Below are 72089 nucleotides of genomic sequence, written 5' to 3'. Positions count from 1 at the left end.
ACCTCTGGCAGCTATCAGCATTCTCTGGCTGTGGCTGCATCTCTTTTTGCTTTGTCTTCACATTGTATGTCTAAAATCGACTTTATTCTGTACTGACAATTGAATGATACATTTGCTGGGTATAGAAGTATGGTTTGAAAATAGTTTTGCTCACAGTTTTAAAGGGCTTTTCCATTGCATTCTAGGTTCCATTAAAATTTCATGTTTAAAATTTCAGTAACCCTGTTTATAATTTCCATAAGATCTTCTCCTTTGTTCCATTTTAAACAACATTTTAAGATGCAGTGGTTACAATATCTCTCATATGTCTTTTTCAGATGATTAATATTTTCTTTAATGTTTTTGTTTGTCATCTGTATTGCTTCTTCTTCCTCTGATTTCTTCTTCCCTGTTTATTTTAGATTTTATATTTTCTGTGATAGGATTTTCTGAAATGGCTTGTTATCAATTTAAATTTTATAGCAAATACAAAACAGTTAAGTAGAATCTTTTTTATGGGCAGGGGGTGTTGTATACTGGTATGGTTGATTGGTTCCGTGGGAAAGAATCTGCCTATCAATGCTGGAGATACAGGTTTGATCCCTGGTTCAGGAAGATACCATGGAGAAGGAAATGACAATCCACTCCAGTATTCTTGCCTGGGAAATCCCATGGACAGAGGTTCCTGGTGGGCTATAGTCCATGGGGTTGCAAAAGAGTTGGATACAACTTAGTGACTAAGCAAAAACAACAAAGGATGACTCTAAGGTGATGAAAAGATGACTAGATCATCTGGCAAGCCGAATATATGTATCTGCTGTTTTTCTTTCTAGGGATTGTTTTGCTCTCTGAAAAAGAATCTCCAATATTATCTCTGGAAAGGGATATATCTCACCTTTTGCTTTGCAGACTTTTACTTGCCTGTTATGATCAATAGAACACCCCCAAACTCATCCTCCTCTGGGCCCCATATTCCTAATCTCTGAGACTTTTCTGGTTCAGTTTCTCTAGAGAACAAACTTTCAGGCCATTTCCAGCATGAGAAGTAGGGGAATTTTCTCTTTTTTATTGCAAATGGTGGAGGTGAGGACTAAGAAGTTGTGTACTTCTTTAACTGATGAAAATCAGTAAGAAGCAAATTTTACTCTTTCCAGCTCCCCAGTTCATACTTCCTTCTTCCCCCTACCAATTCCTTTAGCTGTTTTCTGACTTGCAAACCAATTGAACTGGGTGACATCAGCTTTCATACAACTATCTTCCAGCCCTGGCCCCAAAGTCATGTTGGTTTAATTTTCCTCTTTACTAAGTCATTTCCACCTACTTCATATACTTGCTATCTGCTATTTATAAACATTTGCCATTTTCTCTGCCTATTACATATTTAGATTTCCAGAAGTCTCCCAGTGCATTCAATAATTGAGTTTATTACTCTTTACTTTTTTTTTTCTTCATGAGAACTTCTAGAGAAGAAGATGGCAGCTTTATTTATTTCATCTTTAGAAATAAAAGCTCACATCTATCCAGTCCCATACCCTTTCTCACTGATCTTTCAAGATCATCCTTTTACACTTTTCACTTTTCTTTTTTTCCAATAAGACAGCCTTGTTCATCACCATCCACACTTTTATAGACCCAGATTTTTTCTCTAAATTCTGTCTTTGACTTGTAATTCTCAGATTGAAGCATCATTTGGTTCCTTATTCCTTCAAGTAGGATTAAGTTGAATTTTTTCTTTTGTTCCAAATTGCCTCTAACTTCTGAAATTACATCCATTCCTTTACCTTGATGATAAATAATATCAATATAGAATTCAAAATAGGAAGATGAACAAAACACTACTGACAACAAATTATTCAAAGGAGGGCAGGGAAAAAAGGAAATTACTGGATATGCAAGTCAACCAATCATTTATTAAACACTAAGCTAACTTTTGCATATTTTCCCCTGGGATTTTAAGCTTCCAGAATGCAGAGTGGAGCATCATAGTATGGATGCTCAGTGAACTCTAAGTTTGCTCTGAGTACAAGTCTCTGGGATAAGTTTAAGAATAAAAATAGACTGCATTTCCAACTATCACAATTATGCATTTTATCCATTGCTTTGAAAAGCATACAAGGCAAATTATGATCCTATAGTGTCATTAATAAAACAAAATCAATCAAAATATCGTATGTTATTAAGTAAATCTGATATTACTTCTTATATATATATATATTTTTAACTTTACAATATTGTATTGGTTTTGCCATACATCAACATGAATCCGCCACAGGTGTATATGTGTTCCCAATCCTGAACCCCCCTCCTACCTCCCTCCCCATACCATCCCTCTGGGTCATCCCAGTGCAACAGCCCCAAGCATCTTGTATTATGCATCAAACCTGGACTGGCGATTTGTTTATAATTAATCCTCAGAATACCATTGTGGAGTCATTTTATTTTTTTTGAATGGACAAATTGAGGTATGAGATAATAAAGTATGTTCTTTTAAATCATTGTTGAAAGAACTAGGAGACTTAAGAGGCTAATCTGAGCTTGGTTTAACCTCTGGTTTATCAGCCATGGGATTTTCCATATAAAATATTCTTCATGGAATAGTTGAACTTACAACTCCAAGATTCTTTTCACATTAGACCAGACACTTAAATGCAAAAATAGTTTATTTTCTAATATCTATAAGTCCCACTCCATAACATTAACCATATTTTAATTAAAGCAAATTTAATTGTAAAAATGCCTGATAGCTTGAATTTTATATTTTACACTCTCTGAAATTGCTGTGGTAAAAGTAATTAAATTTGGTTACATGTTTAAACAGAGACTTGGTCATGCATTTTAATTTAAATGTATATTTATTTAAAGGAATACTTATAATCATAATGATTCAAATCTAACCAATAATTTGTTGAATGTAAGACTATATCATGAACTTCATAGTTGGATAAAAATCACTGGATCTAAAATCATTCAATTGCCTGCATGAGCCAGAATTTGGATCAGATTTTTGGAAAATGTGGTCTACTGTTAAAGTTCTGAATTGATACTCAGTAAGGAAAATATAGAGAAACTCAAAATTCAATGTGAAGAGGAGAGGAAGGATAATATTTTATCCTTATATTATTATAAAACTTAAAATTTTATACCCTTATAAACTTTGTATCCTCTTTTATATATATATATATATATATATATATATATATATATAAAACTTTTTAGCCTTATTATATCCTTAAAATTGTATTTTAAAGTTATAAGGGAATTGTGTTACAATGATAGTGTTTACTCCTTAAGTATGGATGTTGCTTGATTACACCGTAAACCATCTCTCTCTAAATCTTACAGCCACTCAGCAACGCCTATCCCAACAGGCTGCCAGAAGCAAGGGACAATCCTACTACCTCAGGAAGCCTCTCAGAAAGTGGTGAAGACTGGCCATGTTGCTCTCATGCCCTCCTGTCCCAGCCTGAGAAATGAAAATTGCAATCCACTTTACTCAGTCGTTCTCTGGTCTTAAATCAAGAAGACACCATGATCTTCATGGTGAACCAAGAGTGCCCTCCCAGTCATGGGCACGACCTGGCTTCCTCTCTAGAGCTTAATGATTACCCTATTTTGCTCCTTTCAGCTCCATTTCTTTGCAAGTGGAAACCTGCTCCATGCACTAGCTCAGGTCTTCTTTCAGAGTCTCCATTCTTGATAGATTTCTTAGTCAGCAGAGGTCCTCACTCAGCCAGATTGGATTCCTTTGGACTACACCTCCATCATAGCACCATCACCTGATACCAGATTTATCAGGAAAGCTTGCATACAGCTCTTGCCTCTGCACTTGAGTCCCTAGGCCATTCCCTACAGCATGGTCAGAATGGTCTCAGCCACTTGTCTACCCAAAACTCCTAAAAGGGTTCCCTTTCCTTTCCAGATAAATAACAATACCTCAATTCCTTCAATTTCACTTCCTGTTTTTCTCCAACACAATCTCTATGCTCAAGTACTATTGGGCTATTTTCAGACACCAGAGCACAGATCCCTCCTGCTCCTTAGCCCAATTGCCAAAGTTGTAGACACCTTAGTCCATGATGCCCTTCATCTTGGCTCTAGGCCACTATATCTAAAAACCACTTTCCCTAATACCAGTTCATCTATAACTTAACACCTTTTAGACATTTTAGTTTTGAAACACATTCTATGATTTTTAAGATATATTTTTGATGTTGCTGTTATTCAGTTGCTAAGTCATGTCCAACTCTTTGGGACCCCATGGACTGCAGCATGCCACACTCCTCTGTCCTCTATAATCTCCTGAAGTTTGCTCAAATTCATTTCCATTGAATTAAAAATGCTGTCTAATCATCTCATTTTCTCTTGTCCCCTTCTCCTTTTGCCTTCAATCTTTGCCAGAATCAAGGTCTCTTCTAATGAGTTGGCTCTTTAAATCACCAATAGCCAAAATATTGGAGCTTCAGATTCAGCAACACTCCTTCTAAAGAATATTCAGGGTTGATTTCCTTTTGGATTGACTTGTTTGATCTCCTTGATGTCCAAGAGACACTCAAGAGTCTTCTCCAGCATCACAGTCTGAAAGCATCAATTCTTTGGCACTCAGCTTCTTAATGTTCCTACTCTCCCATCTGTTCATGACTACTAGAAAAACAATAGCTTTGACTATATGGACCTTTGTTGGCAACGTGATGTCTTTGCTTTTCAATACACTGTCCAGATTTGTCATATCTTTCCTTCCAAGGAGCAAAAATCTTTTAATTTTGTGGCTGCAGTCAGCCTCTGCAATGATTTTGGAGTCCAAGAAAAGAAAATCTGTCACTGCTTCCCTCCTTGCCCTTTCTATTTGCCATGAAGTGATGGGTCTGTATGCCATTATCTTAGTTTTTTGAATATTGAGTTTCAAGTCAGCTTTTTCACTCTCCTTTTTCACTGTCATCAGAAGGTTCTTTAGTTCCTCCTCACTTTCTGCCATTACAAAGGTATCATCTGTGTATCTGAGGTTGTTGATATTTCTCCTGGCAATCTTGATTCCAGCTTATAATTCATCCAGTCTGGCATTTCACTGGATGTACTCTGAATATACATTAAATAAGCAAGGGGACAATATACAGCCTTATCGTACTCCTTTCTGAATTTTGAACCAGTCCATGGTTCCGTGTCTGGTTTTAACTACTGCTTCTTGACTTACACACGGGTTTCTCAGGGATAGGTAAGGTGACCTAGTACTCTTACTTCTTTAATAATTTTCCACAGATTTTTTGTGATTGACAGAATCAACGGCTTTATCATAGTCAGTGAAGCAGAAGTAAATGTTTTTTTCTGAAATTCCGTTGCTTTCTCCATGATCAAATGCATGTTGGCAGTTTGATCTCTGATTCCTCTGTCTTTTCTAAACCCAGTTTGTACATCTGGAAGGTCTTTGTTCATGTACTGCTGAAGCCTGACTGGAAGGATTTTGAGTATAACCTTGCAAGCATGTGGAATGAGTGCAATTATATGGTAATTTGCACATTCTTTGGCATTACCATTCTTTGGGATAGGAATTTTTATGTAGGAAATTAGGCTTGAGCAATGAGGAACGGCCTATTTGAAAAAGATTCAAGTTGACCTCTAAACCCCACCCCAAACATGACCCAATATGGCCGAAGCAAGCTCACATATATGCTGCAAAGAATATAATCAGATTTTGGTATTGACCATCTGATGATGTCCATGTGTATAGTCATCTCTTGTGTTGTTCACAAGAGATGTGTTAAGAACATCAGTGTGTTCTCCTGGCAAAACTCTGTTAGCCTTTGCCCTGCTTCATTTTGTACTCCAAGGCCAAATGTGCCTGTTATTCCAGGTATCTCTTGACTTCCTACTTTTGCATTCCAATCCCCTATGATGAAATGACATCTTTTTGTGTGTGTGTTAGTAGGTCTTCATATAACTGATCAGCCTCTTCAGCATTAGTGATTAGGGCATAGACTTGGATTACTGCAATGTTGGTTTTCCATGGAAATGAACCACAATCATTCTGTCATATTTGAGATTGCACCCAAGTACTTCATTTTGGACTTTCATTGACTATGAAGGATACTCCATTTCTTCTAAGAGATTCTTGCCCACAGTACTAGATGTATAATTGTTATCTGAATTAAATTTGCCCATTGCCATCCATTTTAGTTTGCTGATTCCTAAGCTGTCAGTGTTCAATCTTGCCATCTCCTGCTGGACCACATCCAGTTTTACTTGATTCATGGACCTAACAGGCTTCTCCAGGGGTATAGTTAGTAAAAAAAAATCTGCCTGGCAAGGAAGGAGACACAGGTTCAATCCCTGGGCTGGAAAGTTCCCCTGAAGAAGGAAATGACAACCCACTAAAGTATTCTTGCCTGGAAAATTTCATGGACAGAGGAGTCTGGTGGGCTACAGTCCATGGGGTCACAAAGAGTCAGACATGACTGAGCACACATGCACTCATAAATGGGCATAACATTCTAGGTTCCTATGCAATATTGTTCTTTATTGCATCAGATTTTACTTTCGCCTCCAGACACATCCACAACTGAGCATTGTTTTCTGGAGCTGTTAGTAATTGCCTTCTACTCTTCCTCAGTAGTATTTTGGACACCGTCCAACCAGGGTCAGGGAGGGGCTCACCTTTCGGTGTCATATCTTTTTGCCTTTCATACTATTCATGGGGTTTCTGTGGCAAGATATTGGAGTAGGTTGCCATTTCCTCCTCCAGTGAACCATGTTTTGTCAGAACTCTTCACTATGACTCATCTGTCTTGGGTGGCCCTGCATGGCATGTCTCATAGCATCACTGAGTCACACAAGACCCTCTGCCAGACAAGACTGTGATCCATTTGAAAGAGATATTTTTGATACTTCAAGATTTTTCTCCCTCAACTTGTCTTAGGACTCAAGTGGCTTACATTTGCATTTATGTTTTTTTTAAATAGCAAAATTTTATGAAAAATGTGTTTTTTTGGCAGATGTCTCTTATTTTTGTGGTTGAATTTAGTTTTGTACTAAACTAAACTGAACATCTTAAACACTCTGAACATATTAAAAACATTCAACACTTTAAAAATTTTCAAACTTGCAAAACTGATACTCTCAGCTGTGTACAAGAATTGATTATCTTTTTATATTATTTAAGCTCTGTCACTAAAGTCAGATAGCCAATGTTTGACCAATATTTTGGCTAACGAATATTCTGGGATGAAGCAAAGAAAATGCATTTAGATATAAGAGAGTCATGGGAATAACCTTAAAAAAAATGAAAGCATGAGTAAGAAATGATTTCACCTATTATGCAGATGTGTATATGCATTAAGTATGTGTTACTAAAAACCAAATTTCAAGGAAAGCTTGAAATATGAGATGACTTGTATTCAAGGATACTTTTTTGTGTATAATATACTTTGAATTTCACTATAGCACTGTGAGGTAGGACTTTTGTTATCTTTGCCTTAAGAAGAGTAAACTAAAATTCACACACATTAAGTGAAATGTGCATCACATAGCTACCAAGGATGGAGGCAGGATTTGAACCAATATCTTTCAGGAAACTCACTGCTCTTTCTTCCATGCAGTCCCATATGTCTTGACATCCAAATGATGTCATGAGTTCATTAGCCTAGGTGACAGAACAGAAAATGTCACTGCAATGTCTTCTTCACTTTTTCATAATTGGATAATTCAGAAGGAAAAAAGATTTGAGAGATGTTTATGGACAAAGAGAGCATTGTGTCAGGAAAACTACAACAATACTGTGTAACAAATCACCTCAAAACTAAGTAGCTTAAAGCAACTATAACTGATCACAGCTCACACAGGACTGCAGATCAGCTGGGAATTTGCTACTCTAGGCTGGGCTTGGTTGAGGCAGACATGTTTTTAGTCTGTGGTATCTAGGGAGTTTCTACTTCAGAGGCAGGTCAGTTGAGGTCAGCATTGCCAGGCAGGTCAGGCAGTTCTGCTACAGGATGAGAGTCCAGCTTACTCAGATATCTTCCCTATCTCTTATTCTGTAGCTCAGATTACAAGGGCAGCTGTGATGTGGAGGATGTGCTTCTCATGACAACACTAAGAAACGGAGGAAGGCAAGTGTCATGAGCCTGAAGGCTGAGACTAGAGCTGGTGTTGTCATTTTCACCTGCAGGACATTGGACAAAGTCAAGGTTGAGCCCCAAAGCAAAGGGAAGAAAAATGGACTATATCCTCAAGGAGACGACCTCAAGGTGAAAGAAAGGTAGATAAATAGAGCCAGACATTCACTCTGCGAAGAGGTTGCTTTCAAAGTAATCTCTGATTTGAAAGTCTGAGATGAGGTACATGGTTTGACAGTGAAAACATTCACCTTTCATCCTTCCTCCATCCTTCCATTTATCCATCCTTCTGACAAACAGCAGACTACTGGGCCAAACAGTGCTGCAGGTGCTAAAATGAAAAATGAATTTTAAAAAGTTATCTGCCTTTCAGATAAAACAGAAACATAAATAATACCTTCATAGCATGTGGGAACTTTCATACACTAATGGGAGAGTAAATTGGACCAACTTTTCTGGATGTTAGTTTGGAATATAAATGGGAAGCTTTAAAAAAGTCATGTGATTTGACAAAGCCACTTTTCTTCTCACCATTTTGCTTAAGAAAATAACAGAATATATCCAGATGTACATACTAGGGTATCTACCAAATATTGTTTAAAAGAGTAAATATAGGAAAATAGCTTAAGTGCATTAGTATCCAATGGATTTCCAGAAAGAAATACACCAAATGTCATAAGTAGCTATCTCTGGTTGACAGGATTACAGGTTTTCTTCTTGTTTCTGCTGTTTTTCACTGTGCCTATAGTGACTACAGGCTACTTACATAAAAATTAAATTAAAAATATGACACACAATAAAACTTGATATCATAGTTTATCATTAAAACAGAAAAATCTGGGTTGCCAACAGACACATTAACAATTAAAACATAAAGCATAATTTGGATCATGACAGCTTGCTGTGTACCAAGTAAGTAAGTCCTGCAGCGAGTCCTAAGGAAACTTGACAGAGGAGATCCTATAGGACGTAAATCTGGAAGGTCCTGTGGAAGCTTGCCAGGAGGAGGGAGGACAGAGAGGATGTGTTCTTGGTGGAAGGGAATCATTTGTAAATATCATGAACCGTTCCGGATGTAGAAAGGAGGACAACTCACCATTTCTGCTGCTAAGTTGCTTCAGTCGTGTCCGACTCTATACGACCCCATAGATGGCAGCCCACCAGGTTCCCCCGTCCCTGGGATTCTCCAGGCAAGAACACTGGAGTGGGTTGCCATTTCCTTCTCCAATGCATGAAACTGAAAAGTGAAAGTGAAGTCGCTCAGTTGTATCTGACTCTTAGTGACCCCATGGACTGCAGCCTACCAGGTTCCTCCATCCATGGGATTTTCCAGGCAAGAGTATTGGAGTGGGGTGCCATTCACCATTTCTATCATTATTCAAAAACCTTTAGTAAGATTGAGGAACTGAGGAAGACTTGAATACATTTATGAATTCTTATTGGAATGTACTGAAGTCATGACATCAGTACATTTTTGTCATTCAAGACACACCGCTGAAGAAAAGGAGAGTGTGTTTTATTCAGTGGAAGTGAAGGATCTTAGATTATGCTATTGAGGAAATAGTTGCAAATCATGTTCACTTTCTCACAGTCTTTAATTAAATGTTTGACTCAGCTAAAAAGCTGAGGTAGCCACTGAAAGACAGTCAATATGAATAATGTTTTAGATTGGAAAATGACAGATTTCTCATAAGCAAGACATTTTTTTCTTGGGAAAGGCAGGATAGAGTTTTTCTAAACCATCGGGAGGATGTGGTCCGTTGACTGATTTTCCATTTCTGGACTTGATTTATTACCACATGATTTCATCAAATTTGGGCTTGCTATGAGAATTTCTGCCAGGCAGGTATTTTAGACAGGATCAGATTGATGTACATCATCAAATTTCCAGATTGTTACATTTTCAGCAACTATCCTATTCAGCCATTCTTTGCATGTGCCCACTGTTTCTTTTTCCTTTTTCTATAGGTTTTATATGGTGATTATTTTCTTTCATTGATATATAAACTTGAACTTTCTAAACTTCCAAGTTTTCACAGAGCCAAACATATTTTGCTTCCTTTCTCAATCAATAATACTAACAGAAAGAATATGAACTCGAGCAAATTTAAGATTGTGCTATGAATTTTGTTATAAGTTCATTTCTATTTTAGAGGATCTGTATTTGATTTCTGCCTAATTATTTCATGTACATATCTACTCTTTGCAAAAGTTTAATCATTTCCTTCAATGCAGAACTGGAGCACCTACTTGTTTTATATTTTTGTCTCATTCCCCATCCCCACTTACAGACATATATAGCACTGCTGCTGCTAAGTCGCTTCAGTTGTGTCCGACTCTGTGTGACCCCATAGATGGCAGCCCACCAGGCTCCCCCATCCCTGAATTCTCCAGGCAAGAACATTGGAGTGGGTTGCCATTTCCTTCTCCAGTGCATGAAAGTGAAAAGTGAAAGTGAAGTTGCTCAGTCGTTTCCGACTCTTCGAGACCCCGTGGACTACAGCCTACCAGGCTCCTCCGCCCATGGGATTTTCTAGGTAAGAGTACTGGAGTGGGTTGCCATTGCCTTCTCTGATATATAGCACCAAGCTATGTAATTAGCAAAGTTGGTGAATTTGGAGAAACTCGTGTACATTCCAATCTTCTTCCTCTTAATGTTTATATAAAATGTTCCTATAAAATGTTTGTATCCACATATCTTGCTTTTTCACCTTCTTTGTAAAGTTTCAACTTAAATTTCTACAGGAAAAATAATTTGCCAGGTACATTTGCACCTGAATCTTATGCTATTTCTTAGCAGAAAGGTGACTTTTCAGGGAAGGATATAGAGAGAGGCAAAAATAAAATTTAAAATTACATACAGAGCGTACATGCAATGAAAGTGCATTAAAGCTTTTTGTGTAAATGGTCTTTCAACTACATCTATATTTCAGTTGTTTCTGGTTCTCTTTGGACCAATAGTTTCTAATCTTTTCTGGACATTACAATCATCTAAGAAAAATGCCCCAAATTCAAGTCTTACCCCAAAGCAATTAAAATCTGAAACTATGGGGCCCAGCATGAATATTTCACACATATTCTCAGGTAATTGTACAGTCAAAGTTGTATTTACTAAATCAGACTTCTCCAAAACTAGTGAAAGTTTTGATTTATTCAAATAAACCTAATTGATAGTCAAATTAATTTAAGGTTAATTTTATTCAATATATATGATAAGAGCTGCCATTTAGGCACAAGCTACTGAGTGAGACAACAGGAATTTTAAGATCCAAGAGTCAAAAATTATTACTCCAAAGAGTTTATCACTTCAGCCATATCAGTCCATTTTTTCTTTCAACTTCAGGCAGGCCATAAAATCAAGACTTATTCAGCTACCCATGTATTTTCTAACTTCTTTATAGCAGAACAAAAATTACTAAATTCACCAGATATTCTGTTCTCAAATTAACTGGGTGATCTGGTATTAGACTCACCCTCCATTTCAAGATGGATACTGGGCGCCCATTGTCGCAACCCAGAGTCCTTTTACAAAAGGTAACCTCACAATAGGCCTGAAAGGGGGCTGCTAATCCACCAACGCAGAAATAAACCCAAGAAGGAAACTGGATTCCAAATGTGAGATCTTGACCTCTGTGCCATTTTGTTTAGTATGAACACTTACCTGTGTTTTTCCTCCTAGAAAGCTCCCTCTTCTGAGATGACATGCCCCCTGGATTCAGACTTCAAAAAACTTTTTATTGATCCACTGTTTTCCATAGCAGTTTTATCTATTTCTTTGAAATATTTTAAATGCTAAGTAGTAATTATGTTTACATCATCTCTGAGAATGGCACGTGTGTTAGGAAAGAACAGCCAAAGCAGTTTAATGCTTTTGGCTTATTGTTTGACTATCTGAGAGCACTGCAGCTGGAAAGAATTCCATTAGTTTGTGGCTAGCATCAATACATCAGCCTCAAGAGCTTCCAAGTAAACAGAGAGAAATTGGCATGGCTATCTTGTGGCAAGCAGCAAAGAACAGAGTGGTACAGAGTTCTCCAAGAAGGGAACATTAACCCAGATGTGAACAAGACAATGAATGAATTGTTCATCAGAAGTTTTCAACCTTTCAGCTGTGAGCAGCAATTATAATCACCAATGCATCCAAACACTCGAAAGAGACTTAAACCTGAAAATTACCCATCGTGGCCCAGGCACAATTATGTCTCATTGGTCCATGAAGAACAGGCGTCCCAATTTAGCTCAGGCACTTAACTAAATTAAACTTTTCTTTAGGAGAAACCCAGAAGATCATATGGTCCTTTAACGCACACACACACCCTGCACTAAAAAAAAGAAAAAAAACAACTGGCATTTATCTTGAGTCAACTCTTCATCCTTATTGCATAACACTCCCTTCACTTCTAATCAGAAAGGCAATCTTTCTTCTAATATAGTAAATATAACTTATTCCCAAATCAACTAGAAAGGATTGCAGCTGATTATTTTAGGCCCGTAACTTCACCAAATTTTGTGGTACTATAACTTTTTTTGCCTTGCCAAAGGACAGAAGTACTTGTATGTTCTTTGCCTAGATGCTAAAGTTCCAATGAATATTTTTTTTAATTGGAGTATCATTAATTTATAATATTGTGTTATTTTCAGGTGTATAGCAAAGTGATTCAATTTTACATACATATATATTTTATTCGGATTCTTTTGCCTTATAAGTTATTACAAAGTATTGAGTACTGTTCTCTGTACTATACAGTAGGTCCTTTGTTACCTATTTTATATATATGTGTATATGTTAATCCCAAACTCCTCATTTATCCTTCTCCCGCTTTCCCCTATTGTAATTATATTGCTTTCTGTCTATGGTTCTATTTCATTTTCATATATAAGTTCATTTGTATAATTTTTTTAATTCCATATAGAAGCAATATTATATGATATTTATCTTTCTCTATCTGGTTTGCTTCACTTAGTATAATCACCTCTAGTTCCATCCAAAAAAGCTACTGTAAGTAGCTTAAAGCATTGCACACAATGACCAGATAATCAGACAGTGTCCTCTGTTTTAGGTGTGCAATTACACTTTGGTTCTCTTGAAATTTCTCTATTATGTAAACCCCAAATCAGATGGTTTTAATGTTTATCTTCTTAACTGGTTGTGTTTTTGCATCAATCATAGTTCAATCAAAGTGTCCCTTCCCAAGAGGCATAAGGAAAGTTTCTTCTCTTAGCATTTAGTTTAACCAATCAATGATTGAAGCTGTTTTACTACCACTGTATGCACAATCCATAGAAATATCTCTGATGTCACCTGAATACAAATAATTAAAAAAAATATTGACTATATTGTCTATCTAACCTTTGGAAAATGTTCTAAAGCTACTAACTGTTAAAAAATTAAATCTATAAAACATCTCTACTGATTTTGACCAATTGAAAATATGTATGAATTCTTCCAGGAATGATATTACATATGTATAAGGACATATGTAAAATGCATTCATGTATATTAATATCAAATGTTCACCAAAACAAAACCAATGAGAATTTTTAGAGAAGGAAAGAAAATTACTACTGCAAATATTATAGCTTAGGAATCATTCAATGAATCTTAATTCATGTAAGTTAAAGCATAATGATCAATTCTGATAATACCTAATACATTATTACTTTATTTTTGAAAACAACTTTTCATGCACAGCTCCTAGTTATAAACATAATATCATATGGGCTATTGAACCATAAATATTTCTGTAAAATTGCTCTTCTTGAGTGAACAGAATGAAAATCTGAATGAATTGTATATTTTAGGACATTTTGATATAAGAATTCAAAGGCTTAAGTTATTCTACTTTATTTTTATGAGGAAGAACCTCAGTATGGTAAAAGGGAATTTTCTGTGCTTTTCTCTAAAAATTTTAGTTTGGAAAAAACAAAAACAATTTTTGCTATTAAATGTGGCAAGCCATATGAATATGATGGTAAGTCAAATGTTTCCAGTCCTTCTACACTCAATTAATAAGATGTTGATCTGTAGAAGAGATTTCATGTCCAGAAGGTCTTACAGGAGAAGTCTTAAATCTGACTTTCCTCTTAAAATTGTACATGACACTTTTGTCAAAAGAATGTCCAAATAATGGATAGCTAATTGAGATTCAGGAAGCACCAACACTCCCAAATTTTATTTCATATTCGAAGTCTCATATATCTAAAAACTAAACTAGGGTACTATATGCCTGAGGAAGTGTGTTAATGGTGGATTTCCTTTTATGATCCTTGTATAAATCGTGAATATTGGTTTTTGTCTAGAAACCATAGCACATAATATTATGAATTTTCATCTCAAATTTTAATGTAAAATATAGCCTAGGACTATGAGAAATTAAGACACTTTTCCTCTTGACATTTCACAGGAAGTGAACTTCCCTTGTGTGTCTTTCCATGAGAGTGTATTTTTAAAGCTAAATGATTTTTAAATTTTTGACTGGTAGCCAATACAAAATAAAAAGGCCTCCTGAATTTTACTTGTACACTCGGTACACACATATATATGTATGTATATTTGAAACACAAGTTTAACAAAACAAAACTTCTCTTTATTAAAAGTATTATATTTTATATTCTACTCCATTTATTTCTGTTCTTGTTCTACCCTTGCATGTTGTTTATGACCCATATAGTGACCCCATATAGTGTGTCATAACCATTCACTAATTTTATGAACTATTCATGGTTCCCCATCCAGACTTTGGGAAACAGTTCTCTATGAAGGATCTTGGCCCTTCCTTCCTCTATACTGGAGTTAGAAAGGCCTTCTTTACACACTCATGTCTTCATCAGGCTCCCCATTATGACTAGGATCCCAAAAGTATAAGTACAATCCTGGCCCTTGACAGAAAATGCAGGTGGAAAATCACGGTTGTACAATATATAAACTCTTGCCTGTGAGACACTGTCTTTGTGGCGATTGTCTGAAGGACTGGCATAACATTCACAGAAATGATTCACCTTTGACATCATCCTCTGGAGGAAGGCACAGTAATAAAAGTCATGAAATGGTTTTCATCAAATTTCCATCAATATATCCTTCCAAAACTTCTGAGAGAATCAAGCCTCAGGAAAAAGTTCATCTAATCTAGGGATACTTTGGTCCTGGGCATCTCACACTTTAATGTGATGTGCACAGATCCCCAGGGGGTCATGTTTCAGTGTTGATTCTGGTTCAGGAAGGCTGGAGGGAAGCCTGAGATCCTAATTTTTAACAGGCTTTGAGGTTAGATCAGTGCTATTGGTACAAGAAACATGCTTTGGACCACAAGGGTCTAATGAAATTATATTGTTCCTGAAATTGGGCATTTCAACCTTTTTGAAGGCTTCTGAGATCATTTGTTCTGAATATGTATCAAGAACTGTTGTTTTCTTGATTAATTGCTTTGCTTTTGGGGAAAAGCTGTTAGTTTATTAAATTAGAGCCACTTCAGGGTAGTACATACTTTCTTTTGATTTTCTACTAATTTCTTTCTCTTCTTGCTTTCTCAGCTATTACTAATTTACATTCTGATTCTGCCTCTCACTTGTATATATTTTAAAGAAATGTTTCATATAGTTGAAAAATAAAACATATATGAGAAAGCATTATTCAAGACTCCAAGATCGACAGGAGAGGCAAGACTCCTCAGACCCACAGTCTGTGCTCCAGTGGATTTCTGAATGGTGCCTCTCACCAGCACTAGTCTTACTGAACTTTTCATGGACGCCAAGTAAGAATTGCCCTTTGACAGAGGCCAGCATGCCACCTGGCCTATACCCCAAAGTAAGAGACTTGAGCTTTTAGAATGAGAGAGGGAATATGGAAGGAAAAGCTTCACTTTGCCTTTATTTGAGGATACTGAGCACTCAATGTAACTAGCCTGAAATCCCCACTTCCCAAACATAATCATGGGAAAACACCTGTTTTTCTATAAGGTTTTTAAATGGGAGCATTATTGCATTCTTGCTAAATTGTTCAGTCGTGCCCGACTCTGTGACCTCATGTACTGTACTCTGCCAGGCTCATCTGTCCATGGGATTTCCCAGGCAACAATACTGGAGTGGGTTGCCATGCCCTCCTCCAGGAGATCTTCCCAACCCAGGGATCAAGCCTGTATCTCTTATATCTCCTACATTGTAGGTAGATTCTTTACCATTAGTGCCACTTGGCAAGCATGATTACAGTGAGGCAAAAATTAGGCATCCTTTTGGCCCAACATGTGAAAAAAGAATAAATTTATTTTTTAATGTGGCAGTGGCTTTGTTTATATTCTCTGCTGCAGTTATAATATCTGCACAAAGAATTAAATTTAAGATGGCTTTTAATTAGATTTTTAAATGAATCTGAATTAATGGTAAGCATCCAAAGCTCATAAATTTCAATTTTAACAATAAATAAGATGCAGAGTGTTAAACAGAGAAAAAATTATTTGCAGATACAAATCTCAATGATGTTTTAAATTCACAAACCTATCTTTTGGTTACAAACTAAACAGTATTTCCATTAGTGAAATCTATCTAAGCCATATTTCTTCACTTTAAAAAGAAATACAGTATTCAGTTCAGTGGCTCAGTCATGTCCGACTCTTTGCAACCCCATGAACCGCAGCACGCCAGGCCTCCCTGTCCATCACCAACTCCTGGAGTTCACTCAAACTCATGTCCATTGAGTCAGTGATGCCATCCAACCATCTCATCCTCTGTCGTCCCCTTCTCCTCCTGCCCTCAATCTTTCCTAGTATCAGGGTCTTTTCAAATGAGTCAGCTCTTGGCATCAGGTGGCCAAAGTATTGGAGTTTCTGCTTCAGCATCAGTCCCTCCAATGAATATTCAGGACTGATTCCTTTAGGATGGACTGGTTGGATCTCCATGCAGTCCAAGGGACTCTCAAGAGTCTTCTCCAACACCACAGTTCAAAAGCATCACTTCTTCGGGGCTCAGCTTTCCTTATAGTCCAACTCTCACATCCATACATGACCACAGGAAAAACCATAGCCTTGACTAGATGGACCTTTGTTGGCAAAGTAATGTCTCTGCTTTTCAATATGCTGTCTATGTTCATCATAACTTTCCTTCCAAGGAATAAGCGTCTTTTAATTTCATGGCTGCAATCGCCATCTGCAGTGATTTTGGAGCTCAGAAAAATAAAATCAGACACTGTTTCCACTGTTTCTCCGTCTATTTGCCATGATGTGATGGGACTGGATGCCATGATATTAGTTTTCTGAATGTTGAGCTTTAAGCCAACTTTTTCACTCTCTTTCTTCACCTTCATCAAGAGGCTCTTTAGTTCTTCTTCACTTTCTGCCATAAGGGTGGTGTCATCTGCATATCTGAGGTTATTGATATTTCTCCCGGCAATCTTGATTGCAGCCTGTGTTTCTTCCAGCCCAGCATTTCTCATGATGTACTCTGCATAGAAGTTAAATAAGCAGGGTGACAATATACAGCCTTGATGTACTCCTTTTCCTATTTGGAACCAGTCTGTTGTTCCATGTCCAGTTCTAACTGTTGCTTCCTGACCTGCATACAGGTTTCTCAAGAGGCGGATCAGGCGGTCTGGTATTCCTATCTCTTTCAGAATTAGAATATGCAAATGAGAACCTTTGAGTGTACTTAATGTCCAGTACTTTGGCCACCTCATGCGAAGAGTTGACTCATTGGAAAAGACTCTGATGCTGGGAGGGATTGGGGGCAGGAGGAGAAGGGGACGACAGAGGATGAGATGGCTGGATGGCATCACAGACTCGATGGACGTGAGTTTGAGTGAACTCCGGGAGTTGGTGATGGACAGGGAGGCCTGGCGTTCTGCAATTCATGGAATCACAAAGAGTCGGACACAACTGAGCGACTGAACTAAACTGAACTGAACTGGATGTAAATCAGATTCTTATCGAATTCTTGCTGATCCCCAGACAGATAAATGTTAGAGAGATGATACCAGGGATGTGACTCTAAAGAAAAATAAAATATCATGGTCAGCTTGTCCTTTTTATCCTGGAAAAGGGAATATTTAAAGGAAAATGAAAAGTTTTTGTGACCTGAAGTGCTTCCCCATAGTGTTCAGCAGGCCGCTCATCCCATTCTCCATAGGAGAGGAAACCAAAAATAGGATTAGAAACAAAAAATAAACTAACACAGTAGAAACAGATAGCATCTGGAGCCGCTGTGAATGGGCAACCTATAGGCTGGACTTTCCCTCTTGGAAGCATGATGAGGCTACAGTGCTAGCAACTGGATATGCTTGGGAATAACTCTCATTTTCATTTTTGCCAAAGAAGGAAGTTGGACTCAATATTTAACACTTGGCATTTCAAGATAAAATAGTACCTGATGTTCAATAAAATCCAGGATAGGCTGGATCACCAACTCTCCGAGGACCGGGGTTCTGTTTTAATCTAGCAGCATCTCATACTTCATGTCACTCATCCACATGCATGTGTGCAATGTGCACAGACACTGACACAGCCAAAATAAAACAATAACACTTTTCATGTGAACTTAAGAAAACTTTATAAATGTTCTCCATCTATTTCCTCCTCTATAAAATGAGAGTGTTGGATCAGATTAGATCATCTTTATAATCTCTTCCAGCTCTAATGATATATCAACTCAGTGATGTCAGAAGAAGAAGCAAGCATGTGGGGAAAAAAATGCATGTAGTTCTTAAAAACAGGATGCCACGAGCCCCAAAGAAATGTCATCATGGCCCTATTTTGACGTCTCTAAAGTTTCTCTCTGGCCCATAAGCCCAGTGAATATTGCACTGTAATCCTCCCTTTGTTGAAAGTGCATAAGGTCATCAGAGCCTGAGCTAAGAGTTAGCACACCTTCACTTCTATTATTTTATTCTATTACTTTATTCTTTATGCCAAAACAAGTCACAAAGTCAATTCGTACTCATGGGGTGGGAAAACAGATTTCTCTCTTAATGGGAAGATCTACAAATATAAGTCACAAAAGGTTTGGATATGAGGAAGGGTGGAGAATCAGAGGTATGTTTGCAATCACTCTAACCCATTCATCATATAACCATTACCAAAAATCTGCATGTTGCCAATAAATGTCTTCATCTTCATTAATAGGGTTTCCAGCACCATTTTTTAAGTTCTTGAGGACTCACATATCATTCCAAATACTGAGGTATTTATCGTTGTAAATTATGCCCACAGTCAAACTTATGGATTCACTCATTTTTAGTGTTCAATCTGTGTAAACCAACATAATGTTCTCCACCCCTAAGTGCTCTTGACTGCTGGAAATGATGGAGTAAAAGTCATCAAATCTTACTGTCCAATATATTTTTTTGCCATCTAGGCAAAGAGATCTATATTTTGACAATTTCAAGATCTCATTCTTCTGTAAAATTAATGGTGAGCCAAGGGATGTGGGAAGGGCAGGTAAGGGAATTGTTCTAAACTTAACTTTGATTTCTGTAAGGAGTCATGCTTTCCTTAACCTCACACATTTATTGCCATTTGTATGACAAATCTTCCGTTTTTCTTTTGAATTAAAAATTAAAGTTCCCAAGGGAAATTGTGCAATGGGAAATTGACACTTCAATAAACTAGGCTCACACATTTTATTGATTATGGTAAATCTAATTATTGCAATAAAACCTGGGAAAACAACAACAAAAAATTATCCTTTCATGCTCCAGTGGTACATATTTCTTTCTACTAGGGAAATATCTGTCTGATTAGACTCTACTTCCTCAAAGGTAATAAATAAATCGAGAAGTCATTCCAAACTGATTTTGCTTAAAATACCTTGCAAAAATCTTGATGACTTCTTAACTATTTTTATGGACTGATGGACCCTTACTCTCCAAACAAACTTAAAATATAATTCATGAAAACATTAAACTGAAGAAAAAAAATTAAATTATACTCTTGATGCTATTTAGAACTCTGAATTATAGCCTCTTTTGTCTCCTACTTTTTTTTTTTTTTTAATTAAAAATACTTACACTGTGCCTAAGATGCAAATTTTATTTTCCTTGTGGCAACTGCCCTGGGTTCAGTGACCTGGAAAGAAAAGCAGATTCTTGGATTTAGAAGGCTTCATTTCACTTCACATCCCAGGACTGATTGGTGTGTGGCTTCTCTGCCCTCTGGCCTATCTGTCCCCCACCATCCCCCATCTTTAGTAGGTCACATTGAGGGACCATGCCTTAAGGTTGGAAAATAAGTTTGACGAACAAGATCCACCAGAAGTGAGGAGATCTCTTTACCAGTGCTGGATGTTTAATCTGCTCTAAGATCCAGGTGCTTATTCGTCTTTGAAACATAAATCATTCCTTTTCCTTTTTTGTTCCTCTACTCTTTCTTTTTCTGGAATAAAAGAGAAAAACATAATGAAATACAATTTCATTGACTTTTTGATAAACAAAAGAAAGAAACCCTCCCAACTATTCCAGTTGCCTTAATATGAATGATCAAAAATAAGTTTTTAAATTCTAAAATCTCTTCCAAGGAAAATATGTATAGAGTACAAGTCATCGATTTAAGACTCAGTTAATGTAACTTTAACATGACTTCCTCAGCCACTCAAACTTTCTACCCACAGCGATGTTGCTTTTACCTGTTTATCAAAGAAGCATTATTAAATAAAGTAAATTAAAAAAAAGAAAGTGAGGTCAAGTAGACGTAGAAATATGTTGCAGGGCATTTTTTGTATTATATGCATGCAAAGACGTGTAGTAGGAAATCCAAACCATTAAATGCACTCCACTCCTTGGTATACCAGGAAATGGCAACCCACTCCAGTATTCTTGCCTGGAGAATCCCAGGGACAGAGGAGCCTGGTGGGCTGCCCTCTATGTGGTCACACAGAGTCAGACACGACTGAAGTGAGTTAGCAGCAGCAGCAGTCTTGGTATACCACTTATTAACGCTGAATCTTTAAAGAAGTTATTTAACTTTTTTGAACCTCATACTGTTTTAGCCACATATTCTGGGAAACAAACTCACTCAGAAGGAGATAGTGGAGTGAATAGTGGAGTGCAGTTTATTACACTGGCGGGCCCAAGGCAGAGTCTCCTCTTAGCCAAGGACTCTGACCAGTTTTTGTGAAAACGTTATATACCCTAAGTGTACGTGCCCAAACCCACTGCCCCAAATTCCCTGAAACTAGTCTGAACAAAGGAGAAGAAAGATACAATCAAAGTTAACCCATGATTCATACGCCTTAAGCCTATAACAGTGGACAATTATCAATAGACCTGTGGTCATACCCCAATAAGCATAATAGAATTTATGATTCTATTGGGTTACACAGATAATTGGGGTATTCTTTTAGGCAACAGACAATCTAGGTACAAGCCCTGGGGCTCTTCCTTCCAGGGGGTCTGGTTTTCCAGTTGGTATGTCTCCGTAGATATTGAACATACAGCTCAAAGTCCACAGTCCAGCCAAGATGGAGTCCTACATTCAAGATGGAGCCTGTTCTGTCTGTTTCCTCCTTCAATATATTCTTCCATAAGAAGGAGACAATAACAAACACGAGTATAAAATAATATGATGACAAAAAGCATTTTTCATGTTTTACACCATGCTAAAGCAGTATAAGAATCTTATTTGCTGAAATTGGAAAAGTATTGTGAGCCCAACAAGGCCCTAACAATGGAGGATAATTTTAAATGGCCCAACATTTAAACTCACCCCAAGACACATTTCACTCTGCAAATGAAGACAAAACAGATTCTTCTTGTTTCTATCATAATGATACTGGATTCTTCAAGTACATTATAGAAGTCACTCAATACTCATAGAAATAAAGAAGTGGATCTTAATCTATATCATTCTAGCTAAGGGGAAAATAATCATATACTTTCCGTACTGGCAATATAATCTTCAGTTATCAAAAGTTGCTTTTTGATTGTTTTAATCGGCATCTATTATGTGATATGTAAAAAGATTCATAATAAAAATTTTTGCAAATTAAAATCCAGTCTTAAATAATCTGTTTTTTAATGGTAGTTTCTATTAATTGGAGTCATCTTTTCTCTCTCTCTTTCTCTTTTAAACTTACTGCCTTGATATTCCTAAGGCAGGGCCATATTTGAGACTCTCATAATTCCTACATTTTCAAAGTTTTGCCACATTTATTCTTTTTAAGGGCACTGCAACTATAATAGAAATATTACAGAAAACTGTTGTCTTCATAAGTCAAAATTCACATTACTGGATATGGAGCCCTGCTAGTGAAAAATTCTGCAGTTGTCAGAATTAGATGTTGGCTTTAAAGAAGAAATGAAATATCCCTCTGAAGTTTAAGGAGAGAAAGTGAAAGGGAAAGTCACTCAGTCATGTCTGATTCTTTGGACTGTATCAGTTCAGTTTAGTTGCTCAGTCATATCTGACTCTTTGCGACACCATGAACAGCATGCCAGGCCTCCCTGTCCATCACCAACTCCCGAAGTCCACCCAAACTCATGTCCATCGAGTCAGTGATGCAATCCAACCATCTCATCCTCTCTCATCCCTTTCTCCTCCTGCTCTCAATCTTTTCTAGCATCAGACTCTTTTCCAGTGAGTCAGCTCTTCACATCAGGTGGCCAAAGTATTGGAGTTTCAGCTTCAACATCAGTCCTTCCAATCAACACCCAAGACTGATCTCCTTTAGGATGGACTGGTTGGATCTCCTTGCAGTCCAAGGGACTCTCAAGAGTCTTCTCCAACACCACAGTTCAAAAGCATCAATTCTTCAGCGCTCAGCTTTCCTTATAGCCCAACTCTCACATCCATACATGACCACTGGAAAAACCATAGCCTTGACTAGATGGACCTTTGTTGGCAAAGTAATGTCTCTGCTTTTCAATATGCTGTCTGCTGCTGCTAAGTCACTTCAGTCGTGTCCGACTCTGTGCGACCCCATAGATGGCAGCCCACCAGGCTCCCCCATCCCTGGGATTCTCCAGGCAAGAACGCTGGAGTGGGTTGCCATTTCCTTCTCCAATGCATGAAAGTGAAAAGTGAAAGTGAAGTCGCTCAGTCGTGTTCGACTCTCAGGGACCCCATGGACTGCAGCCTACCAGGCTCCTCCATCCATAGGATTTTCCAGGCAAGAGTACTGGAGTGGGATGCCATTGCCTTCTCCGAATATCCTGTCTAGGTTCGTCATAACTTTCCTTCCAAGGAGTAAGCGTCTTTTAATTTCATGGCTGCAATCACCATCTGCAGTGATTTTGGAGCCCAGGAGAATAAAGTCAGCCATTGTTTCCACTGTTTCCCCATCTATTTGCCATGAAGTGATGGGACCAGATGCCATGATCTTAGTATTCTGAATGTTGAGCTTTAAACCAACTTGTTCACTCTCCTCTTTCACTTTCATCAAGAGGCTCTTTAGTTCTTCTTCACTTTCTGCCATAAGGATGATGTCATCTGCATATCTGAGGTTATTGATATTTCTCCCAGCAATCTTGATTCCAGCTTGTGGTTCTTCCAGCCCAGCGTTTCTCACGATGTACTCTGCATATAAGCTAAATAAGCAGTGTGACAATATACAGCCTTGATGTACTCCTTTTCCTATTTGGAACCAGTCTGTTGTTCCATGTCCAGTTCTAACTGTTGCCTCCTGACCTACATATAGGTTTCTCAAGAAGCAGGTCAGGTGGTCTGGTATTTCCATCTCTTTCAGAATTTTCCACAGTTTATTGTGATCCACACAGTTGAAGGCTTTGGCATAGTCAACAAAGCAGAAATAGATGTTTTTCTGGAACTCTTTTGCTTTTTCGATGATCCAGAGGATGTTGGCAATTTGATCTCTGGTTCCTCTGCCTTTTCTAAAACCAGCTGGAACATCTGGAAGTTCACGGTTCATGTGAACTTTTCACAGCTATTTGTAAGGCCTCCTCAGACAGCCATTTTGCTTTTTTGCATTTCTTTTTCTTGGGGATGGTCTTGATTCCTGTCTCCTGTACAATGTCATGAACCTCCATCCATAGTTCATCAGGCACTCTGTCTATCAGATCTAGTCCCTTAAATCTATTTTTCATTTCCACTGTATAGTCATAAAGGATTTGACTTAGGTCATACCTAAATGGTCTATTGGTTTTCTCCACTTTCTTCAATTTCAGTCTGAATTTGGCAATAAGGAGTTCATGATCCAAGCCACAGTAAGCTCCTGGTCTTGTTTTTGCTGATTGTATAAGCTTCTCCATCTTTGGCTGCAACAAATATAATCAATCTGATTTCCGTGTTGACCATCTGGTGACGTCCATGTGTAGCATTTTCTCTTGTGTTGTTGGAAGAGGGTGTTTACTATAGATGTGTATAGTTCTCCAGACCAGAATACTGGAGTGGGTAGCTTTTCCCTTCTCCAGGGAATCTTCCCAACCCAGGGATCAAACTCAGGTCTCCTGCATTGCAGGCGGTTTCTTTACCAGCTGAGCCACAAGGGAAGCCCTCAGCCATTTCATGACAGGAGAGGGGAAGGTGACAGTTAAAAGTCAATGTCAAATGTGTTGTTTTTAATTCCTTACACTCCAATGTAAATGGAAAAGATAAGTTCCATTAACTTGCTTTGAGATTCAAATGGAAAATAAAACAAATTTGAGATGACATGAAAATTAGGAAGAGCCAGCTTGATTCTTTGCTGGGAAGAAACTATTTTCTAGAATGTGTCAATCTACATATCAGTGAATCTTTCCCCTCCATTGTCTTGCTAACTACAGATACTGATAATGCTATTTGAATTTTATATCTCTTCTCTACAACCTTGTTAGTCCTACTACTTGGATAATAACTGGTCACTGCAAAAGTCTTATTGCTCCTCCTTGCTTGTCAACAGAAGAAAAGAAACTAATTAAAATTCCCTGCTCCCTCTCAACCAACCAACAGCTGATCCTATTACTGTGACCTGAAGTGCCAAGATGCACATCTAAGTTTGGGGAACCAAAAGTGACTCAATAAATCCTTCATGGCAGAAACAGACAAAATCATAGCCAAAACAATTCAACTAACTTGCCCTAACTGAGAGAACCTTGTTAGTCTTCACACCCAATTTATCTGTTCAAATCCACTTGCTCCTCTTTATGTGGAATTCTTTCTGAAGTTCTTGGGAAATTTGAGACCAGAGGAAACCAGCAGGACACAGAGGATAGGGTAATCACTCCTTAAATAAGCAATTACATTTCTGGCATTACTGGAATAAATTCTATCCTGGCAAAGACTTAAACCTTGTGTCAAGTGATGATGCTAATAAGAAGTTTCTGTTCTGTGAAACTATGCAAAAGGACATGTGTAGTGAGCAGGCTCTTGACCGTGGTGCTCAGCTTCAACGCCATCTAAGGTGACTAGACTTCTGTTTCAGTTCTGTGGTTTTGGCCATAACCACTTTGGCCATAGGGCATTTAAGAACAAAGCCCTCATACTCCATGTCATGGCATCTCTGTGTGTGTGGAGTTCACTGCCTCCAGTTGGTACTTTAGCTTGGCCTTAGGCCACTTGGTGCTTCTGCCAGGCATGAAAATTGTGTTTTGTTTTTTTTTTTCTTTTTTCTCAGTAATTGTTTTGGAAGAAGAAAGAGTCTGTGATCTCCTCATTAATTCATTCTAAGACACTGAGGAGATTACTTAACTTCTAAGGGTCTTACATTCTAACTTTGGAACACAAAATTGAACACATTTCCTTCAGCTCATGTGGTGGACTCTTCTGAAGTTTGATTGAGTTATGCAAAGTGTTTTAAAAATCATAAAAATTTATGGAAAGAGAAGAAATGAAGATATCACCTGGTCACAAATTCACTTCCTGTTAATGTTATATTAATTTAGTCTTCTTTCAAGGGGTCAGCCATATTCTATGTGACATTAAAATCCTATCAGGATTCACTGTCTGAAAGAAGCAAGCCATTTTTGACATGATAATATTTCAACAAATTTTAAATAGTTTTCACTCACTCTTAAATCAGTCTCTACAACACAGTTAAAAATATTTATAAACTAGGTATGTCTATCCTGTTTTGTCTTTTTTTCTGTTCAGTGTTCTGAAACTAATATATCTATTAGTCCTTAGACTAATGGCTCTTAAGTCATTCAGTTTCCTTGGATTAGAACCCCTTTCAACTGCTCATTCACATTCTGATGAAAATTCAGTAGTTGATGTTTCTGTATCACATTTCTCTTTATCTCTCCTTGAACTTATTTCCTAATTATCACTCATAACCTCACATATCTGCAAGATGAATACAAAATTTTCTCACTCACATCTGGGAGTTCATTTTCTGGCAAGATGTTCAGGGTCTCAGGGTCTCAGGTCTCACTTCAGAGTCTATATCCCAGCCCTAAACCCTTAACAACTCCTTTCAGAAGCTCAATTAATCCTTGCAGTCACATATAACACAAATTATTCACTACTTCACATGGAAAGTGTTCTGTCCCATATTCAACATTGAGGAAACTCATTTGAGCCATTCAGTTCAGTTCAGTTCAATTCAGTTGCTTAGTTGTGTCCGACTCTTTGCGACCCCATGGACTGCAGCTGTTCTTTGGAACTCTGCATTTAAATGGGTATATCTTTCCTTTTCTTCTTTGTTTTTCACTTTTCATCTTTCATAGCTATTTGTAAGGCCTCCTTAGAGAGCCATTTTGCTTTTTTACATTTCTTTTTCTTGGGCATGGTCTTGATCCCTGTCTCCTGTACGATGTCACAAACCTCCATCCATAGTTCATCAGGCACTCTGTCTATCAGAATTAGTCCTTTAAATCTATTTCCCACTTCCACTGTATAATCGTAAGGGTCATATTCCTCATTAATTATTGAAATAAGAGGAAGGATGTACATGTGGGCCAAGTCATGTCCAACTCTATGCAACCCTATGGACTGCAGCCTGCTAGGCACCGCTGTCCATGAAGTTCTCCATACAAGAATACTGGAGTAGGTTGCAGGTCCCTTCTTCCAGGGGATCTTCCAACCCAGGGATCCAAACCTGTGTCTCTTAAGTCTACCTGCATTTGCAGGTAGGTTCTTTACCACTAGTTCCACCTGAGAAGCCCAAAAAGAAGGATATATTCCAGATAATTAAATGATTGAAGTGGAGGATCAGGTTTTAATATTTCCCTGGATGTGCAGCACAGGTGTGCATACTTCTCCATTCACTACAACAAAGGGTGTATATATTATTAAAAATGCTTATTTTAGGTACAAATATGCCTCTCAGATTCTCCACCCCATAAGAATATTTGACACATATGCATTATGTTACCCCAGTCACTACCAATAAAAGACAATTTGTGCAGTGTACTAACTCAACACCCAGGATCTTTTATGAACCTTGGAGAGGAAACAGTATTGAGTCATCCAGGCTGCTTGATTTATCAGTTTAGAGGCATCAGTTACTAAACTGCTGTGATATCAAGCACATGCATGGGGAAAACATATTGTTGAGTATTTTTATAAGGAATTAGTCAATGTAATTGTGGACTATAAAGAGATTGTTATACAACTTCATTAAAGGTTGTAAAGACTTCACCACATGACATCTCTCCATGTCATAAATACATCATCAGAGACCATTATGGTCTCTAATGATGACTTCTAACATCTATTCATCAAAAATGAGTAAATGCCTAAGGAGAGCAGTCTATACAGTTTTTTATGGTTATGATAACTCCATCTGTGGAATTTCTTATGATGTTGTCATTATTTACATAAGCTGCTACATAGTATGAAGATAAGTGTATTTGCTTTTTGCTCTATATTCTTATAACCACACTTAGATAAAGAAAATAAAATCTGATCTGACATCAATAGTTTATAAAATCATATTTTTTAAAAGAGGAGAAAAAACAAAGAAAGAAAAAGAGGAGAGGAATAAGAGAAGGAGAAGCAAATAGAAAAAAACAATTTAAAATTATTTAAAGTAATTGTATACTACAGACCTATTTGTGTTGGTGAGCATATGTATTAAGTGTATCAGACATGTTTGACCTTTAGAGTAATTTACATAAAGCAATAAAACTGATCACTCTCTGTGCTTAGTATTTTAATTTCAGTTTACTTCAGTCACTCAGTTCAGTTCAGTTCAGTCGCTCAGTCGTGTCCGACTCTTTGCGACCCCATGAATCGCAGCACGCCAGGCCTCGCTGTCCGTCATCAACTCCCAGAGTTCACTCAGACTCACATCCATCGAGTCAGAGACGCCATTCGGCCATCTCATCCTCTGTCATCCCCTTCTCCTGCCCCCAATCCCTCCCAGCATCAGAGTCTTTTCCAATGAGTCAACTCTTCGAATGAGGTGGCCAAAGTACTGGAGTTTCAGCTTCAGCATCATTCCCTCCAAAGAAATCCCAGTGCTGATCTCCTTCAGAATGGACTGGTTGGATCTCCTTGCAGTCCAAGGGACTCTCAAGAGTCTTCTCCAACACCACAGTTCAAAAGCACCAATTCTTCGATGCTCAGCCTTCTTCACAGTCCAACTCTCACATCCATACATGACCACTGGAAAAACCATAGCCTTGACTACACGGACCTTTGTTGGCAAAGTAATGTCTCTGCTTTTGAATATACTATCTAGGTTGGACATAACTTTCCTTCCAAGGGGTAAGCGTCTTTTAATTTCATGGCTACAGTCACCATCTGTAGTGATTTTGGAGCCCCAAAAAATAAAGCCTGACACTGTTTCCGCTGTTTCCCCATCTATTTCCCATGAAGTGATGGGACCAGATGCCATGATCTTCGCTTTCTGAATGTTGAGCTGCCAACTTTTTCACTGTCCACTTTCACTTTCATCAAGAGGCTTTTGAGTTCCTCTTCACTTTCTGCCATAAGGGTGGTGTCATCTGCATATCTGAGGTTATTGATATTTCTTCCAGCAATCTTGATTCCAGCTTGTGTTTCTTCCAGTCACTCAGCTGTGTCCAACTCTTTGTGACCACATAGATGACAGCACGCCAAGCTTCCTCCATCATCAACTCCCAGAGCTTGCTCAAACTCATGTCTATAAAGTCAGTGATGTCATCCACCCAACTCATGCTCTATCATCCCCTTCCACTCCTGCCCTCAATCTTTCTCTCCATCAGAGTCTTTTCCACTGATTCAGTTCAGGTGGCCAAAGTATTCAAATTTCAGCTTCAACATCAGCCCTTCCAATGATGTTTAGGACCAATTTCCTTTAGGATTGACTTGTTGGATCTCCCTGCAGTCCCAGGGACTCTCAAGAGTCTTGTCCAACACGACAGTTCAAAAGCATCAGTTCTTCAGTGCTCAATTTTCTTTATAGTCCAACTCTCACATCCATATATGACTACTGGAAAAACCACAGCTTTGACTAGACAGACCTTTGTTGGCAAAGTAATGTCTCTGCTTTTTAATATGCTGTCTAGGTTGGTCATACCTTTTCTTCCAAACTTCCAAGGAGTCTTTCAATTTCATGGCTGCTGTCATGATCTCCAGCGATTTTGGAGCCCAACAATATAAAATCTGTCACTGTTTCCATTGTTTCCCCACTTATCTATTTGCCATGAAGTGATGGGACCAGATGCCATGATATTAGTTTTCTAAATGTTGAATTTGAAGACAACTTTTTCACTCTCTTCTTTCACTTTCATCGGGAGGCCCTTTAGTGCCTCTTCACTTTCTGCCATAAGGGTGGTATCTGCATATCTGAGATTATTGATATTTCTCCCAGCAATTTTGATAACAGCTTGTGCTTCATCTAGCCCAGCATTTTTCATGATATACTCTGTATAAAAGTTAAATAAGCAGGGTGAAAATATACAGCCTTGAAATATGCCTTTTCTGATTTGGAACCAATCTGCTGTTCCATGTCCAGTTCTAACTGTTGCTTCTTGATCTACATACAGGTTTCTCAGGAGGCAGGTCAGGTGGTCTGGTATTCCCATCTCTTTCAGAATTTTCCAATTTGCTGTGATCCACACAGTCAAAGTCTTTGGCATAGTCAATAAAGGAGAAATACATGTTTTTCTGGAACTCTCTTGCTTTTTTGATGATCCAACGGATGTTGGCAATTTGATCTCTGGTTCCTCTGCCTTTTCTAAATCTGCATGAACATCTGGAAGTTCACAGTTCACATACTGGTGAAGCCTGGCTTGGAAAATTTTGAGCATTATTTTGCTAGCATGTGAGATGAATGCAATTGTGCAGTAGTCTGAGCATTCTTTGGCATTGCCTTTCTTTGGGATTGGAATGAAAACAGATCTTTTCCAGTCCTATGGCCACTGCTGAGTTTTCCAAATTTCCTGGCATATTGAGTGCAGCACTTCCACAGCATCATCTTTTAGGATTTGAAATAGCTCAATTTGAATTCCATCACCTCCACTAGCTTTGTTTGTAGTGATGCTTCCTAAGGCCCACTTGACTTCATATTCCAGGATGTCTGGCTCTAAGTGAATGATCACACCATCATGGTTATCTGGGTCATGAAGATCTTTTTGTACAGTTCTTCTGTGTATTCTTGCCACCTCTTCTTAATATCTTCTGCTTCTGTTATGTCCATACCATTTCTGTCCTTTATCGAGCCCATCTTTGCATGAAATGTTCCCTTGGTATCTCTAATTTTCTTGAAGAGATCTCTAGTCTTTCCCAGTCTATTGTTTTCCTCTATTTATTTGCATTGATCTTTGAGGAAGGCTTTCTTATCTTTCCTTGCTATTCTTTGGAACTCTGCATTCAAATGGGCATATCTTTCCTTTTCTCCTTTGCCTTTAGCTTCTCTTCTCTTATAAGCTATTTTGCCTTTTTGCATTTCTTTTTCCTGGGTATGGTCTTGATCACTGCTTCCGTACCATGTCACAAACTTCTGTCTATAGTTCTTCAGGCACTCTATCAGATCTTATCCCTTGAATTCTATTTTTCACTTCCACTGTATAATCGTACAGAGAAGGCAATGGCACCCCACTCCGGTACTCTTGCCTGGAAAATCCCATGGATGGAGGAGCCTGGTGGGCTTCAGTCCATGGGGTCGCTAAAAATCGGACACAACTGAGCGACTTCACTTTCACTTTTTCACTTTCATGCATTGGAGAAGGAAATGGCAACCCACTCCAGTTTTTTTGCCTGGAGAATCTCAGGGGCAGGAGAGCCTGGTGGGCTGACGTCTATGGGGTCACGCAGAGTCGGACACAACTGAAGTGACTTAACAGCAACAGTATAATCGTAACAGATTTGATTTAGATCATACCTGAATGGTCTAGTGGATTTTCCTTACTTTCTCCAATATAAGTCTGAATATGGCAATACGGAGTTCATGATCTGAGACACAGTCAGTTTACGGTCTTGTTTTTGTTGACTATATACAGCTTATCCACCCCTGGCTGTAAAGAATATAATCAATTTGATTTCGTTATTGATCATCTACTGATGTCCATGTGTATAGTCTTCTCTTGTGTTGTTGGAAGAGAGTGTTTACTGTGACCAGTGTGTTCTCTTGGCAAAACTCTGTGAGCCTTTGCACTGCTTCATTTTGTACTCCAAGGCCAAATTTCCTGTCCAGGTATTTCTTGACATTTGCATTCACTTCTCCTATAGTGAAAAGGACATCTTTTGGGGGTGTTAGTTCTAGAAGGTCTTGTAGGTCTTCTTAGAACCATTCAACTTCAGCTTCTTCAGCATTACTAGTTGGGGTATAGACTTGGATTACTGTGATATTCAATGGTTTGCCTTGGAATCGAAGAGATATCATTCTGTTGTTTCAGAGATTGCACACACGTACTGCATTTCTTACTTTTTTGTCGACTATGATGGCTACTCCACTTCTTCTAAGGGATTCTTGCCCATAGTAGTAGATATAATGGTCACCTGAGTTTAATTCACCCATTCCAGTCCATTTTATTTCACTCAGTCCTAAAATGTTAATGTTCACTCTTGCCATCCCCTGTTTGACCACTTCCAATTGACCTGACTCATGGACCTAATATGCCAGACTCCTATGCAATATTGTTCTTTACAGCATCAGACTTAATTCCATCACCGGTCACATCCACAACTGGGCATTGTTTTCACCCTGGCTCTGTCTATTCATTCTTTCTGTTGTTTTTCCACTCTTCTCCAGTACCATGTTGGGCACCTACCTACCTGGGGAGTTTATCTTTCAGTATCATATCTTTTTGTCAAGTCAAAATGGCAGAATAGAAGGACGTGCCCTCTTCTTCTCCTGCAAGAACTCCAAAATTACAACTTGCTGCTGAACAACCATCAACAGGAAGATGTTGGATCCCACCAAAAAAAATACCCTACCCTGAAGGGCAAAGGAGAAGCCCCAGCAACACAGTAGGAGGGTCAAAATTATATTTAGAATCAAACCCCATACCCACCAGAGATGCTTGGAGGGCTCAAACAAAACCTTGTGCACAACAGGAGACCCCCACAGAGACTGAGCCAGACCTCAGTTTGAGTGTTTGTCTCCTGCAGAGGTACAGGTCAGCTGTGGCTTGCCACAGGGGCAGGGGCTCTGGATGCAGCAGTCTTTGGTGTGGCATTAAACCCTCTTGGAGGAGGTAACCTTAACCCTGCCATTGAGCCACTGACCAGATGACCCACAAACTGCAGAACAATTATACCAAAGAAACTCTCACAATGTTAAGAAAGTTCTAGGACCCACAACAAGTTTCCCAAACAGGGGATCTGGCAAAGGGACTGAGAACCTCCAGGGAATTTGACTTTGGAGGCTAGTGGGATTTGATTACAGAACTTATACAGGACTGGGAAAACAGACTCTTGGAGGGCATAAACAAAACCTTATGCACACCAGGACCCAGGAGAAAGGAGAAGTTAACCCCACAAGAGACTGACCCAGACTTGCCTGTGAATGTCCAGGAGTCTCTGGCAGAGGCATGTGTTGGTGGTGGCCTGCTCCAGCGCTGGGGGCACTGAGTATGGCAGTGCGTGCACAGGACCTTTTGAAGGAGGCTGCCATTATCTTCATTACTTCCATCATAGTTTGGTCTCTCAGGCCAAACAACACAGCCCCGCCTATCAACAGAAAATTGGATTAAAGATTTACTGAGCATGGTCCCACCCATCAGAACAAGACCCAGTCTCCCCCCAACCCCTCCCCTGGCCCCCAGTCAGTCTCTCCCATCAGGAAGCTTCCATAAGCCTCTTATCCTTATCCCTCAAGGGGCAGATAGAATGAAAACCAGAATCACAGAAAACTAACCAAACTGATCACATGGACCACAGCCTTGTCTAACTCAGTGAAACTATGAGCTATGCCATGTAGAGCCTTCCAAGACAGACGGATCATGGTGGAGCATGCTGACAAAACGTGGTCCACTGGAGAAGGAAATGGCAAACCATATCAGTATTCTTGCCTTGAGAACCCCATGAACAGTATGAAAAGTGTTTTAATTTAATTTCAATATATTCTTTAGGCCCACACATTGTATACTGTCATAAATTCACAGTTTCTTCTATTCTGCCTCCTTCTTCTCAGTATCCATGTCTTACTACCTGGGATGGAAGAGGATGTCTATAAAATAAGATCAAACTAAAGCAATGGTTTCCAATCTTGTTCAATGAAGTCAGGCATAATTCTTGGGTTTTCAAAGCCTTCTAGTGAGAGGCCAGTGGGCAAGGCAGTCTCAACAACACCATCCTACCCAAACCATGGAAGCTCCACTTTCATCTGTTTTCCATTTTGGGTATCAAAGTGTGGAATACACTGGGCTTTGAACTCTCAGGATCTTTTTTTTTTTTTTTAACTTTACAATATTGTATTGGTTTGGCCATATATCAGAATGAATCTGCCCAAGGTATACATGTGTTCCCCATCCTCTCAGGATCTTTTATTTTTGTATGACTATCAGGGATCATCATGGGATGGTGGTTGCAAGGAAGAGGAGCTTTCAAGGAGCACCCTTGTCCTTTGTCTCACTGCCAGTGATTTTAGACTTTTGAAGTTATCATCAAGTTAAGTCATATATAATAAGCATTGTGTTCATATGTGCCTATGTGTATGTATGTAAAGTGTTAATTTGTTAAACACAAATATTTAAACATCCCATAATTTCTGTGAACCTGAATTGGCAATGCCTTATTTTCAAATGAGAGGTCTTAAACCACAGAAATTTCTTACTGATTTCTTGACTTCTATAGGGTTCTGATGATCAACTAGCAACATGCCAGTAAAATACAAGCTATGCCTTCCATCTACTAGTCTAGGAAATTATTTATGGGGGTTGTGAACTCGTTTGCCAATCAAACCACCCTCCAAAACCACTGGGTTCTTCTTAAGGACTAGGAACTATACACATCACTTCACTAGGTTTATTCATTTGGTCCCAACAACAGCCTATTATGATCGCAAATTTAGATGAGGAAGGTGAGCTTTAGAGAGGTTAACCAAGCCAAAATCACACATAGTAAGTGGCAGGTTCACTTCAATACACGCAGGCTGCTTCCAGAGACCAAGGGACTAACTATTGAGTTCCATTTCAGTCAGTTCAGTTCAGTAGCTCAGTCGTGTCCGACTCTGCAACCGCATGAACTGCAGCACACCAGGCCTCCCTGTCCATCACCAACTCCTGGAGTCCACCCAAACTCATGTCCATTGAGTTCCATTTACTTTAAAGTTAATACAAATTACTGTACCTTTCACTTTGGAACATGTTGGAAATGACCAAGAGTTAACTCAAGAAAGGAGCAGTTAGCTTCATGTTTTTTTATGCATTTTTGCTTTAGGCAATCTAATTGAAGATGGTAAAATGAAACAAAAATTTAAAATTAATTTCTGAAATTCTCATGAAGTATAAACAAAATTCAAATAATTAAATGTTCAAATGATGCTATTGGTTAAGTTAGAAATTATCTAAGCTTAAGACTCACTAAATCCATTGAATTTATATACATATATCAGTTTATTTTATGTGTAAATACATATATATGCATATATACACAAAATTAACCTACAAATATACATATATAAAATAATCTAATGACACAATAAGATAATTCATTTAAAAATATGTTGAGATTGGCATAAAAACTTATGACCGTGAAGAATCAATAGTCAGAATATATAAAGAATTACAACTCAAAAAATGAGGAAACAACCCAATCCAAAAATTGGCAAATGATCTAAACAGACATTTTTCTAGAGATGATATACAAATAGCCAACAAGCACATGAAAAGATGCTCACCATCTCTAGTGATCAGAAAAGTCAAAATCAAAACCATAATGAGACACCATTTCATGCCCATTAGGATAGTTACTAGAAAAACAAAAGCAGAAAGTAATGAGTCTGGCAAAGATGAACACTTGTGCACTACTAGTAGGAATGTAAAATGGTACAGATTGTGTACAGCAGTTTGATGTTTCATCAAAACAAAGAATAAACAGAAATATCATAAGGAACAATTCCCCTTTGGGGTATACTGTATAACCAAAAAAAAAAAAAAAAAAGAAAAGTAGAGACTCAAGTACTTATATGTGAATATTTTTATCAGTATTATTTACAGTAACCAAATTTTGCCAACAAAGGTCCGTCTAGTCAAGGCTATGATTTTTCCAGTGGTCATGTATGGATGTGAGAGTTGCACTGTGAAGAAAGCTGAGCACCAAAGAATTGATTCTTTTGAACTGTGGTGTTGGAGAAGACTCTTGAGAGTCCCTTGGATTGCAAGGAGATTCAACCAGTCCATTCTAAAGGAGATCAGTCCTGGGTGTTCTTTGGAAGGACTGATACTAAAGCTGAAACTCCAATACTTTGGCCACCTCATGCGAAGAGTTGACTCATTGGAAAAGACTCTGATGCTGGGAGAGATTTGGGGCAGAAGGAGAAGGGGATGGCAAAGGATGAGATGGCTGGATGGCATCACTGACTCGATGGACGTGAGTTTGAGTGAAGCCCTGGAGTTGGTGATGGACAGGGAGGCCTGGCATGCTGTGATTCATGGGGTTGCAAAGAGTCAGGCATGACTGAGCGACTGAACTAAACTGAACTGAACCAAAAGGTAAAACAACCCAGATAGCCATCAACAAATTAATGGATTAAAAATGTATATGACCCTCAGGAAATCACAACTGAAAAAGACACCTGTTCCCCAGTATTCATTGCAGCATTATTTAGAATAGCTAGGATGTGGAAGCAACCTAGATGTCCACTGACAGATGAATGCATAAAGACGATTTAGTACATATACACAATGGAATATTACTCAGCTATAAAAAAAAGAACACATTTGAGTCAGTTCTAATGAGGTGGATGAACCTAGAGCCTATCATAAAGAGTGAAGTAAGTCATTAAGAGAAAGACAAATACCATGTGTTAACACACATATATATGGAATCTATGAAGATGGTACTTATGATGCTATTGGCAGAGCAGCAAAGGAGATGCAGACATAAAGAACAGACTTATCGTTACAGCAGGAAGGGAGAGGGTGAAATGACTTAAGAGAGTGGACATCTGTATTGGATATACACATTCAGTTCAATTCAGTTGCTCAGTTGTGTCCGACTCTTTGTGACCCCATGAATTGCAGCACGCCAGGCCTCCCTGTCCATCACCAACTCCCGGAGTTCACTCAAACTCACGTCCATCGAGTCAGTGATGCCATCCAGTCATCTCATCCTCTGTCATCCCCTTCTCCTCCTGCCCCCAATGCCTCCCAGCATCAGAGTCTTTGCCAATGAGTCAACTCTTCGAATGAGGTGGCCAAAGTACTGGAGTTTCAGCTTCAGCATCATTCCTTCCAAAGAACACCCATGACAGATCTCCTTTAGAATGGACTAGTTGGATCTCCTTGCAGTCCAAGGGACTCTCAAGAGTCTTCTCCAACACCACAGTTCAAAAGAATCAATTCTTTGGTGCTCAGCTTTCTTCACAGTGCAACTCTCACATCCATACATGACCACTGGAAAAATCATAGCCTTGACTAAATGGACCTTTGTTGGCCAAGTAATGTCTCTGCTTTTAAATATGCCATCTAGGTTGGTCAAAATTTTCCTTCCACGGAGTAAGCGTCTTTTAATTTCATGGCTGCAATCACCATCTGCAGTGATTTTGGAGCCCAAAAAAATAAAGTCTGACACTGTTTCCACTGTTTCCCCATCTATTTCCCATGAAGTGATGGGACAAGATGCCATGATCTTCGTTTTCTGAATGTTGAGCTAAGCCAACTTTTTCACTCTCCTCTTTCACTTTCATCAAGAGCTTTGTAGTTCCTCTTTACTTTCTGCCATAAGGGTGGTGTCATCTGCATATCTGAGGTTATTGATATTTCTCCCGGCAATCTTGATTCCAGCTTGTGGTTCTTCCAGCCCAGCATTTCTCATGATGTACTCTGCATAGAAGTTAAATAAGCAGGGTGACAATATACAGCCTTGATGTACTCCTTTTCCTATTTGGAACCAGTCTGTTGTTCCACGCCCAGTTCTAACTGTTGCTTCCTGACCTGCATATAGGTTTCTCAAGAGGCAGGTCAGGTGGCCTGGTATTCCCATCTCTTTCAAAATTTTCCACAGTTTATTGTGATCCACACAGTTGAAGGCTTTGGCATAGTCAATAAAGCAGAAATAGATGCTTTTCTGGAACTTTCTTGCTTTTTTGATGATCCAGCGGATGTTGGGAATTTGATCTCTAGTTCCTCTGCCTTTTCTAAAACCAGCTTGAACATCTGGAAGCTCATGGTTCACGTATTGCTGAAGCCTGGCTTGGAGAATTTTGAGCATTACTTTACTAGCGTGTGAGATGAGTGCAACTGTGCAGTAGTTTGAGCATTCTTTGGTGTTGCCTTTCTTTGGGATTGGAATGAAAACTGACCTTTTCCAGTCCTGTGGCCACTGCTGAGTTTTCCAAATTTGCTGGCATATTGAGTGCAGCACTTTCACAGCATCATCTTTCAGGTTGAAATAGCTCAACTGGAATTTCATCATCTCCATTAGCTTTGTTCGTAGTGTTGCTTTCTAAGGCCCACTTGACTTCACATTCCAGGATGTCTGGCTCTAGGTGAGTGATCACACCATCGTGATTATCTGGGTCATGAAGACCTTTTTGTACAGTTCTTCTGTGTATTCTTGCCACCTCTTCTTAATATCTTCTGTTTCTGTTAGGTCCATACCATTTCTGTCCTTTATCGAGCCCATCTTTGCATGAAATGTTCCCTTGGTAACTCTAATTTTCTTGAAGAGATCTCTAGTCTTTCCCATTCTGTTGTTTTCCTCTATTTCTTTGCATTGATCACTGAGAAAGGCTTTCTTATCTTTCCTTGCTATTCTTTGGAACTCTGTATTCAGATGCTTATATCTTTACTTTTCTCCTTTGCTTTTCATTTCTCATCTTTTCACAGCTATTTGTGTCCCCAGACCGAAGACTCTACACATGGACATCACCAGATGGTCAACACCGAAATCAGATTGATTATATTCTTTGAAGCCAGAGATGGAAAAGCTCTATACAGTCAGCAAAAACAAGACCAGGAGCTGACTGTGGCTCAGATCATGAACTCCTTATTGCCAAATTCAGAAGAAAGTAGGGAAAACCACTAGATCATTCAGGTATGACCTACATCAAATTTCTTATGATTATACAGTGGAGGTGAGAAATAGATTTAAGGGACTAGATCTGATAGACAGAGTGCCTGATGAACGGATGGAAGTTTGTGACATTATACAGGAGACAGGGATCAAGAACATCCCCGTGGAAAATAAATGCAAAAAAGCAAAATGGCCATCTGGGGAGGTCTTACAAATAGCTGTGAAACCAAATATAAAGTAGATAACCTGTGGGAATCTGCTGTATGATGCAGGGAACAGAAAGCCAGTGCTCTGTGGCAACCTAGAGAGGTGGGATGGGGAGAGAGGTAGGAGGGAGGTTTAGAAGGGAGGGGACATGTGTATGCCTATGGCTGATTCATGGTGATGTATGGCAGAAACCTTCACTATATATAAACTAATTATTTTCTAGTTAATTTTTTTTAAATGTAGTATATGCACAATGGAATTTATTTAGCTATAAAAAGAAGTGAAGTTCTGATACATGATACAACATGGATAAACTGTGAAAATATTATGATATTGTTGTAGCCATGCGTTCTGGGAAACAAACTCACTCAGAAGGACAATGCAGATAGTGGAGGGCAGTTTATTACACAGGCAGGCCCAGGGCAGAGTTTCCTCTTAGCCAAGGACCCTGACCAGTTTTTCTGAAAACCTTATATACCCTAAGTGTGCGTGTCCAAATCCACCTCCCCAAATTCCCTAAAACTAGTCTGAACAAAGGAAAAGAAAGATACAATCAAAGTTAACCCCTATTCATATGCCTTAAGCCTAGGTAGTTAACAGCAGACAATTATCAATAGGCCTGTGGTCATACCCCAATAAGCATAGTAGAATTTATGATTCTATTCGGTTACACAGATAATCAGGGTATTCTTTTAGGCAACAGAGAGTCTAGGTACGAGCCCTGGGGCTCTTCCATCCAGGGGCCTGGTTTTCCAGTTGGTATGTCGTTTCCATAGATATTGGGCATATAGCTCAAAGTCCACAGTCCAGCCCAAGATGGAGTCCTGCTTTCAAGATGGAGCCTGTTCTGTCTGTTTCCTCCTTCATTCCCCACCTCTTGATGCTCTTAACTCATAGTATGAGCATCATTCTTAGGGATATATTGCACCCTGACTCTCCGACCTCTAATTTGAGAGAACAACATCAACCTTTGGGTTACAAAGTTCATAATACATTGTAAAATAAAGGGTCCACAAAGCAGAACTATCAAGGCAACTATAACAATGGTAAATATAGTTTTCCGCCAATCACCCTTTACCCAAGATAGGACCAAAGTCCAAAAAGGAAGATTATCATCAGACATAACTTTTACCTGACCTTTCATGTCATCTAGAGTGCTGTGTGGATGTGAGAGTTGGACTGTGAAGAAGGCTGAACGCCGAAGAATTGATGCTTTTGAACTGTGGTGTTGGAGAAGACTCTTGAGAGTCCCTTGGACTGCAAGGAGATCCAACCAGTCCATTCTGAAGGAGATCAGCCCTGGGATTTCTTTGGAAGGAATGATGCTAAAGCTGAAACTCCAGTACTTTGGCCACCTCATGCGAAGAGTTGACTCATTGGAAAAGACTGATGCTAGGAGGGATTGGGGGCAGGAGGAGAAGGGGACGACAGAGGATGAGATGGCTGGATGGCATCACTGACTCGATGGATGTGAGTCTGAGTGAACTCCGGGAGTTGGTGATGGACAGGGAGGCCTGGCGTGCTGCGATTTATGGGGTCGCAAAGAGTCTGACACGACTGAGCAACTGAACTGAACTGAACTGAGGGTGCTGATATATAGCCAGATAAATCAGGAATATATACACAACATTCAACTTTAATTATAGCACAGGTCCCTCTTTGTACTGAAACTATGGTTAGTCTCAAGATGATGCCAGCAAGTCCTTGTAGCAGCAGTTGATTGCACAGCTTCATCTCTTTTTCTTCTTTAAGATGATCTTGGTTTCACAGGGATCAGTGGGGTCCTTTTGTATAGTCCACTCGGCATCCTCCAGGTCTGCGTGGTATGCTCTCTTCACCCTCATGTGGTGGATCCAGGGAGTGACACTTGCAACTTTAACTACAGTAGGGCTGGTTAGAACAGTATATGGACCCTTCCAATGTGGGGCCAAGAGTCGTGTTTCCAGTCTTTGACCACACCTGATCCCCAGGCACAAATTCGTGAATCTGTTCCCCAAGGGGGAATGGCACCCTTTCTTGTATAAACTTAGTTACCTGATTTATTACCTTACCAAGCTGTTCCATCTGCTGTGAAATCTCTTCTCCCCTTACCCGAGGCAAATTTGTTGACACCTGTTTTATTATGAGAGGGGGCCTCCCATACACAATTTTGTATGGAGAAGAGCCATGGGACCATGGGGTCATCCTGAGTCTGAGCAGAGTTGTTGGAAACAAGTCCACCCAGGAACAGTCTCTAAGATCCACTTGGAGAGTGTATATTTAAGTGTCCTGTTGGTTCCTTCCACCATCTCAGAACTCTGGGGTCTATATGTTGTATACAATTTCCACTTGATGTTTAAAATTTTGCTTACTTGTTATACTAAATCAGCTACAAAAGCCAGGCCATTGTCCGATCCAATGCTGGTAGGAAATCCAAATCTGGAAACTATCTCCCTAAGCAGGCACCAGGCCAGTTTTGATGCTCTTTCGGTCTGGGTAGGAAAAGCTTCTACCCATCCCGAGAACGTATGTATTATGACCAGCAGGTAATGGTAGTCTCGGTAAGGTTACATTTCAGCGAAGTCCACTTCCAGGTGTTCAAAGGGTAGCGTGCCTTTTACCTGAATCCTTGGAGGTTTCTGTCTGCGCTGAGAGGCAACATTGACCTGTTATCAGGCAGTGTAGTTCTGAGATTTTGTCCGGGAGAGGTAGATACAATCTAGGAGGTCCAGCTGAGGTGGAATTCTGGGGACATTGACCAGAGGTCTCCATTGCTGGGATTGGAGCCTGCCGAAACGGCGGCTCTATGAACTCCGGGAGAGCTGGTGGAAGAGCAGTGGCTGCTGCAGGAACTTCACCTGGCCCTGGATTGGGCATTGAGGCGGCCTCCGGTCCTGGTGGAGCACTGGGAGGCAGGCGCATCATTATCCAGTATGAGGGAGGGGTCAGGGCATCCCCATCCAAATCCTGTAGAATTTCCTTTTTTATCATCAGTCAATTTTTGTGCCATTAATATTTTTCCCTTTCCCTTCTGGATACAGAACCTTGTCCAAGTAGGAGGGTCTTGAGCTAACCCTAGACATGAGTCAATATATGGATATTGATCCATGTGTCCTGGCTTTCCTGTGACTACTGTATAGACTGCGTCCACTATTTTTATTTTATTTTATTTTATTTGCTTCCACTATTTTTAAATTCATGGTGTTCTCTGGTGGCCATCCTACTCCCATAGGGGGTCATTCGACCTCACAGAGTATGTGGAGGTGGTTAGGCTTCATCTTCAACCCATAGTCTCCTCCTAATCCCTTCTTAAAATTTTTAATCATGCCCTCCAATACAGTTGCCTTAGATTCACTTCCTCCCATCTTCCTTACCTTCTCGGACCTTCTTCTACTTTTCCTTTTCATTCTGTCTACGAAGTTCTCAGTAGCCTATGTTCTTCTGATATTTCCACTCAATGACACTTAAATTGCCATTCTGCCTCCTTCTCAGTTGGGGTGAGAAGAGCCTTTCCTGCCAGATCCCAGAGGGAGAAGGGGGATCGGTGTCTTCACCTACCGGTCAGCGCAGCCAAACCAGAACAGCACGTGGTCCAAGACTGTTTCTCCCTTAACTTTTAAAGTCCATTTTGTCTTGATGGGCTTGATCAGGTACAGATGAAAATACAGATGGGTTAAATATCCCACGTCCCAGGCTGTCTCCGGAAAAGCCAATTCGTACTCATTTATGTATCCCCCACCTTCTAGCCTGACAATTGAGAGGGGGTCAAGAATTTCATAGCAGATGGGACACCTCCTTGGGGAGGGCAGAATACGAGCACACAAAAACCAAGTTTCTTCTCCTAAAAATCCCCTGGCAATCACTTGGTAATAATTTTCCCCAAGACAGCGTGGACACCATCTCCTAAATGACCTTCACAAATTTCCTTTCTAAGCCCTAACACACTCGTCAATCTGTGTACCAAGCAATCATTGCCACCTGCCTATTCCAGGCTCCTGTGGGTCTGTGCCCCTTCTAATCCTTCCCAGGGAGGTGATCAGGCCCCCTCTTCCACCCTACTGTGTGGGTTCCTCCTCACCTGAGCACTCAGTTCCCCTGCTGCCGCCCACTACCTGCTAACATGAAAGGTCCGGGCATTGAGAAGCAGAATCCTTCCAGAAGGGCGAGGCGTCTTCCCCCCTCTAGAAGATTCGAGCTACAAGGCCTCAGAGTAGTCCCAAATGGGACTTGTCTTCTTAAAGTGAGGAGTTTCCCGGCCCATGCACCAAATGTTGTAGCCATGCGTTCTGGGAAACAAAGTCACTCAGAAGGACAATGCAGATAGTGGAGGGCAGTTTATTACACCGGTGGGCCCAAGGCAGAGTCTCCTCTTAGCCAAGGACCCTGACCAGTTTTTCTGAAAACCTTATATACCTTAAGTGTACGTGTCCAAATCCACCTCCCCAAATTCCCTAAAACTAGTCTGAACAAAGGAAAAGAAAGATACAATCAAAGTTAACCCCTATTCATATGCCTTAAGCCTAGGTAGTTAACAGCAGACAATTATCAATAGGCCTGTGGCCATACCCCAATAAGCATAATAGAATTTATGATTCTATTCAGTTACACAGATAATTAGGGTGTTCTTTTAGGCAACAGAGAGTCTAGGTACCAGCCGGGCTCTTCCATCCAGGAAGCTTGGTTTTCCAGTTGGTATGTCGTTTCCATAGATACTGGGCATATACCCCAAAGTCCACAGTCCAGCCCAAGATGGAGTTCTGCTTTCAAGATGGAGCCTGTTCTGTCTGTTTCCTCCTTCAGATACAGAGGAACAAACACTGTAAATTACACTTATATGAGGTGACTGAATGGGAAAATTCAGAGGGAAAAGTAGAAGGATGGTTGCCAGGGCCGGAGGGGATAGGAATATAAGATATTATCATTTACTAAGTACAAGTACTGAGTACAAAGTTTCTTTTTATAAGTGAAGAAAAAGTTCTGGGAATGTGAAAGTATTTTACTTTCACTGTGAAAAATACTGTGAAAGTATTTTAATAATAATGCTAATTGTACACTAGAAAATGGTTAAAATGGTAATTTTTATGTTACCAATTTTATACTGTGTCACAATAAAAATAATTAATTGTGAACATTTATTCAAATATTTCTTTTAAATAATCAAAATTATATCCTCTAATTCATAAATTTATTATTATTTTTAATTCTGACCATATAAATGGCTACCATACTTCCAGGTGAGAAGTTCAGTTCTTTCCTGAATAAAGAAGTCTTGATCTACCTCATATAGTCTCCTTGTTTATTCTCTGTATGTTTAGATTATAATGTTACCATGAAGAGGAAAAATTATACCCTAAAAATAGATGCCTTCAGTATGCACTGTGTATAACACATTTATAACTTGGTTCTTCATTCACAGCACATTGGAGAGACAGAGAGAGAAACTAAGAAAAACTTAGAAACAAGTCACATTGAAAGTAAATAGCCTTACTTTTCATGCATTCTTAAATCTGAAGAGCTAAACCCAAAGGACTGCATGGTGACAGGCAGAAATGAAGTTTGACTCAACTGAACAAGAAAAGCCCAACTCATTCAACCCAAAGCCCTGATGCTTATAGAAGGTAATTGGAGACAAATCCTTACTATGGTGATCCCTAAAAGAGAAGAATAGATGGGGAATGACCCCACAATGTAATGAAAGGAAAAGAGGAGTGAATCTGTTGTAGCCACACGTTCCGGGAAACAAACTCACTCAGAAGGACAATGCAGATAGTGGAGTGCAGTTTATTACACCGGTGGGCCCAAGGCAGAGTCTCCTCTTAGCCAAGGACCCCGACCAGCATTTGTGAAAATCTTTTGTACCCCATGTGTACGTGTCTGAACCCACCACTCCAAATTCCTTGAGACTTACATAAACCAAGGAAAATACAATCCCAATAACCCCATCATTCATGTGCTATGTGCTCATGTGCTCAAACAGTCAAACAATTAGCCAATAATCAATAAACCCGAGGTTACACTCTGATACATACAGAAAAATTTATGGCCTGTCTGGAGGAAGGGGTGATAAGTGTATGTTTTCTCTTAGGCGATGAGTAACCTACATACAATCTTCAAGGTTCCCCTGTCTGGAGGGGTCTTATCCTTCCTTCTGTTGTTGTTTTCATAGGCACCAAACACAGAGTTCAGAGTCCATTGGAAAGGTGGCCGAGCATGATCAGCATGAACAGGCCTAAGATGGAGTCCAAGCCCTATGAATTCCTTCTTCATCCCCCCCACCCCGCTCTTGATGCTCTTAACTCATATTATGAGCATCATTCATAGGGATATATTGCACCCTGGCTCTCTGACCACCAATTTGGGAGAATGACATCAACCTTCCGGTTACAGAGTTCATAATACATTGTAAAATTCAGGGTCCACAAAGCAGAACTATCAAGACAACTATAACAGTGGTAAATATAGTTTTCCACCAATCGCCCTTCACCCAAGATAGGATCAAAGTCCAAAAAGGAATGTTTTCATTTGACATTGCTTTTACCTGGTTTTTCTAAAGCCAGACTGGTCATCTAAAGCAGTTGATACATTGCCAGATAAGTCAGGGATGTATACACAACATTCAAACTTAATTATAGCACAGGTCCCTCCTTGAGCAGCTGTGAATATGTCCAAAGCCATTCTATCATGAATTATCGCTTTTCTCATTTGGATTTGCTCTTCATTTAAGGCTTGGATGGCTTTTGTTCTATCTAGGAGGGCCTGTTTTGTGAAATTAGTCAAGGCCTCTACTTTAATCATAATATCTGTTGTCCCTATAGAGGGTACGAATAAGGCAGCAATATACTCATACCATTGAAACACGGATCTTGTCCACCTAGCATGTAAATAAGGTAGATTTACCGGGGCTACTGGGGTAGATTTACAACAAGTAGGTTAGGCTTTTGTTACACTGGCATTTACATCAAATGTAACCCCATGACCCAAGTCTATTGACTGTAGGTCTTACACCAAGAGAGCAAGGAGAGGTTATGATTGACAAGAGAGAGGAAAGTCTCTTTTTGTCATCCCAGAAAAGAGCAGAGTGGTTTAAAATCTCCTTGGCAGAGTGGTGACACCCACCAAGGAAGTCCATCCATCACTGACAGAGGCATAGCCCTACATATCCAGCAGTTGGAAGTGTTGTGGAAGTCTGCGTAGGAATGTGCCCATGAGATGAAAACATTGTCCTGAGTTGAAACAGAAGTCAAATTCAAAATCACGTTGATGAGGCCAAGCAGCAGGAGTTGATTGTGTGGCTTCATCCTGAAGGGGCTCGTCCAGGATCTTCTTTTCCTTCTTCTTAAGGATGGTCTTAGTCTCCCGAGGGTCAGCGGGGTCCCTCTGTGCAGTCCACTCAGCGTTTTTTGGGTCTGAGTAGTTATGTTCTCTTCACCCTCGTATGATGGATCCAAGGGACAATATCTGCAACTTTAACTGCAGTAGGGGTAGTTAGAATAAACATAAAGGCCCTTTCACCAAGGGGCTAGCAAATCATGTTTCCAATCTTTGACCCATACTTGGTCACCAAGCGTAAACTCATGAATCTGTTCCCCAAAGGGGAATGGCACCTTTTCTTGTACAAACTTAGTTACCCAGTTTATTACCTTACCCAGTTCCATCTGCTGTGAAATCCTATTCCCTCTTACCTGAGGCAAATTTGTTGACACCTGTTTTATTATGGGAGGGGGCCTCCCATACACAATTCCATATGGAGAATAGCCTTGGTACTGTGGGGTCATCCTGAGTCTGAGCAGAGCCGTCAGAAACAAGTCCACCCAGGAGCAGTCAGTCTCTATGATCCACTTGGAGAGTCTCTTTAATGTCTGGTTGGTTCATTCCACCATCTCAGAACTCTGGGCCTATATTCAGCGTGCAGTTTCCATTTGATGTTTTAAGTTTTGCTTACTTGTTGTAAAAGCCGGGTCATTGTCTGAACCAATGCTGGTAGGAAGTCCAAATCTGGGAACTATTTCCCTAAGCAGGCACCGGGCTACTTCTGATGCTCTTTCAGTCCAGGTAGGAAAAGCTTCTACCCAGCCCGAGAACGTACATACCATGACCAGCAGGTAACAGTAGCGTCGGTGAGGTTTCATTTCAGTGAAGTCCACTCCCAGGTGTTCAAAGGGCAGCGTGCCTTTCAGCTGAATACCCAGAAGTTTTTGTCTGAATACCTGAGAGGCAGCATTAACCTGTGAGCAGGCAGCATGCCTAGGTGGGTCGCTTGGTGTGTTTGGCTTACCAGATTGTGTGCCATCTCCTCCGGTACCAATAATTTGCCACTTAGCAATTCCCACCATCCCTTTTCAGTCTTGATGGCCCCTTCTGCTTTGGCTAACCTGACAGCCGCTGTCCTTGTTTTATCAGGCTAGTGCCATCAGTATATAGGACCCAACTAGGGTCTGGAACCTTGTGTCCTTCTTTAAAACAAACCCCAGCTACCTTACCTCCTCCTTGCAGATCTGGGCCTTCTTCTTCGACACCTGGTAACCTGCTTCCATCAGCAGCTGGAGCAGTGCTTTTGTCCCTTCCCAGCATTTTTCCTTGGTCTTGGCGGCCAGCAGCAGGTCATCCCCATATTGTAGGAGCCAACATCCATACTCTTCTGGATGGGATGAGTTCAGGTCAGAAGCCAAGGCTTCCCCAAAGATGGCTGGGGTGTTCTTGTGGGGGAATCCAGATGAGCTGTTGCTTGGTGCCCCCGACTGGATCTTCCCAGCCAAAGGCAAAGATGGGCTGTGATGCTGGGGCGAGGCGTATGCAGAAGAAGGCATCCTTGAGATCTAGGCGAGTATAAACTTTAGTCCTTGGTGAGAGGAGGCCAAGTAAGGTATAGGGGTTTGGAACAGTGGGGTGTAAAGTCACAGTAGCCTGGTTGAATAGCCTGAGATCCTGTACAGGCCTATAGACCTGTCCTTCCTTTTTAACCGACAGGATCCGCGTATTCCAAGCCGACTGACACTCTACTAGAATGTCCGCTTGTTTCAATCTATTGATGCGGGGCAGTATGGCGGCCCAGGCCTCTTTCGGTAGCGGGTACTGGAGCTTTCTAACCCGGATGGTGCCTGATTTGAGTTTTATTATCACTGGAGCTTGATGTTTAGCCAGCCTGGTGGGGGGTGGGGTTGTCTTCTGCCCAGACCTCAGGGAATAATTGAATTAGCTCGCTCTCGTGCTCTTCCAACCCACCCGGTTCTTCCTTCGGAGGCTCATGCAACCTCCACTCTTCTTAGGGTGGTATTGAGAGAGAGAGAGCAAATAAGCCATAGTGTGCATCCGGAAGGTGGGCCTCTTCTCAGGGGAGAAAGTCACTTGTGCTCCTAGTTTGGAGAGCAAGTCTCTTCCCAACAGGGGTACTGGGCACTCAGGAATGTAGATGAACTCATGAATCACTTGGTGCTCCCCCATCTGACATTCTATGGGCTGGCAAAATGATTTAATCATCTCTTCTCCCAATACCCCAGTTACAGCGGTAGTCTTTTTGGATAGTGGTGCCACAGGTTTTGTTACTACCGACAGTTCTGCTCCTGTATCCACCATGAAGTCAATGTTTTGGTCCCCCACTTTTAAGGTTGCCATGGGTTCTCGGGGACCTGATATCTCTGAGCCCCGGCAGCCCTATTTAATTTCCAAGTCAGCAAGCCCCACAACTGAGGAAGCTTCCTCTTCCTTCCTTGCCTTAGGGCATTCATTCTTCCAGTGGCCAAAAGCTCAGCACCAGGCACACTGGTTTGGCTGTAACCAGCCCGGGGCCTTCGTGGGGACTGATTGAAGGACTGTCCTGTCCCTGGGGCAGAAGAGATTTTCAGGGGGGCCCAAGATAGACTTTACCAGAGTAGGAGCTAGCATTGCAAATCTCTTGTCTGTTCTGTTTCATTCCCTCCAGCTCTCTGGCAGAGCTCAGTCTCTGCTTAATTCCAAGGTCTCCCTCCCCTTCTTGTCAGTACTCACCAGGAGAGGCGGGTATAGCTTGGGCAGTTCTGCTGGAGCCGGATCATGGAAGTGCTGGCCAGAGGCTTTTGTCACCGGGATCGGAGCCTGCCGAGGTGGTGGCTCTATGACCTCGGGAAGAGCTGGTGGAGGAGCAGCAGCTGCTGCAGGACTTCACCTGGCCCTGGATTGGGCATTAAGGCGGCCTCCAGTCCTGGTGGAGCACTGAGGCAGGAGCGTCATTATCCAGTATGGAGGAGGGCTCAGGTCATCCCCATCCAAATCCTGTAGAATTTCCTTTTTTATCATCAGTCAATTTTTTGTGCCATTAATATTTTTCCCTTTCCCTTTTGGATACAGAACCTTGTCCAAGTAGAAGGATCTTGAGCTAACCCTAGCCATGAGTCAATGTATGGATATTGATCCAGGTGTCCTGGCTCTCCTGTGACTACTGTATAGACTGCTTCCACTATTTTTAAATTCATGGTGTTCTCTGGTGGCCATCCTACTCCTGTAGGCGGCCATTCGACCTCACAGAGTATTAGGAGGCAGTTAGGCTTCATCTTCAACCCATAGTCTCCTCCTAATCCCTTCTTAAAATTTTTAATCATGCCCTCCAATACAGTTGCCTTAGATTCACTTCCATCTTCCTTACCTTCTCGGACCTTCTTCTACTTTTCCTTTTCGTTCTGTCTATGAAGTTCTCAGTAGCCTATGTACTTCTGATATTTCCACTCAATGACACTTAAATTGCCATTCTGCCTCCTTCCTAATTGGGATGAGAAGAGCCTTACCTGTCAGATCCCAGAGGGAGAAGGGGGATCAGCGTGCCTTCACCTGCCAGTCAGCACAGCTGAACCAGAACACCACGTGGTCCAAGATTGCTACTACTGCTAAGTCATTTCAGTCGTGTCCGACTCTGTGCGACCCCATAGACGGCAGCCCACCAGGCTCCCCCATCCCTGGGATTCTCCAGGCAAGAACACTGGAGTAGGTTGCCATTTCCTTCTCCAATGCATGAAAGTGAAAAGTGAAAGGGAAGTCGCTCAGTCGTGTCCGACCCTCAGCGACCCCATGGACTGAAGCCTTCCAGGCTCCTCCATCCATGGGATTTTCCAGGCAAGAGTACTGGAGTGGGGTGCCATTGCCTTCTCCGGTCCAAGACTATTTCTCCCTTAACGTCCGTTCTGCCTTGGTGGGCTTGATCAGGTGCGTATAAAAACACAGATGGGTCAAACATCCCATGTCCCAGGCCACCTCTGGGAAAGCCAATTCATACTCACTTATGTATCCCCTTCCTTCTAGCCTAACAATTTCGAGGGGATCAAGAATTTCACAGCAGATGGGACACCTCCTGGGGGAGGGCAGAATACGAGCATACAAGGACCAGTTTCCTATCCTAAAAATCCCCTGGCGATTGCTGGTAATAATTTTCCCTGAGACGGCGTGGACACACCTCCTAAATGACCTTCACAAATTTCCTTCCTAAACCGTGCCACACTCACCGACCTGTTTACCAAGCAATCACTGCTGCCTGCCCATTCCAGGCCCCAGTGGGTCCGTGCCCCTTCTCTCCCAGGGGGGTGATCAGGCCCCCGCTTCCGCCCTGCCAGGTGGGTTCCTCCTCACCTGAGCACTCAGTTCCCTTGCTGCCATTCACTACCTGCCAAAGCGAAGAAACCGGGCGTTGAAAGGCTGAATTCTTCCAGAAGGGCGAGGCGCCTTCCCCCCTCTAGGAGATTCAAGCCTCGGGGTGGCTTCAAATGAGACCTGTCTCCTCAAAGTGAGGAGTTTCCCGGCCAATGCACCAAATGTTGTAGCCACACGTTCTGGGAAACAAACTCACTCAGAAGGACAATGCAGATAGTGGAGTGCAGTTTATTACACCGGTGGGCCCAAGGCAGAGTCTCCTCTTAGCCAAGGACCCTGACCAGCATTTGTGAAAATCTTTTGTACCCCATGTGTACGTGTCTGAACCCACCACTCCAAATTCCTTGAGACTTACATAAACCAAGGAAAATACAATCCCAATAACCCCATCATTCATGTGCTATGTGCTCATGTGCTCAAACAGTCAAACAATTAGCCAATAATCAATAAACCCGAGGTTACACTCTGATACATACAGAAAAATTTATGGCCTGTCTGGAGGAAGGGGTGATAAGTGTATGTTTTCTCTTAGGCGATGAGTAACCTACATACAATCTTCAAGGTTCCCCTGTCTGGAGGGGTCTTATCCTTCCTTCTGTTGTTGTTTTCATAGGCACCAAACACAGAGTTCAGAGTCCATTGGAAAGGTGGCCGAGCATGATCAGCATGAACAGGCCTAAGATGGAGTCCAGGCCCTATGAATTCCTTCTTCAAATCTATCACTATGCTGATGTTTGGAGGGGCTGAAAATATGCAGTGATACTTAAGAAATATTCTAAAATAATTTCCGATAGGAATTACAGGACCCAAAGGTAATTCCATTCACATTAAGGTTTTTAGCTTGCTTTGTCTAAATAATATTGTCCAAGCCCCCTAAATGATTGTATGTCTCTTGACTGAATGTAGCTATACAATGTAAGTAATGAGGGGAAAAAAGAATGTATTAAAACTGATCTCCTAGCATATTTTTGTGTCCACAATGAGAAATTAAATATCCTTCTCTGAGGCTTCTCTCACAAAATGGGAAAGAAAAAGAAGGAAGTGGTTTGAAAACTTTGCTCCCTATGTATGTGATTTAAAGGGATTTGCTTCAGAGGAGACTCTGATGCCTTAACTCTGGCAAATGCACAGAGGCAGTCAACCAGCACAAGGCAATGTTCAAAACTTCCACTCACACATGTGTCCACATGCTCACTTTTCCCATTTCTGCTGCTGTGCAGCCTTTCTGTACTAATCCATTGATTGTCTGACTTAGTGTGCAAGGAAAATATATCCTCTCACAAAACCAGCTCATCCTTTCCTATAAAGAATCTTCATGAAAGCATGAGGAAAGCTCACCAAAGTATTCAGAGGCATATACAAACAACAGCAATCACAGAGACTCCAATGAAATGGAAGCAACCCTTAGCTTTAGTTTCAGGTAAAAGAGGAGAGGTTTACAGGGTCCCAGGCTAACTTTGTATTCTCTGCTTTCCTCTCCACCTACACCCCCAAAGGAGAAGATAGCTAGAGGAACTTCACTTACTGGGTTGAGAGAATGGTTTTGCTGTGAGCATTGCAGGAATGTTTCAGTGGGGAGAGGCTGGAGACAGGGCAAAGGAACTCTGGGGGAAGGCAGGGGGTGGTGGGGGGGGGACTGTGCATATTTAATATATTCAAACCTCTTCCACAAATTAAGTGAAATGTTTTAAAAGGAAACAATATTACTTACATTTTATTTGTTTCAGCTACTTGGTTACAACTCCACTCGGGCACAATTAATGGAGGAAATAGAGTATTTTATAAGCCCAGGACTCTCCTTCAATCTGTGACCAAAAAAAAAAAAAAAAACTCTTTGCCTTAATCACTATGCATTCCTTTTGGATAGTTTGTATGTTGCCAAAACAATTATCCCGGGCTTAAGAAAAGATTCTGTCTAGTCATTCTAGAATGCTCCTGTTTGTAAATTAATAGTGAATTTTGTCATAATATTTGCATATGTATTTTAAAGTAACCCCTAATAATGCACTATTTTATGTGTTTTTATGTGCATTCACATGAACACACACACATGGGCCATTGAAAGCCAAGTTTTTTGTAAATCTGAGAAGTGAAATGTGGCATGGATGCCCTGAAAATCCTGTTTTCGGGAAATAAATTCCCTTGCTCATCCCAGATGCTATGCTCACTTAAAAAAAAAAAAAAAAAGAATAGCTTTTAATTGATCATGTAAATAAAGACATGTCCTGGAAACTAGATATGTTAAAAAGTAAAGAAAAGAAATCAAAAGAAGCTCCCACAAAATTTAAAAAATTCCATTTCTCCAAATTTGAACAAAAAGAAAAGCAACTCTAAAGATTTCTAAATGGACCAAAACATCCAAAGGTAATGGGAACAGAATGCTGGAGGTTTCCATCAGAAAGACTTTTTCTGTGTTTTCTCTTCCATCAGTTGGAATAAGCACAGACATTTCACAAAATTCCCAATTTTCTCAGAGCTTTCCCAATTCTAACCTTTGAAAATAAGCTATTTGAATATTTTGTTTCTTCTGAGAAGGATCATCTTAAATATATGTCCTATATTTTCCTTCTGTCATATGCAAAGTAAACCAGAAAGAGAGATCTCAAGTCAGAGCAGAATGAAGGTAAAAGATCAGCAATCCCAGGGTGACTGAGAAAAGCAAGGGTGTCATTTTGAGTATTACCCTCAAATGCATTCATCCCTACTTTCTTTTCGGACACCATCAAAGGCATCCAATCCAAGTTCACCAGCTGAAGTATAGACTGTGTGAACATTCCTAATCTCTGAAGAGCATAGCAAAATAAATAATCTCCCGACCCACTTTTGTTTCTGCTTTTCCCTTCCCTCCACACCTATAAATATAGTTTATTGTATACATAGCTTTTAGGGTCAAGTATTAATGATGAGAACCATTAAGAGGGCAAAGGTCAGTAGCTCCTGATTTCAGTGACCCTTAAATTTAGTCTAGCATGGTAGGAATAGAATTAAAAGTGATGAAATTGTAAGTGTGATAAAATCTACTCCACTCACACAATTGAACAGCAATAGAGGAATGAACAAAATTTAAACAATAAAAATGAACTTTGTGATCTAATTACAGGCCCAGAGTTAAAGGTGAACATTCACAGCCAACTGACATGCATGAAGGCCAGACTCTGACATCCTTAAAATATCATGTGTTCTGGGATCCAGCTGCCATTTTGGAATGTTATCAAACAAACACTGGCCTTTATTTCACTTAGCTTATGTCCATTTCAATAAAAGAGAGGGCAAGACATCATTTTGGAAAATACAGAAACCAATTTTTTAGCTCAGTTAAATTTTATCTTTCAAAATACATCCTTCAAACTAGTCACATTTATACCTATTTTTGATCCCTTTCAACTTGAGAACTTAGTAGTCTAGTCTTTTCTTTTGCTCACCTTTCCTCCACCTGTTTTTATTTAAATACATGTTATTTTCTTTTGTGATTTAAAAGATAATTTCAGTTTTTCCATTTTGTAAAATATCAGAAGCATATTCTTTCTGAGTTTATATCATATCATTTACCATTGATAATTCCTTTCTTGAATTTTTTAAATCTAGTCTAAGGAAAAAATTAATAAGGTGATTAATTTAAGAGTGGTTTCAACCTTTTATTTTTTTAAGTTTTTAAAAAGTTTCACAAATATTGACAGTACAGATAGTTCTTTCCTACCCTTCACACAGTTTTCCCAAATTTTCACAACTTATGTCATTATAGTATAATTATCAAAATGAGGAAATTAATATTATTAATACTATTAACTAATCTACAGATTTATTTAAATTTCACCAATTTTTCCATGCTGGTTGTTTTTCTGTCCAGGATACAATCCAGGTGTGTTTATCTGTCATGTCTCCTTCATCATCTCAGGTCCTTACAGTTTCTCCATCTTTCTTTATACTTATGACTTTGACTTTTTAAAGTTGGTTATTCAGTGGAATGTCTCTCAGTGTAGATTTATCTTATATTTTCTCATGATTAGATTAAAGCTATACATTTTGACAAGAATATTGCAGAAGTGATGTTGTGTCCTTCTCAGTGCATTATATCAGAAGGGATATTGATACATCTTAGAACTGGAAATGTAAACCTTAATCTTTTGAATGCTGTGGTGGCTGTCAGATTTCTCCACTGTTAAGTTACTACTTTTCTCTTTGTAATTAATACACACCTTTTGGGACAATACCTTGAGACTATGCAACTATCTTGTTTTTCATTATATTTACTCCCCCTAATTTTAGCATGTTCTGACCTGCAGTCATTGTTATTGTGATTGCTGCTGCTGCTAAGTCACTTCAGTCGTGTCCGACTCTGTGTGACCCCATAGACGGCAGCCCACTAGGTTCCTCTGTCCCTGGGATTCTCCAGGCAAGAATACTGGAGTGGGTTGCCATTTCCTTCTCCAATGCATGAAAGTGAAAAGTGAAAATGAAGTCGCTCAGTCGTCCCTGACTCTTAGCGACACCAAGGACTGCAGCCCACCAGGCTCCTCTGTCCATGGGATTTTCCAGGCAAGAGTACTGGAGTGGGGTGCCATTGCCTTCTCCAGTTATTGTGGTTGCTTAATGGTAATTCTCTGTTTCCTTCATTCTTCTATAGTTGTTAACTGGAATTCTATTTGTAAGAAAGAGCTATCCCTTCTCCCCCTTTTATTTATTACTCATTTATTTATATCAGATTCATGGATATTTATTTTAATCTATGTATTATAATTCAATATCATCATGTTTTGGCTCCAATTAGTCCTTGTTGTGGCCAAGAGCTCCTACCAGGAGGCTACTGTGTATTTTTGCCCTGCTGCTTTCTTTGTTCAGCACTACAAAACTTTTATGGAAACAGAAGAGATTGCACATTCATCTTGTGCTTTCTCTACCCCATACCTAGAATCAAGCAAGGAGCCCTTCTTTCTTTACTGGAGAATAATATTTAGAAACTAGAATCTTGATGGAGAGCATGCTTATTGCTACTTAGGAAAAATGTGTGTGTATACTAACCCATGGGGCTTCCCAGGTAGCTCAGTGGTAAATAATCCACCTGCCAGTGCAGAAGACTCAAGTTCAATCGCTTGGTCGTGAAGATCCTCTGAAAAAGAAATGGCAACCCATTCTAATATTCTTGCCTGGAAAATCCCAGAGACAGAGGAGCCTGGAGGGCTACACTCTATGAGGTCACAAAGAATCGGACACAACTGAGCAACTGAACATGAGCACATGATATTAACCCCTATCATCAGTTCAGTTCAGTCGCTCAGTCGTGTCCGTCTCTTTGCAACCCCATGATTCACAGCACCCCAGGCCTCCCTGTCCATCACCAACTCCTGGAGTTCACCCAGACTCACGTCCATCGAGTCAGTGATTCCATCCAGCCATCTCATCCTCTGTCGTCCCCTTCTCCTCCTGCCCCCAAGCCCTCCCAGCATCAGAGTCTTCTCCAAAGAGTGAACTCTTCACATGAGGTGGCCAAAGTACTGGAGTTTCAGCTTCAGCATCATTCCTTCCAAAGAAATCCCAGGGCTGATCTCCTTCAGAATGGACTGGCTGGATCTCCCTGCAGTCCAAGGGACTCTCAAGAGTCTTCTCCAACACCACAGTTCAAAAGCATCACTTCTTCAGTGCTCAGCCTTCTTCACAGTCCAACTCTCACATCTATACATGACCACAGGAAAAACCATAGCCTTGACTAGACGAACCTTTGTTGGCAAAGTAATGTCTCTGCTTTTGAATATGCCATCTAGGTTGGACATAACTTTCCTTCCAAGGAGTAAGCATCTTTTAATTTCATGGCTGCAATCAAAATCTGCAGTGATTTTGGAGCCCCCCAAAATAAAGTCTGACACTGTTTCCATTGTTTCCTCATCTATTTCCCATGAAGTGATGGGACAAGATGCCATGATCTTTATTTTCTGAATGTTGAGCTTTAAGCCAACTTTTTCACTCTCCACTTTCACTTTCATCAAGAGGCTTTTTAGTTCCTCTTCACTTTCTGCCATGAGGGTGATGTCATTTGCATATCTGAGGTTATTGATATTTCTCCTGGAAATCTTGATTCCAGCTTGTGCTTCTTCCAGTCCAGCGTTTCTCATGATGTACTCTGCATATAAGTTAAATAAGCAGGGTGACAATATACAACCTTGACGTATTCCTTTTCCTATTTGGAACCAGTCTGTTGTTCCGTGTCCAGTTCTAACTGTTGCTTCCTGACCTGCAATTTCTCAAGAGGCAGGTCAGGTGGTCTGGTATTTCCATCTCTTTCAGAATTTTCCACAGTTTATTGTGATCCACACAGTCAAAGGCTTTGGCATAGTTAATGAAGCAGAAATAGATGTTTCTCTGGAACTCTCTTGCTTTTTCCATGATCCAGCAGATGTTGGCAATTTGATCTTTGGTTCCTCTGCCTTTGCTAAAACCAACTTGAACATCAGGAAGTTCACGGTTCACATATTGCTGAAGCCTGGCTTGGAGAATTTTGAGCATTACTTTACTAGCATGTGAGATGAGTACAATTGTGCGGTGGTTTGAGCATTCTTTGGCGTTGCCTTTCTTTGGGATTCGAATGAAAACTGACCTTTTCCAGTCCTGTGGCCACTGCTGAGTTTTCCAAATTTGCTGGCATATTGAGTGCAGCATTTTCACAGCATCATCTTTCAGGATTTGAAATAGCTATACTGGAATTCCATCACCTCTACTAGCTTTGTTTGTAGTGATGCTTTCTAAGGCCCACTTGATTTCACATTCCAGGATGTCTGGCTCTAGGTCAGTGATCACACCATCGTGATTATTTGGGTCATGAAGATCTTTTTTGTACAGTTTTTCTGTGTATTCTTGCCACCTCTTCTTAATATCTTCTGCTTCTGTTAGGTCCATACCATTTCTGTCCTTTATCGAGCCCATCTTTGCACAAAATGTTCCCTTGGTATCTCTAATTTTCTTGAAGAGATCTCTAGTCTTTCCCATTCTGTTGTTTTCCTCTATTTCTTTGCATTGATTGCTGAAGAAGGCTTTCTTATCTCTCCTTGCTATTCTTTGGAACTCTGCATTCAGATGCTTATATCTTTCCTTTGCTCCTTTGGTTTTTGCTTCTCTTCTTTTCACAGCTATTTGTAAGGCCTCCCCAGACAGCCATTTTGCTTTTTTGCATTTCTTTTCCACTGGGATGGTCTTGATCCCTGTCTCCTGTACAATGTCATGAACCTCAGTCCATAGTTCATCAGGCACTCTGTCTATCAGATCTAGGCCCTTAAATCTATTTCTCACTTCCACTGTATAATCATAAGGGATTTGATTTAGGTCATACCTGTATGGTCTAGTGGTTTTCCCTATTTTCTTCAATTTAAGTCTGAATTTGGCAATAAGGAGTTCATGATCTGAGCCACAGTCAGCTCCTGGTCTTGTTTTTGCTGACTGTATAGAGCTTCTCCATCTTTGGCTGCAAAGAATATAATCAATCTGATTTCAGTGTTGACCATCTGGTGATGTCCATGTGTAGAGTCTTCTCTTTTGTTGTTGAAAGAGGGTGTTTGTTATGATCAGTACGTTCTCTTGGCAAAACTCTATTAGTCTTTGCCCTGCTTCATTCCGTATTCCAAGGCCAAATTTGCCTGTTACTCCAGGAGCTTCTTCACTTCCTACTTTTGCATTCCAGTCCCCTATAATGAAAAGGACATCTTTTTTGGGTGTTAGTTCTAAAAGGTCTTGTAGGTCTTCATGGAACCGTTCAACTTCAGCTTCTTCAGCGTTACTGGTTGGGGCATAGACTTGGATTACTGTGATATTGAATGGTTTGCCTTGGAAATGAACACAGATTATTCTGTCGTTTTTGAGATGGCATCCAAGTACTGCATTTCGGACTCTTTTGTTGACCATGATGGCTACTCCATTTCTTCTGAGGGATTCCTGCCCGCAGTAGTAGATTTAATGGTCATCTGAGTTAAATTCACCCATTCCAGTCCATTTTAGTTCGCTCATTCCTAGAATGTCGACATTCACTCTTGCCATCTCTTGTTTGACCACTTGCAATTTGCCTTGATTCATGGACCTGACATGCCAGGTTCCTGTGCAAATATTGCTCTTTACAGCATCGGACCTTGCTTCTATCACCAGTCACATCCACAGCTGGGTATTCTTTTTGCTTTGGCTCCATCCCTTCATTCTTTCTGGAATTGTTTCTCCACTGATCTTCAGTAGTATATTGGGCACCTACTGACCTGGGGAGTTCCTCTTTCAGTATCCTATCATTTTGCCTTTTCGTATTGTTCTTGGGGTTCTCAAGGCAAGAATACTGAAGTGGTTTGCCATTCTCTTCTCCAGTGGACCACATTCTGTCAGATCTCTCCACCGTGACCCACCCATCTTGGGTTGCCCCACGGGCATGGCTTAGTTTCATTAAGTTAGACAAGGCTGTGGTCCTAGTGTGATTAGATTGACTAGTTTTCTGTGAGTATGGTTTCAGTGTGTGCCCTCTGATGCCGTCTTGCAACACCTACCGTTTTACTTGGGTTTCTCTTACCTTGGGCGTGGTGTATCTCTTCACGGCTACTCCAGCAAAGCGCAGCCACTGCTCCTTACCTTGGATGAGGGGTATCTCCTCACCGCCTCCCTTCCTGACCTTCCACGTGAGATAGCTCCTCTAGGCCCTCCTGCGCCCGCGCAGCCACGATCCTTGGTCGCAGGTTGGTCCTCCTGGCCGCCACCCCTGGCCTCAGGCATGGGGTTCCTCCTCCCGGCCGCCGCCCCTGACCTCAGATGCGAAGTAGCTCCTCTCAGCCATTCCTGCACCATCGCAGCCTGGCAGTCTCTGCCGCTGCCCCTGACCTCGGACGTGGGGTAACTCCTCTTGGCCGCCGCCTATTTATTAATACAAAAACAGTTATGTCTCTGTATCTACCTATCTCTATATGTCTATGTAAAGCCATGAGTTTGTACTGATACCTCTGATTTCACCCATTGGCAAGGTATGCATTCTGGCCTCCATTTTCTCCTATTTATAGTTCTTACTCTGCTGGTGGGAAACTTGGCTCTCAATATACAAAATTGATTTAATTATTTGTTCAGTTTCAGTACGCACATGAAGTAATTACAGAGCTGCTCTGTAATTGCCTATACATATGTTAGAAAGAAATTTACTCACTAGAACACAATATTTGTGAGTAGTTCTTTTTGTCTTTTACCTTAAAAATATGATGACAAAATGCTGTCTTTTTAAAGTCCTTTCCTCTTTTCCTTTCTACCCCTTTTGTTTGATTGTGTTATTCATTTGCAGTGCAGCTAGGTTCATCTGTTACCTTTTCTTATTCCAGCACACACACACATTTTGGTTTCAATTATTCATTTATTTTTTGGTCATGCAAGCATTATCATGATTCAAAGAGTCAGAGCTATGCTACAAAATTAAGTGACACTCAGAGAAGGGTCACTCAATACCCATTGTTGTTGTTCAGTCACTAGGTCATATCCGACTTTTTGTGACCCCATGGACTGCCCCACACCAGGCTTTCCTGTCCTTTACTATGTCCCAGAGTTTACTCAAAGTCATGTCCATGGAGTCAGTTAGATAGTCAGCTATCTAACCATCTCATCCTTTGCTGCCCTCTCTTCCTTTTGCCTTTAATCTTTCCCAGCATCAGGGTATTTTCCAATGAGTTGACTCGTTGCATCATGTGGCCAAAGTAATGGAGCTTCAACTTGATTTTCAGTCTTTCCAATGAATATCCAGGGTTGATTTCCTTTAGGATTAACTGGTTTGATCTCCTTGCTGTCCAAGGAACTCTTTTAAGAGTCTTCTCCAGCACTATAGTTCAAAAGCATCAATTCTTTAGTTGGACCACTGAAGAATTCATGGTCTAACTCTCTCATCTGTACATGACTACTGGGAAAGCTATAGCTTTGTCAGCAAAGTGATGTCTCTGCTTTTTAATATGTGGTCTAGGTTTCTTATAGCCTTCCTTCCAAGGAATACCCATGCCATCCCATCTTCTCCACTCCTTACACACACACTCACACACATACTGTAGGTAACCAGACTTTTTATTTTCTGGTTTATCCTTTCTATATTTTTGGCACAAAGGAGCAGATAATGGCATATTTTCTAACATCCCATTTTTTTCCTTACATGAAGTGTATTATACTTTAAGTATCTCTTGTGCATTGCCTTTTACACTTATCCAGTATGTCCTACAAATCACTCCATAATTTTTTAGAGATCTTTCTCATTTCTCTTCACAGCTACATAGTACTCCATTCTGTGGCTATACCATAGCTTATTCAAGTACAATAAATAAGACTTTAGGTGGTTTCTAATATTTTAAAATTATAAACAATGCAGAAATGAATAATCTTGTTTGCTTTTTTTTTTTTAATTGTTGGAAGGTGTATCTGCAGTGCAGGTTTCTTGTTCAAAGATTGCTGGGTCGAGAGATGAGGACACCTAAGGCTTTGTTCAGTGTTGCCAGGATTCCCTCCAGAAGTTTCTTCCGGTTTGCATTCCTACCTTCAATGTATAAGAATGTCTGTTCCCCCATAGCCATGCCAACAGAATGTGTTGTCCCAATTTACTTTTTCATCAGTCCTATAGGTGAGAAGTGTTGTTTTCATTTGCATTTTTCCTTTATAGTTATGAGTGATTGTGAACATGTTTTCACTTGATTATCATGTTTGTTTCCTTTTTTTTTTTTTTGGTAAATTGTCTGTTTATTCTTGCTTTTCTGCTGGATTTTTACACTATGTCCTTTAATGTTTGAGTTCTTTGTATACTAGTGATACTACTGTGGTCTATACTGCAAGTATTTTCTTCCAGTTTTTCACCTGACTTTTGACTAGTTTACAATTTTTATGTACCTCTTATGTAGCCAAATCAATAAATATTTTCTTGTATTGCCTCTGGATTTTGAATCACAGATAGAAAATCCTTCACTTAACTTAGGTTAAAAGGAAATCCATCCATGTTTTCTTTGAGAACATTCGTGGTTTCCTAATTTTATGTTTAGATATCTACCCATTTGGAGTTTATTCTACTGTAAGGTGTGAGATTTGAGTATAACTTTTCTTTTTTGAAATAGCTGACCAGAAGTCCTTGTATTAGTAAGTTAGTTAATGTATTAGTAAGTTAATTTTGGCCTCAGTGGTTTGAGATACCACTTTATCAGGCATTAAACGTCCATATGTACTTGGGTCTGAAAGTGAAAGTGAAAGTTGCTCAGTGGCGTCTGACTCTTGGCAACCTCATGGACTGTACAGGCCATGAAATTCTCCGGGCCAGAATACTGGAGTGGGTAGGCTTTCTCTTCTCCAGGGGATTTTTCCAACCCAGGTTTCCCACTTTGCCAGCAGATTCTTTACCAGCTGAGCCACAAGGAAAGCCCAAGAATTACTAGAGTGGGTAGCCTATACCCTCTCCAGCAGATCTTCCCAACCCAGAAATCCAACCGGAATCTCTTGCATTGTAGGCGGATTCTTTACTAAATGAACTATGAGGGAAGCCCTAATCTGCTTAATGTTCTTTTCCATTTGATGATTTGTCTGTTCATGCTTTGATACCACACTATTTTAATTTTGTAAGTTTTATGATATGTTTTTAACTCTTGTCAGGGCTACTTTCCGCTTGTGTCCAGATTCTTTTTATCCATGGACTGTAAACTTGAGGTATGTGAAGAGTCAAGAAAAAAAGACAAATGAATGATACTGACAGACTTTAAGTAATAGGGAATCTTGGAGACTATGGAAAATGGGAGAGTTTTCTGCATATCCAAACTAAAGGGAGCAGCTGCTCTTCACTTCCAGCCAATTGTTTCCCAGTGGGAATATAGGTCCAGTACTATAAGATTTAATTTTGCAAGATGAGAGAAAACAACAGATTTTTATGAGAAAACTCCCAATTTTAAAATGTTAGCTTATTGGCAATGAATTGCAATTTCTTTCAGTTTTATGTTAAGCACTGTGCTGTGCCAAAAAGTAGAGCCATATGTAAGCTACATATGGCTCAAAGATTTCTAGTTTGCACACTCAACTGTGCACAAGAAGCTGTGCTGATGAGTAATATAAATAGAATTTTCTGATGAATTTCACCCTAATTGTTGACAAAATCAGTTTTTCAGAAGGTTCATACACTCATGTCAAAGATGAGGGGAGGGAACAAAAATGTCCATAGACTAGAATTCAAATGTGTAAATAGTTCCTATTCTCAATTTTCCAGAAGGAAAAGTTAGCAATTATCCTTACAAATGTTGTCTGATTGCTGTCTCAACGTGTTTACTAAGCAATGTGAAAGTAGTTAATTGCAAAGTACCTTTGAAAGAAAATTTAGAACTATTTATTATCTAAAATGAAATGTGTATGTGTCTTAAATCATCAATACATATGACAAGAAAGACTTTTTATTTCAGATTATTTTTCAGATGTATTTGAAAAGTTTTTCATTATAAACCATGAAACTAAAAACTAAATTTAGCAATATTATATGACATAAAATAAACATGTAAAATCTCTTTACCTCATTCTCATCAAAAACAGGTTCTTGTGAATCCTTCCATGCACACACATAGGACAAACAAATTAATACAATATCATCATGAATATATTGTTTTGTACCTTGCCTTTTTCATTTCCATATCAGTTTATATGGAACTGCTTTATTCACTGCATTGTTTCAAAATATTCTATTACTGAATTGTACTTGATTAATCTCTTCATCAATGGATATTTATATTGTTTTTAATTTTTGTTATTTCAAACAATGCTGAAATGTTAATCATAATAGCCAAAATTTTACAGAAACAATCTAAGTGTCCATTGACAGATGAAAGTATAAAGAGTATACATGTATGTATGTATAATGGGATGTATATGTGTGCATATATTTATACCTAATGAAATATTTTTTAGTCTTAAAAAAGAATATCCTTCTATTCACAATGTGGATGAATCTAGAAGACATCTATACTTGGTTAAACAAGCCAGAAAGAAAGAAAAAAAAAACTGCATGATCAAACTTATATATGGGATCTAAAAAAGTCTAATACCAGAAATAGAGAACAGAACAGTGCTTTAAGCATGGGTGGTGGGAGGTTAGAGGAAATGGGGAGATGTTGGTCAAATGGTACAAAGTTGTAGTTATGTAGGATGAATAGCCTATAGATCACATATACAGGACGATGACTGTAGTTAATAATACTGGACTGAGTCCTGGAGTTTTGCTATGAGAGTAATTTCAGGTACTCTCATTACACACACACACACACACACACACACATACACAAACACACACACACGTGTGTAACTATGTGGGGAAATGATATGGTAATTAACTTGACTGTAGGAATTATTTCACATATATATATATATATGTAGAGAGAGACTATAAAAGCATGCTTTATACCTTAAATGTAAAGCATTTCATTAAAGAATGTTACATTGTAGTAGTTACATCATTTGCAGTAAAAAAGAAATAGATTACTCCTATTTAATTGGATATAATTTATATCAATAAAACAATGTTTAACTAGATAAGAAACAATACTGAAATGAAGATTATTTGTATGCACACGCAAGTATATCTGTTGGGTAAATACTTAGAGAGGTAATTGCTGGGTCAAAGGATGTGTATATAATTCAAAAATTTTATACCTATTGCCCTCAAACAAAATAAACTGATTTAGAAATACAATCTGTGTGGCAAATATTAAAGTGAGCATTTTTCTGAAAATGGATTCTATAGGTTAAAGTTTATTATTTCAATATGAAATATGGCTGTATCATGGCAAATAGATGGGGAAAAAATGGATAAAGTGAGAGACTTTATTTTCTTGGGCTCCAAAATCACTGCAGACAGTGACAGCAGCCACAAAATTAAAAGATGCTTGCTTCTTGGAAGAAAAGCTATGACAAATCTGCACTGTGTATTAAAAAGCAGAGACATCACTTCTGCCAACAAAGGTCCATATAGTCTAAGCTATGGTTTTTCCAGTAGTCATCTATGGATGTGAGAGTTGGATCATAAAGAAAGTTGAGCACCAAAGAATTAATGCTTTCCAACTGTGATGCTGGAGAAGACTCTTGAGAGTTCCTTGGACAGAAAGGAGATCAAACCAGTCAATCCTAAAGGAAATTAACCCTGAATATTCTTTGGAAGGACTGATACTGAAGCTGAAGCTCCAACACTTTGGTCACCTAATGAGAACAGCTGACTCATTGGAAAAGACCCTGATGCTGGGAAAGATTGAGGGCATGAGGGAAGGGAGTGGCAGAGGATGGGATGATTGGATGGCATCATCAACTCAATGGACATGAGTTTGAGCAAACTCTGGGAGCTAGTGAAGGACAGGTAAGCCTGGAGTGCTGCAGTCCATGGGCATCACAAAAAGTCGGACACAACTGAGTGACTGAACAATAGCAACAACAGTGGCTATTTTAATTAGATTATTTTCCTATTTAAAAATCAAGTATTGCAATAATTGTGCATTTAATTTTGAGAAGGTATTTATTATCAAAATATTTATACTTATTATTGAAGAAATTAGAAAACACGCATGAAAAGAAACAGAAATTTAATAACATCCTACCAAATAACCACCAATAAGGTCTTTTCTACACATACTTAGTATACATACAAGTAAATGTACTAATAGACATGCTAAATTGACCAGAACGGTCACAATATATAAACTAACTTTGTAGACTTCACTAGAAAAGTCATTAATAAATTTATTTTAAATGACAAAATTAATTTTAATATGTAGACTCACAATGTGATATTAAACAACCAATTATTGTTCAATATTTTCTTGGTTTCTAATTCAACTTTTTATTTTTATAAACATGATGTATATTTCTGAGAGCTGGTGCTGACCTTGCATGTTCAGACAGTTCCATGAACATAGTATTTAGATTCTCAATAAATATTTGGTCTGAGGGCAAAAGAAGTATTAATTAAAGTACAATGAAAAATTTTGTTTCTCTAAGTATTTATTATTTTCTTAGGACAAAGGCCTAAAGTCATGGGAATTGAGACCTTGGATATTTCTTCTGCCATAGTAGACTCTCTCCAAGTGTGGAGACCAGAGCTTCCTTAACGTAACTATCATCAATACTGGTATGTCATCTTTATGTGTGTTTGTGTGTGTGTATGTACAGCAATACACACATATACATGCTCACACACAAGTACTACTTGTACAGTGGTAACTAATATCTCAATTTTGTTGTAATTGCTTTCCTTTTTATTTAATTTTTGAAAAGATTTTTTTTGTAGACCATTTTTAAAGTCTTTATTTAATTTGTTAAAATACTATACTTGTTTTATGTTTTGGTTTTTTGGCCACAAGTTATGTGGAATCTTGGGTCCCTGACCAGAGATTGAACTCAAACCCCTTGTATCAAAAAGCGAAGTTTTAAACACTAGACAATCAAGGAAGTCCCTACTTTCCTTTTTAAAATTAGCAACAAATATAAAAACTACAAATTATTACAAAAATTTTTAACAAATTTTATTTATCTGTTATTACAAAGTGAACAAAATTGGGTCATATGTGCTTTAGATATTTAAAAAATAAAACCCTACAGTCAAAAGTGTAAAAAATAAAACCTTACAAAAAATAAAACCTTACAGTCTTTTACTCCCCTCATCAAACTGCTCCTCCTCTTCTGCCTTTCCAGGTACAAGCATTGTTATAAATTAGTATGGGTTTAATGTTTGTTTTACTATTTTTATCTTATGTATTTGAATTCAAAACCATATACTGTATTATTCTATGTTTTCAATTTTTACACAAATGGCTTTTATGTTGCAAAAAACTTTTAAAAATCTCAGTATTATTTTTCTTTCTTCCACACCATAAAATAGTTTTCAGATGCTATGCTATGGCTAACTTATTTTAAGTTCTTTGATTATTATAAAGTAATAATAGACCTATTTTCATAATTTCACTTTCTTCTTGTATAAGCTATCCATTGTCTGCAATTGTCTTTTGTCATTTGGTGTAATAGTCATGATTTACATCATCTCAAGTTTTATAATTTTATATAATGTTGTCCTTTTATACCTTTTCCATGTCTGGATGCTTGCAGAATCCTTTAAAGTCCTGTCACATTTGCCATGGTGAAACTAGTGTGGGCATCTTTGTACTGAATTGCTCAGAATGTGATAGTTATTCATGAGAAGGAAAATGATGATTTCTATTTTTCTATAAACACTCATCCTCAATTTACATCCTTTTGATTACTGCTTCTGATCTGATCTGTTTTGATTTGTAATTCTACTTTATCATAATTTTCTTTCCTTGTAACAGTTGCCTTTCAATTATGAGATGGTTCGATGGCATCGCGGACTCAAAGGACATGGGTTTGGGTGACCTCCGGGAGTTGGTGATGGATAGGGAGGCCTGGCGTGCTGTGGTTCATGGGGGTCGCAAAGAGCCAGACATGACTGAGCAACTGAAATGAACTGAACTGAACTGAAATATCAGGCTATATGCCAGCTTCATGGAAAGCATGTCTTTCTAGGTCCTGTGAAGGATGCAAATTTCCTGAAATGTAATTGTATATGTATATAATTTTCTTACCTTTTCACATCTGGAAACATGGAACTTTGAGCTTTATCACAATATATTTTATAAAATATGTGAAGATGCAGCAGGATACCTTAGGCATTGGGTTCTGGAACATACTCAATTATCCATCCTTAAGTATTTCAAATTTCAGTCATGTTTTTACCATGTCCACCTGCATATGTCAACAGTCTTTTGGGAAACAAAAAGCATTTTAAATCTCCTGGTCTTGAGTCATTCTTTGAGGAGACTGCACAATCTGGCTGCAGTTTCTGTATTTGCAATCATTTGGACTATTGCAAGTCAATCAAGAGGCTTCTTTCACTTGGGGATTTGGTTGTCAACATGAAAAAAACAGAGAACCATGGAACTGAAAGTTATAGAAAGAGTCCTCATCCTGTAAGTTTATTACTGATCTAAGTGTATGATGCGTAACAAATTCTTAATAAACTTTTCTTGCTCCATCCATCCCGAGACCTATGTTAACACAAGTACCAAATGTATGGTCAGAATCATTAGACCTCATCAGTACTAATAACCTGAGACTTAGATGAGTTACTTCCCCAAATTGACCCAGTTTGGGGTCAGGGATTGGAGACAGGGAAGGAAATAGACAGCATCCTTCACATACCTACACTCAGTATATTTTTGTTATACTCAGCTAGATTACTCTTTCTTCTAATGCCAGAATTTGACGCCTGGGGTCTGAGGACTATCACATGTCAAATACTCTGTCATCATCCACATCAATGTGCATACAGATCACATGGTGCTCTTGTAAAATTCAGATTCTGATTCAGGAGGTATGGGGTGGGGCCTGATGCTTTGCATTTATTTTTAAATTTTAATTTAATATTGGAGTATAGTTGCTTTATATATTTTTAGGGATTCCCTGGTGGCTCAAACAGTAAAGAGTCTGCCTGCAATGTGGGAGACCCAGGTTCAATCCTTGGGTCAGAAAGATCCCCTGGAGAAGGAGATGGTAACCCATGCCAGTATTCTTGCCTGGAAAATCCTATGGATTGAGGAGTCTGGCAGGCTACCGTCCATGGGGGTCACAAAGAGTCAGACATGACCGAGCGACATCACTTTTCATGGTTAATTTACAATGCTTTATTAGTTTCAGACATATAGTAAAGTGATTCAGTTATACATATACCCATTCTTTTCCAGATTCTTTTCCCATATAGGTTATTACAGAATATTAACTAGAGTTCCCTGTGCTGGACAGTAGGTCCTTGTAGATTATCTCTTTTATATATAGTAGTGTGTATATATACATTAATCCAAACTCCTAATTTTGCATTTCTAACATGCTCCCAGGAGGTGATGTCCATGCTGCTGGTTAGCAAACACAGTTTGATCATCAAGGAGTCCAGTGCCCTTTCAGGATGTGGGTAGACCAAAGAATAATGTGTTTCTGGTCATTATCAGACAGGATGAGAACAGTACAGGGAGTGAAAAATAATGGAATAAAAAATCTGGAAGATAAATAGGGAAGGGCACTGGGGGAGAACAGAAGTGACTATAAAAGCTCAACACTGGTCTTGGATTTATATTTAGTACATTTGACAAGAAGAATTGATTTGCTATCATCCTCCACAGCCTATGTAAAAATATCTTCATGTGAAACATGTTGGATGGCATTGGTTTTAAGTCTGCATCCCACTAAGCATTTCAGTTAAAAACCTTCATGGTATTAGTGTTTTCTCACGAAAAGAACCTGCTTCTTCTTGAGGCCAACCCTCCCACACTTTTTGTCTTGCTTTCCAATATACCCAGGGATGTACACACAATGAAAAGACTACTAGGTGGGCATTCACAGACACCATGAACCTTGTTACTGAAACTCCCCAGGTGTGAGAGAAAGAATTCACTCAACTTTAGAGGCAGAGGGTCCATCAGCAAAAGCTGCAAAGAAAACTTGAAGAATCAGTACTGGCTTAAGACTGACTAATTATCTTTCTCCTTACCTAGCTTATCTTGGTTCATTGAGGAATTTATCTTTGTTTTATCTCTTTTACTTAGCTTGTTTGAATAGGAAATGAACTTCTTGGATTTCATGGGGCTGAGTGTTTAACCTGAATGGAACCACATGGACTAACTACAAATACTGCAAATCCTGAAAAGCTGAGTGACTCAAAATAGGAGATTCTTGAGTCCTGTACTTGTAGCAAAAGACAGAAATATGATTTTTACCAAATCAGCTGGCTTAAAAATATGTAAGTTATCCACATGAATTGAACATGGCCTATAAAAGAAATCAATCCTGAACACTCATTGGAAGGACCGATTCTGAAGCTGAAGTTCTAATACTTTGACCACCTGAAGCAAACAGCCAACTCATTGGAAAATACCCTGATGCTGGGAGAGATTGAGGGCAGGAGGAGAAAGGGGGAACAGAAGATTAGATGATTGGATGGCATCACCGATTCAATGGACATGAACTTGGGCAAACTCCTGGAGATGGTGAGGGACAGGGAGGCCTGGCATGCTACAATCCATGGGGTCTCAACAAGTGAGGCATGACTTGGAGACTGAACAACAGCAACAATAAATAAAATAAGAAGTAATCAATATTGCCCCTTAAGGAAATCAGGCAGTGTGCTTAAAAGAAATTTTAACGACCTTTATTTCATTTATAATTGTCTTTCATTCCTGGGAATTGGGATTTTGAAGAGAAGTTCTTTCTGTGTTGACTTTGACATCACATGTCCTCGGAGAGTCATGCTACTGGGCAAGAAGAGAAGGCATGTTTGTTTGTTTGTTTGTTTTTGGAAGGAGAAGGCAGTTTTGACATAGAAGGGCATTTCTGACTGGAATATCAATTGTGTTTTTAGCCCATAACAACATACTTTTTTGTAAGGGGAATTTGGCTCTATCCATGCCAACAGTGTAAAGATTTAAAGCTCGAGTTTTCCTCAAAATGGCTGTCCTAATGCAAAGGGCAAGACAGTTGTTTGTGTAACTACAGATAACAAGACAGAGTACTCACATATCAAAGCAACATAGGATGCAAAGGGTACTTTCTCTCCCTTGAGGAAGAAAAGAATTGCTCTGTGGGTAGAAGACAGAGGATTCAATAACCTAATGAATTGTTCAACTTATCCTCAGAACACAATCAACTATATGGATTGATTATGGTCTGACAACTAGAAACCAAAATAATGCTTGTGAAAACAAGGGGCGTATGCTATTTGCACTGCAAGACACAGGCAACTGACAGGGCTCAATAGAGTTATCCAACCCAGGAGTACAAACCACCTGATTTATTTTCCTGTATTTTCAAGATGCCCCCTCCTTTTCTGCAGACAAAAGAACAAAATGAAAGATGCTACCTCCATATCAGAGAAGAAGGATGTGTACTTTCCTCTAGTGACTAAAGATGGCCAATTTGAACAATCCATTTTAATCCTCTATGAAAACTAATCAGCTCTTCTCCTTTCCTTGACCCCCAGACAAGAGAGACCTAACTTCTAAGCAGGTTAATACAAACCAAACAGACCCACCACCTCTTCTGCCCCCTACATAGAAGCTCTCTTCTTCTCAATATCCTTTCCTCTGAAATCTCATTCAATTAATACCCATTGTACAATTCATCCAGTTTCCAGTCTGATGATAGGTCTCCAAAGGCAAAACTCACATTCAAATTTCAAAATAGGGTGTTTTTTAATTTTATCAAGATAAAAGAGAAGCCAACGTCTTTCATTTGATTGTTAAAGAAACTGAGGTCCAGTACAGTCAGATGACTTGCTTAAAGTCCTAGAACCCTAATAAAAGAAATAATTGTTAATATTCACTGTCTGTTTACTATGTCTGGCACTATTCTAAGCCCTTTTGTGAGAGTTACCTCATACCTCATGACAACCACAGACTGAGGTATGTTATTAAATCCATTCTTCAGATGAAAAAATTGGAGCACAGAGAGCTTAAGTAATATGCCCAAAGTCCTCCAGCCAGTGGAGAAGGGAGGCAGAACCAAAACTCAGACAATCTCAAACCAGATCAGAGTCTCAATTCTAATTTGAAGTGTAGTGGTAGAGCTGGGACTGGAAATGAACTTCTCTTCCTCCCTGTACAGTCTGCCTTGGATCTATCATGTACCATCTCAGATCACAGAGCTCAGCTCAAATAAGAACATTTCTCCTAGGACCTGAAGAGATCTGAGATCTCATTAACCTCACTAGTACTTCTTTCAATGGCCTCATGGGTCCCCATAAGTATTATTTTATTTCTGGCTCATAAACTTTCCACCAGGACAGGACACCACACTGGTGAGGTCATTAAATCATTATAATAACAATATTATGCTAATAGAAATTATTAGTCTACTCCTTGTTCCCCCAAAACCACCTGGTGGCTTTACCTGGCAATTACTTTGAGATGTCATGGTGGATCTTAAAGCATAAAGAATATAGGGATTCATAACTTTCTCTGAGCAATGGAGTTTTCCATGTGGTAACAAGCTGGCAGGGCTGGACTATTGGATTTAGACATAAACAGGATACTGGAAAAGACTTGGGGGGCACACACAGCAGCACTCAGATTAGAATTCAGGTGGAAGAGGAGAAAGCATAGGTATTTCCAAACCCAACCTTTCTACAGAGAGAGCTTGTTGCCAATATTTTGATTCCATTATGAATTTCTTTTTTTTAAATGGCTTGCTTTTTAGTACCAAATAATAAAGCACAGGTATTAGAGCCAATTTAAGTAATTTAGAATAATTAGAGTCTTAAGTAGGCAGCACATGTTCTGAGGAGAACGATCTCTCCCAAACAACAGTGATGTCAGAGGGTTTTGGTTTGGGTCTGTTTTCTCTCTCTCCTCCCTGTGGCTCAAACGCGTGGTGTAGTTTCCCTTCTTGGAGCCCAGTTACCCAGTAACTCCTGAGACGGCTGCAGAAACATTGGCTGCCATGCACATTCGGCCTTGAAAGCACAACAATCTGGGATTTTAATTCAAATAAATGTGAAAATGGATTATAAATAGGATCCAGCTGCATTTCTAATAGTGAAGAGAAAAAAAAGAGCTGAGACCAAAAAGTAAGAAAAAGGAAAATGAAAGCATCTTACTACTCTTTTCCTTGTGACCTACCCCATGCTACAATCATCATCCTACTGAAAGAGGCCTCACAAAGGTCTAAAATGTTTTAATTATACTTAATTAAGTTGTCATTTGTTACTTGGCTTCCT

The sequence above is a fragment of the Bos indicus genome, chromosome 13, assembly GCF_029378745.1.
Source record: "Bos indicus isolate NIAB-ARS_2022 breed Sahiwal x Tharparkar chromosome 13, NIAB-ARS_B.indTharparkar_mat_pri_1.0, whole genome shotgun sequence".
NCBI classification, from domain to species: Eukaryota; Metazoa; Chordata; class Mammalia; order Artiodactyla; family Bovidae; genus Bos; species Bos indicus.
The sequence above is the reverse complement of the archived record's forward strand: the minus strand, read 5'-3'. Positions refer to the sequence as shown.